General features: G+C 38.3%; 5 protein-coding genes, 1 non-coding gene and 4 pseudogenes across 8 annotated transcripts; 6 read left to right on the top strand and 4 right to left on the bottom strand.

Moving 5' to 3' along the window:
• The first annotated feature begins 19,347 nt into the window (after nt 1–19,347).
• On the top strand, nt 19,348–20,025 carry LOC109126457 (UDP-glycosyltransferase 72E1 pseudogene; annotated as a pseudogene).
• An 898-nt stretch (nt 20,026–20,923) lies between these two features.
• On the top strand, nt 20,924–22,633 carry LOC104715527 (serine/threonine-protein kinase STY13-like). The gene is made up of 6 exons (XM_010432923.2): nt 20,924–21,143; nt 21,265–21,400; nt 21,489–21,684; nt 21,764–21,885; nt 21,963–22,118; nt 22,193–22,633. The coding sequence occupies exons 1-6, from the start codon at nt 20,998–21,000 to the stop codon at nt 22,532–22,534; spliced, it is 1,098 nt and encodes a 365-aa protein (XP_010431225.2). The 5' UTR covers nt 20,924–20,997; the 3' UTR covers nt 22,535–22,633.
• Nucleotides 22,634–34,883: 12,250 nt separating this feature from the next.
• On the bottom strand, nt 34,884–35,747 carry LOC147938521 (uncharacterized). Its single transcript, XM_087465663.1, has one exon. It carries the CDS (start codon nt 35,745–35,747, stop codon nt 34,884–34,886), a length of 864 nt encoding a protein of 287 aa, XP_087321789.1.
• Nucleotides 35,748–36,477: 730 nt separating this feature from the next.
• On the top strand, nt 36,478–36,584 carry LOC147938520 (small nucleolar RNA R71). The gene has a single exon (XR_015567682.1). It is a non-coding gene; the product is annotated as a small nucleolar RNA R71 (small nucleolar RNA).
• A 3,063-nt stretch (nt 36,585–39,647) lies between these two features.
• Nucleotides 39,648–41,141, top strand: LOC109126456 (UDP-glycosyltransferase 72E1 pseudogene; annotated as a pseudogene).
• A 4,052-nt stretch (nt 41,142–45,193) lies between these two features.
• Nucleotides 45,194–46,659, bottom strand: LOC147938519 (uncharacterized). Its single transcript, XM_087465662.1, has 2 exons — nt 45,519–46,659; nt 45,194–45,228 (listed from the first exon to the last, which is right to left on the bottom strand). Exons 1-2 carry the CDS (start codon nt 46,657–46,659, stop codon nt 45,194–45,196), a joined length of 1,176 nt encoding a protein of 391 aa, XP_087321788.1.
• Nucleotides 46,660–48,552: 1,893 nt separating this feature from the next.
• Nucleotides 48,553–50,323, top strand: LOC147938518 (serine/threonine-protein kinase STY17-like; annotated as a pseudogene). The gene is made up of 6 exons (XR_015567295.1): nt 48,553–48,772; nt 48,884–49,019; nt 49,109–49,301; nt 49,380–49,501; nt 49,578–49,733; nt 49,806–50,323. The product of XR_015567295.1 is annotated as a serine/threonine-protein kinase STY17-like (transcript).
• Nucleotides 50,324–51,936: 1,613 nt separating this feature from the next.
• LOC104715525 (serine/threonine-protein kinase STY13-like) lies at nt 51,937–53,876 on the top strand (annotated as a pseudogene).
• Nucleotides 53,877–61,119: 7,243 nt separating this feature from the next.
• On the bottom strand, nt 61,120–62,380 carry LOC147938517 (uncharacterized). Its single transcript, XM_087465660.1, has 3 exons — nt 62,135–62,380; nt 61,899–62,045; nt 61,120–61,845 (listed from the first exon to the last, which is right to left on the bottom strand). The coding sequence occupies exons 1-3, from the start codon at nt 62,378–62,380 to the stop codon at nt 61,120–61,122; spliced, it is 1,119 nt and encodes a 372-aa protein (XP_087321786.1).
• A 2,164-nt stretch (nt 62,381–64,544) lies between these two features.
• On the bottom strand, nt 64,545–67,340 carry LOC147938516 (zinc finger protein GAI-ASSOCIATED FACTOR 1). Of its 2 annotated transcripts, XM_087467720.1 has the most exons (5): nt 66,471–67,247; nt 65,981–66,377; nt 65,686–65,888; nt 65,197–65,310; nt 64,545–65,112 (listed from the first exon to the last, which is right to left on the bottom strand). In XM_087467720.1, the coding sequence occupies exons 1-5, from the start codon at nt 66,598–66,600 to the stop codon at nt 64,679–64,681; spliced, it is 1,278 nt and encodes a 425-aa protein (XP_087323846.1). In that variant the 5' UTR covers nt 66,601–67,247; the 3' UTR covers nt 64,545–64,678. The 2 variants fall into 2 exon arrangements, with proteins under 2 accessions (XP_087323846.1, XP_087323845.1); XM_087467719.1 differs by having other exon boundaries at nt 64,545–65,310; nt 66,471–67,340.
• Between the last annotated feature and the right edge of the window lie 3,631 nt (nt 67,341–70,971).

Below are 70,971 nucleotides of genomic sequence, written 5' to 3'. Positions count from 1 at the left end.
ATCTTGCTGGGAAGAGGACTCAAAGGCACGTCTTGAGTTCAGAGAGATCACTATCTTATTGGAAAAAATGTTAAACGACTTGAGCTCAGCTGGGACTAGTAATGAAACAATGATTATATCTGATGAGGAATCTTATTGTTGACAAAAAAAAGAAAAAAAAAAGATGAGGAATCTTATGACGGTGAAATTGAAGATTTGGAGACCAATTATTATTTGAGTCAAAAGGGCTATCGCAGGCTGAAGTTAACCTAAGGTGAAGAAGAAGAATAAAGTGATGAGTATGATACTTCCTTTCTTTAAGACGTATATTTACATATTTATGTTATATTGTGAATATACTCTAATAGGGTTTAGGAAGTTATATTGCTTGGTCTCCAAGTTTAGTATATTCTCGTTTCTCTTTGTATATATACATGATGTAATGCTTTGAGATCAATAACACAAACATTCTGAATACCTAGCAATCTCAAGTCTGACATGGTATCAGAGCGACAGAGCCAAACACCTAAATATAGTTTTTCATTTTGGTGTTCTTGTTTCTCTCGTCTCTTTTTCTTTCTTTGTTTCGTTTTCTTGTTTCTCTCGTACCTCTGTTTCGTTGGATCCTTTTCTTCGTTTTGTCACGATGACAGAAGAAAAAGGAATCGTTTCCAAGGCCCCTAACTCCACCATAGTCACGTCTTATACTTTGTCTTCTGCTGATAATCCCGGGTCTATGATCTCTTCGGTCATGTTGACGGAAGATATTTATTCTTAGTGGGCTACAGAGATGTTTAATGCTCTTTGATCCAGGAGGAACATCGGCTTTATTGATGGATCAATCTATAAATCACGAGAGGCTGGTTCTGAGTTGTAGTCTTGGATGAGTGTGAATTCGATGGTTATTGGCTGGTTGTGAACATTAATCTCTCTGCATGTGAGATTTACGGTGTCTTTTATTGAAGATGCATCTGATCTGTGGGAAAACTTGAAGAGTTGTTTCTCAATTGGGAATAAGGTTCGGATTCACTAGATTGTATGTCAGTTGGCGTCTTGTCGGCATGAGGGTCAATCCATTATGGATTACTATTGTCGACTTGTGAATTTGTGGGACGAACTAAAACGGTATCGTCAACTTCCTACTTGTAGTTGTGGTGCTGCTGCTAAAATTGCGAAGGAAAGAGAAGATGAGAAAGTTCATCAGCTTGCTATGGGACTTGCTAAGTCTCATATTGGGAATGTTGTTTGTCAGATTGTTGATGTTGATACACTGCTGGATTTGGCACAAGCTTATTCCAAAGCTATTCGTGAGGAGCAGAGACTTACTACAAAGAAGAAGAAGCAACAAAATGATGCTGTAGGGTTTACAACTCGACGAGACCCACCGTAACAAGAGTCTTCTCCTACGGCTGCTGGAAATGAAGTAGGTGAAGCTTCAAGATTTGTGACTCTCGTTCTAGTTTTTCTCATGGTGATGTGTCTGCATTTTATAGGGTTTTAACTATAGTTCTTACACTTGTTTTGAGTCTTTTGTTAGGTCCAAGTGTGCTTTTAGAGTCCTTTTAGTCTTTTGTGAGTCTATACAAGTTCTAAGCTACTTTGGAAGGAAACTGAGTGTTTTGGGGATGAAAACAAGCATCTGAAGCCAATTTGGTGAAGACTGATCGGACTAGCAAGCAGATGGAGCAAACAGAGAAAAACATCCAGACAGACGGGATACAGTCACATTAGTACAAACAAACAAGTTGGCTGATCCGCATTCGGGATCGACCAGTCCCGTACCCGAAGCAACTTTTCCTTTTTTTGCTTTAAACCGACTTTTAGGGTTTTATTTTGATATTTAAGTTAGAGGCTCGGCCTCCAGAGACATAAGCTTTATTTTCTGAGACTATTTTGTATTGAGAGCTGAAGGGAGAATATCTCTAATCCTTCTTGACACTTTGAAGAAGAATTCTGAACCCTTTTTAATTTCTCTTGCAATTCAAACATGTCTTTTCATATTGGATTTGTGGTTGTTGTTGTTCGATGTTTGAGTAGTCTCTCTGTTGGGTTTCGGGTTTCAAAAGGGGTTTTATGATTCTCTAAACTTAGGTTGTTAGATTTGGGATTGATCTATTGTGTTCTTCATCTATTGTTGTTCTTAATGCTTGAACTAGATTAGCTACCTAGTTTATGATTATAGGTCTAATTCATCTAGGCATCAAAAATGTTGTTGAATTGCTTGAAAAGAACATAGGTGAGCTAGGTGACCCTTAGCCAACGAAAGTTGAAGTTAAGGCACCTTGTGAACAAAATCAAATTTGAACTTATTGCTTGCTAAGATTGCTAGATTCTGATATGATCGTGGCAAGCAAGGAGCCAGAGGCTGCAGAGCAACCGGAGGTGGTGGGAAGGATCACTCGTTCAAGAGCTAAGGAGAGGGCCAAGGAAGCTCATGCACTCATAGTGACCGGTCATTCAACCTACCAAGGATCCAAGTCTTCAACATATCCAAACTGAAGACTTCACCCGGTAATGATGATTACGTAACTTAGGTGAGAAGTTTGTACTCTTTTTCCCATAGCTGAGTTTTGTCCCAATGGGTTTTCTCAGCATGGTTTTTAATGAGGCAAATGGATCACTACGTCGAGTTATCTAGAAGTCATTACCAATGGGGAATAATGTACTTCTGTACTAGTTCAAGTGACTTCTGTACTACTACAGGTCACTTAGACGTTTTGCTGTTTTCTTATTTCCTTAAAACGTTTTGTTGTTTTATTTTTAACTTCCTGCTGTTTGGAGTGTCGAGCCTAGGGTTAATTATAAAACCCACAGCCACGCCTCCTTTGTTCTTTAGCGAAGAAGTATGTTGTAAACACGTTTTGTGAACATTCTTCTCTCAATTTGAATTCTTGAATGCGTTCTTGATTTCTGGGTTTCTATACATTTTGTGATTCAGAAACTCTTCACTTGTTACAATCCATTTTACCACCTAAATAATCTATCTCCATCTAATCATTGTTCTATCATTCGATCATCACCATATCCCTCAATATTCACGATCTCACTTCATCATCCCCACCGTATTTGCCAGTTCCGCACCATCATCACCGAGTCTCATCATCATTCATCAGTCTACAGCCTTCATCAGAGTTTCTATCCTAGGGAGATCCTATCATGTGGTATCAGAGCCAACTCTGTGCCAAGGCTAAGCGATTCTAAGAACCCTAATCTCTTGTGATTTTTTTTAATTTCGTTTGTTTAGTTTTAGGGTTTGAATTTTTGTTGATTCGTTTGTGCCTAGATCGAATAGGGTTTAGTTTATTGTTGATTCGTTTGAGTCTAGGTCAAGTTTTGTGAGTTTAGGATTTAGTTTTGTGTTGTTCGAAATTAGACTGCAAATTAGGGTTTGTTTATTTCGAGTTTGTTCATTATAGGGTTGGTATTGATCGATTTCTCTTGTAGTTTTGTTTGATATTAGGTCTATATCCGTGAGTCTATTGTTTAAAATTCTGAGTCTTAGAGTTTATTTTCGTTTTCTCATTCAAAGAACAAGTTACTGCGAGTTTCTTCTTTAATTTGCAGGTACAATGGAGCTTTCTCCAGAGGCTATGGAAGCTTTGAACCAAGCCATGTCTAAGCAGATAGCTGAAGCAAACAAAACAATGTCTACTCAGTTTCAGCAACAGATGGAGCAGCTCAGTAACAAGTTTGAGAAACAGTTCAAGGACATAGCTCATGCATCTAGTGCTTCAGAACAGAGTTCTTCAGACCCGCCTAGTCCGAGTGAAGCTCTCCGCTTAGCTAAAGGAAAGGCACACGTGGGAGATTCCTCCAAGCACACACGGATCAGAACAGTTAATACACTTACTGGGGGGAGAGAGACTTGTTTCAATCAGAGGAGAAGCACTCAAGGTAAAGAAAGAGAGCATCGCAGAACTGGCAGAGATCACACACGCCCACGACGAGCTGAACAAGTAGCTGGGCATCAGATATACATTGATTCAAAGAGAGATTATTCTGAAGAAGAAGAAGTTTCAGATCATAGTCAAGAAACAATGAGGAGAAACCAAAACAGAGATCATGGTAGGGAATATGATCCTTTGAGGCAGCAGCTGAAACATCTCAAGATTCAGTATCCTTCTTTCCATGGAACCAATGATCCAGAAACTTATCTAGACTGGGAAAAGAAGATGGAATCCAACTTTCAGATTCAAGGTACTTATGAGTTGAACAAGGTGAAGATAGCCATATCCGAATTCAGTGGTTATGCTTTGTTGTGGTGGGAGCAGTTGGGACTTACTAGACATCGACAGAGAGAGCCTGCTATCACTACCTGGGAACAGCTAGTCACGCAGATGAGGAAGAAGTTTGTGCCTACACACTACCAGAGAGAGATTCTTAACAAGCTGAGGCGTCTCACTCAAGGGACTAAGTCTGTAAGAGACTACTATCAGGAGCTGGAAACGCTTATGATCAGAGTTGATTTGAGGGAAAGTGAAGACATGGTTATGTCTAGGTTTCTTGGAGGTTTGAACAGAGAGATTCAAGACAAGATAGAGCTGCAGAACTATGAACATGTGCAAGAAATGGTACATAAGGCAGAGCTGATTGAATCGCAGATCAAGAGAAAGGGAGTGAGGTCTACATTTACGCCTGACATGTCCAAGCCGAGAGAGTTCAGTAAACCCGCCTTCACCAAGGACAGCAAACCCGTGACAACCACAGTCAAAGAGGAGGTTAAAATAGATTCCAAGCCCAAGAGTAGCACCTCTACAAGTCATATCAGGTGTTTCAAATGCCAAGGGATGGGGCATTATTCCAGAGACTGTCCTAACAAGAAGATGTTTCTTCTTCAAGAGGGAGGAGAGATTGTGCCAGAAGACAGTTCAGAAAGTGAAGCAGAGCCTGAATTAGATGAAGAAGGAGAATACGCAGTCATGGGAGAGATGTTAGTAGCACGCAGAGTTTTAAGTGTACAGATGCATCCAGATGATAGAGGTCAGCGTGAGAACCTATTTCACACCAGGTGTAAGGTTCAAGACAAGGTCTGCACTTTGATTGTCGATGGTGGTAGCTGTACTAATGCAGCTAGTGAAGAGATGGTACAGAAGCTTAATCTCAAGACTACTTCACATCCAAGACCTTATCAGCTACAGTGGTTGAACAACAAGGGTGCTTTGACTGTCACGCAGCAAGTGATGGTGAAACTAGTGATTGGGAAGTATGAGGATGAGCTGCTTTGTGATGTTATTCCAATGAAATCAAATCACATCCTTTTGGGAAGACCATGGCAGTTCGACAAAAGAGTGTTTCAAGATGGTTACACCAACAAGCAGTCATTTGAGTTCAAAGGGCGCAAGGTCACTCTTCTACCACTTACACCCAGCGAAATCTACAAGGACCAGCTTCACATGAACCGCAAGGATACAGAGAAAGTGTCTCACAGCCTGTACATCAATCACAGCGAGTTCAACAAGCTATTTGAGCCAGAGATGAACACATTCAAGTTTGGGTATAAAGAGACACTCACCAGCACTACGCCAGCAGAAGAGCTTCCACGCGAAATCATAGAGATTAAAGAGGAGTACAAGTATGAGTTTCCAGAAGAGATATCTCCAGGTTTGCCGCCACTATGTGGGATAAAGCATCAGATCGAATTGGTACCAGGTTCAGCTCTATCGAACAGACCAGCTTACAGAACCAATCCAGTAGAAACTAAAGAGCTTTAGGAGCAAGTAGAAGAGCTGATGAGCAAGGAACACATTAAAGAGAACCTCAGTCCAAGTGCAGGTAAGGATAATGTAATCACAGATGCATTATCCATGAGGTACATTCTCATTTCTACTTTGCCTTCTAATCTAGTAGGATTTCATGAGACTGACATCGACTTTGCTGAGAGCTATGGCAAATGCCATAAGTTTGCTTTTGAAAACTACTATAGGCAGGATGGGTATCTGTTCTTTAATGATAGATTGTGCATATCAAGAGGATCCATGAGAGAGATGCTAATCAGAGAAGCTCACGGAGGAGGACTAGCTGGACATTTCGGAGTGTCAAAGACTCTACTTGGACTGCAAGAACACTTCTATTGGCCTCAAATGCAGAAAGACGTTGAGAAGGTTTATTCTAGGTGCCATATCTGCAAAATGGCGAAGGGTAAGGTACAACCTCACGGCTTGTACACTCTTCTAACGAATCCTTCTCAACCTTGGACTCAAATTTCTATGCATTTTGTTCTTGGCTTACCTCGAACCAGAAATGGTAGAGATTCTATTTTTGTTGTGGTTGACAGGTTTAGCAAGTTGGCTCATTTCATTGCAAGTCACAAGACGGATGATGCTGTTATTGTAGCTAATTTGTTTTTCAGGGAAGTCATAAGGAGGATTAATGACAACGCATATCAGACTGATCTTCAAGGTAAGTATACCATATCATCAACAGTCAATGTTTCTGACTTGCTCTCTTACTATGCAGATTCCGATTTGAGGAAAAATCCTTTTGAAGAGGGGGAGGATGATATGATCGTGGCAAGCAAGGAGCCAGAGGCTGCAGAGCAACCGGAGGTGGTGGGAAGGATCACTCGTTCAAGAGCTAAGGAGAGGGCCAAGGAAGCTCATGCACTCATAGTGACGGGTCATTCAACCTACCAAGGATCCAAGTCTTCAACATATCCAACCTGAAGACTTCACCCGGTAATGATGATTAGGTAACTTAGGTGAGAAGTTTGTACTCTTTTTCCCATAGCTGAGTTTTGTCCCAATGGGTTTTCTCAGCATGGTTTTTAATGAGGCAAATGGATCACTACGTCGAGTTATCTAGAAGTCATTACCAATGGGGAATAATGTACTTCTGTACTAGTTCAAGTGACTTCTGTACTACTACAGGTCACTTAGACGTTTTGCTGTTTTCTTATTTCCTTAAAACGTTTTGTTGTTTTATTTTTAACTTCCTGCTGTTTGGAGTGTCGAGCCTAGGGTTAATTATAAAACCCACAGCCACGCCTCCTTTGTTCTTTAGCGAAGAAGTATGTTGTAAACACGCTTTGTGAACTTTCTTCTCTCAATTTGAATTCTTGAATGCGTTCTTGATTTCTGGGTTTCTATACACTTTGTGATTTAGAAACTCTTCACTTGTTACAATCCATTTTACCACCTAAATAATCTATCTCCATCTAATCATTGTTCTATCATTCGATCATCACCATATCCCTCAATATTCACGATCTCACTTCATCATCCCCACCGTATTTGCCACTTCCGCACCATCATCACCGAGTCTCATCATCATTCATCAGTCTACAGCCTTCATCAGAGTTTCTATCCTAGGGAGATCCTATCAGATTCAAACAACGGTTTAGAGTTTAATCAATTCCTTGCATAGATATGTTAGTTTTACATTCGAGATTTGAGTTCAAGAATGGTGTCTAATGCTTTCCCAATCTATCATCTGAATTAGTGATCATAACTCCTAAAAGACTCCCAACGCCCAATACTCTTCTCTGAATTTAAACACTCTTTAATTTTCCTGTTTTGATAATTACTTGTTACTCAAATTTCCTTTTGCCTTAGCTAGACTTGATCTTCACAATTTTATAGTGCATTGTTTGGTCTCTGTGGATTCGGCCTTAAAGTGCTACGACGACACCACTAGATCGTGGTTGAGTGCACCTGGGGTTTTAATTGACCTTTGATCAATTTGGTGCTGTTGCTTGGGACCAAAATGATTGCATTTGAGATTTTAGAATTGAGTATAGTCTAAGATTTCTTTTTGTTTTACTAATTATTATTATTTTCTCTTTTTTGTAGATTAAAAAAAAAACAATAAAAAATGTTTTTGGGGCCATGGATTACGATGACTGGCCATAGGAAGAGGAGACCACATTTGATGAAAACATTCTAGATGAGCCTTATATGGAGCCACCGTTTGATGAGAGTGTTCTAACACCAGATCAAAAAGTTAAGTTGGATGAGCTTTACATGGAGAATCCAACAGCGAAAAGGAGGAACTTAGCAGCAATGATCCGGTTGAATCTCATCTCACATCGAGTAGTACTTGAAGGGAGGGAGCCCACTTTCGCAGAGATTAGGGAAGCTCATGCTTGCGAAAAGGTAATATATTGGGTTCCACCCAGCCAAATAGAAGGTACATGCGTTTCCACCCTTGAAATTCATGATTTTGAGGATATTCACATGCCATGCATTAAAGATGTGACTTCTAGTTTGGATACTCCATTTCTCATTGATGAATGCTATGATTTGATATGTGAGTCTCAACGTCTAGACATGTTAAGAGCAGAAAAACTTGCTAGGGATTATCATGAAATATGTTTTGATATTGAATATCATTGTGCTTTGAATGTTCATGATCTCGAGTTTGAGTTTTCAATGTCTGATGTATCTAGCTCTCTTCTTGTAGAATCTTACCTAGGGTATGTTCTTGATATTGATACAATTTTTCATGAAACAAAGGACCCTGAGGTGGATTATATGAATGAGGATATTGTGTTTTATGAAATTAATGGAGATGAAGTTGATTATTTTGTGAAAACCTCGTCTGAACCTGAAATTGACTTTATTTTTCCATTAAATGCATTTGATCCTCATGAGCATCCAACCATCAAGGAATATTTCAAAGTATATGCTACATTTGTAGTAAACTTCCTTGATGTGTATTTTATCGTTTTGCCATGGATAGTTATGTGTTACTTGACACATATTGTTTATTGCATTAACAGGAGAAGGACTAAAGGTCCATTGGCTCAGCCTTTTGATACTCATGATTAGCATTTTTGTGTTGAGCGGTCAAGTTATAGACCTTAAACAAGCGCTTATGGGAGGCAACCCATGGGGTTTGTGATGGCTTACCCTTTTATTTATATTTGTCTTAGGATTTTGGTTTTGTTTTTAGGATTTGATACGGTGAAATCACGTCTGTTGTTGAGTATTTTCAGGAACAGGTACGAAATGCAGAAGATGCGATTTTTTTGTTCCAGGCGCTTAGGATCAATCGGTCCTCATTACAGATCGATCAATCCCGGTGGTTTGTTGCGGGCATCTGCAATTTCAATAATGTTGCAGATCGGTCAATTCCACCCTGAGACCGATCCGTCCCCACCCTTGCCAACACCACTCCAACATCTGATGCGAGATCACCGGTTTTTGTTTCTTGTCCTTACTTTTTCTTTTTCTTTTTTTTCTTATTTTCTTTGTAGGATTCCTTAGGGATGTCTCCAAGTTACTAATGTCGTTTTCTTTGGTTGTTTTCTTTTGGTTTTTCTTTTCTTTGAGTCGTTTTATCGAGTAAACATTGTCTGGAAACTATGAGCTTTTCTAGGAATCTTTTTCTTTTAATTAACACTCTTATGATTACTTTAGTACTTTTGATTTTAGAATGAAGCTTGGAACGAACATGAGCAGAATCAACACGCCCCAAAAGACCCTCACCGAAGAGAACATTAAGTTGATCCAACGTTGTCTCTAGCTTTGAAAGGACTTAACCGGATTTAACTTCTTTCCTTGGGACTTGGTATACATCGAACAAGACTCCTCCCTTAAGCAACACAAGACATGCATCTCCTCGCAAAGTATGCTTCCCCTCTCTCTTCCCTTCAATACTCAATAAAAAATAAAATAAAATAAAAAAATAAAAAAGAAGAAGAAAGAAAAAGAAGAGGATATAGGTAATAAAAGAAGTGAACCAATGGTTGTGCGTAAACCCATGCATCCTTCGGAATCCATGGAAGCTTGTCCGCAAGAAAAGAGCAAAGGATTGATAAAAAAAAATACAATGATACCCTTGAAAATTAGGGAGAAATCAATCCTTTGGAAGTAATAAAAGAGAGAGGAAAGGGAGCATATGAAGGAAGTCTTGGGCATTAAACGGTTGAAGGAGTCAATAAGTTCAGTGATCGATATTCTCTCGGCAAGACTGCACATTTTCACTAATCTGATGTAGAGAGACAACAATGGGGATGCTGAAGGTCCTTTAAGGTTGTGGAGTTCAGAGTAGGGAGTGTTGATCATCATCAAGGGCAGAGTACAAAAAGTAGTTCTTAATTTGATTTGATGAAGAGTGCAAAGTAGCGCGTCCCAAGAATATGTGAGTTTCCACTTTCAAACATTTTCTCTGTTCCTGAGTTTTTGTCTGTTCTTGCTTGGGGACAAGCAAAGATTCATGTCAGGGGGAATTAATTTGTCTGCATTTTATAGGGTTTTAACTATAGTTTTTACACTTGTTTTGAGTCTTTTGTTAAGTCCAAGTGTGCTTTTAAAGTCCTTTTAGTCTTTTGTGAGTCTGTACAGGTTCTAAGCTACTTTGGAAGGAAACTGAGTGTTTTGGGGATGAAAACAAGCATCTGAAGTCAATTAGGTGAAGACTGATCGGACTAGCAAGCAGATGGAGCAAACAGAGAAAAGCATCCAGGATTGGCTGATCCGCATTCAGGATCGACCAGTCCCGTACCCGAAGCAATTTTTCCTTTTTCGTTTTAAACCGACTTTTAGGGTTTTATTTTGATATTTAAGTTAGAGGCTCGGCCTCCAGAGACATAAACTTTGTTTTCTGAGACTATTTTGTATTGAGAGCTGAAGGGAGAAGATCTCTAATCCTTCTTGACACTTTGGAGAAGAATTATGAACCCTTTTTAATTTCTCTTGCAATTCAAACATGTCTTTTCATATTTTATTTGTGGTTGCTGTTGTTCGATGTCTGAGTAGTCTCTCTGTTGGGTTTCGGATTTCAAAAGGGGTTTGATGATTCTCTAAACTTAGGTTGTTAGATTTGGGATTGATCTATTGTGTTCTTCATCTATTGTTGTTCTTAATGCTTAAACTAGATTAGCTACCTAGTTTATTATTATAGGTCTAATTCATCTAGGCATCAAAAATGTTGTTGAATTGCTTGAAAAGAACATAGGTGAGCTAGGTGACCCTTAGCCAACGAAAGTTGAAGTTAAGGCACCTTGTGAACAAAATCAAATTTGAACTTATTGCTTGCTAGGATTGCTAGATTCAAATGACGGTTTAGAGTTTAATCAATTCCTTGCATAGATAACTAACACTGCGATAGTATGTTAGTTTTACATTCGAGATTTGAGTTCAAGAACGGTATCTAATGCTTTCCCAGTCTATCATCTGAATTAGTGATCATAACTCCTAAAAGACTCCCAACGCCCAATACTCTTCTCTGAATTTAAACACTCTTTAATTTTCCTGTTTTGATAATTACTTGTTACTCAAATTTCCTTTTGCCTTAGCTATACTTGATCTTCACAATTTTATAGTGCATTGCTTGGTCTCTGTGGATTCGGCCTTAAAGTGCTACGACGACACCACTAGATCGTGGTTGAGTGCACATGGGGTTTTAATTGACCTTTGATCAATTTGGCGCTGTTGCCTGGGACCAAAATGATTGCATTTGAGATTTTAGAATTGAGTATAGTCTAAGATTTCTTTTTGTTTTACTAATTATTATTATTTTCTCTTTTTTTGTAGATTAAAAAAAAACAATGAAAAATGTTTTTGGGACCATGGATTACGATGACTCGCGACAGGAAGAGGAGACCACATTTGATGAAAACATTCCAGATGAGCCTTATGTGGAGCCACTGTTTGATGAGAGTGTTCTAACACCAGATCAAAAAGTTAAGTTGGATGAGCTTTACATGGAGAATCCAACAGCGAAAAGGAGGAACTTAGCTGCAATGATCCGGTTGAATCTCATCTCACATCGAGCAGTACTTGAAGGGAGGGAGCCCACTTTCACAGAGATTAGGGAAGCTCATGCTTGCGAAAAGGTAATATATTGGGTTCCACCCGGCCAAGTAGAAGGTACATGCGTTTCCACCCTTGAAAATCATGATTTTGAGGATATTCACATGCCATGCATTAAAGATGTGACTTCTAGTTTGGATACTCCATTTCTCATTGATGAATGCTATGATTGAATATGTGAGTCTCAACGTCTAGACATGTTAAGAGCAGAAAAACTTGCTAGGGATTATCATGAAATATGTTTTGATATTGAATATCATTGTGCTTTGAATGTTCATGATCTCGAGTTTGAGTTTTCAATGCCTGATGTATCTAGCTCTCTTCTTGTAGAATCTTACCTAGGGTATGTTCTTGATATTGATACAATTTTTCATGAAACAAAGGACCTTGAGGTGGATTATATGAATGAGGATATTGTGTTTTATGAAATTAATGGAGATGAAGTTAATTATTTTGTGAAAACCTCGTTTGAACCTGAAATTGACTTTATTTTTCCATTAAATGCATTTGATCCTCATGAGCATCCAACCATCAAGGAATATTTCAAAGTATATGCTACATTTGTAGTAAACTTCCTTGACGTTATTTTATCGTTTTGCCATGGATAGTTATGTGTTACTTGACACAATATTGTTTATTGCATTAACAAGAGAAGGACTAAAGGTCCATTGGCTCAGCCTTTTGATACTCATGATTAGCATTTTTGTGCTGAGCGGTCAAGCCATAGACCTTAAACAAGCGCTTATGGGAGGCAACCCATGGGGTTTGTGATGGCTTACCCTTTTATTTCTATTTGTATTAGGATTTTGGTTTTGATTTTAGGATTTGTTACGCTGAAATCACGTCCGTTGTTGAGTATTTTCAGGAACAGGTATGAAATGCAGAAGATGCGATTTTTTTTGTTCCAGGCGCTTAGAATCGATCAGTCCTCATTACAGATCGATCAATCCCGGTGGTTTGTTGCGGGCATCTGCAATTTCAATAATGTTGCAGATCGGTCAATCCCACCCTGAGACCGATCGGTCCCCACCCTTGCCAACACCACTCCAACATCTGATGCGAGATCACCGGTTTTTGTTTCTTGTCCTTACTTTTTCTTTTTCATTTTTTTCTTATTTTCTTTGTGGGATTCGTTAGGGATGTCTCCAAGTTACTAATGTCGTTGTCTTTGGTTGTTTTCTTTTGGTTTTTCTTTTCTTTGAGTCGTTTTGTCGAGTAAACATTGTCTGGAAACTATGAGCTTTTCTAGAAATCTTTTGCTTTTAATTAAAACTCTTATGATTACTTTAGTACTTTTGATTTTAGAATGAAGCTTGGAACGAACATGGGCAGAATCAACACGCCCCAAAAGACCCTCACCGAAGAGAACATTAAGTTGATCCAACGTTGTCTCTAGCTTTGAAAGGACTTAACCGGATTTAACTTCTTTCCTTGGGACTTGGTATACATCGAACAAGACTCCTCCCTTAAGCAACACAAGACATGCATCTCCTCGCAAAGTATGCTTCCCCTCTCTCTTCCCTTCAATACTCAATAAAAAAAAAAAGAAGAGGATATAGGTAATAAAAGAAGTGAACTGAGGGTTGTGCGTAAACCCATGCTTCCTTCGGAATCCATGGAAGCTTGTCCGCAAGAAAAGAGCAAAGGATTGATAAAATAAAATACAATGATACCCTAGAAAATTAGGGAGAAAACAATCCTTTGGAAGTGATAAAAGAGAGAGAAAAGGGAGCATATGAAGGAAGTCTTGGGCATTAAACGGTTGAAGGAGTCAATAAGTTCAGTGATCGATATTCTCTCGGCGAGACTGCACATTTGCACTAATCTGATGTAGAGAGACAACAATGGGGATGCTGAAGGTCCTTTAAGGTTGTGGAGTTCAGAGTAGGGAGTGTTGATCATAATCATGGGCAGAGTACAAAAAGTAGTTCTTAATTTGATTTGATGAAGAGTGCAAAGTAGCGCGTCCCAAGAATATGTGAGTTTCCACTTTCAAACATTTTCTCTGTCTGTTCTTGCTTGGGGACAAGCAAAGATTCAAGTCAGGGGGAATTAATGTGTCTGCATTTTATAGGGTTTTAACTATAGTTTTTACACTTGTTTTGAGACTTTTGTTAGGTCCAAGTGTGCTTTTAAAGTCCTTTTAGTCTTTTGTGAGTCTGTACAGGTTCTAAGCTACTTTGGAAAGAAAATGAGTGTTTTGGGGATGAAAACAAGCATCTGAAGTCAATTTGGTGAAGACTGATCGGACTAGCAAGCAGATGGAGCAAACAGAGAAAAGCATCCAGGATTGGCTGATCCGCATTCAGGATCGACCAGTCCCGTACCCAAAGCAATTTTTCCTTTTTCGTTTTAAACCGACTTTTAGGGTTTTATTTTGATATTTAAGTTAGAGGCTCGGCCTCCAGAGACATAAGCTTTATTTTCTGAGACTATTTTGTATTGAGAGCTGAAGGGAGAAGATCTCTCATCCTTCTTGACACTTTGGAGAAGAATTCTGAACCCTTTTTAATTTCTCTTGCAATTCAAACATGTCTTTTTCATATTTTATTTGTGGTTGATGTTGTTCGATGTCTGAGTAGTCTCTCTCTTGGGTTTCGGGTTTCAAAATGGGTTTTATGATTCTCTAAACTTAGGTTGTTAGATTTGGGATTGATCTATTGTGTTTTTATCTATTGTTTATCTTAATGCTTAAACTAGATTAGCTACCTAGTTTATGATTATAGGTCTAATTCATCTAGGTATCAAAAGTGTTATTGAATTGCTTGAAAAGAACATAGGTGAGCTAGGTGACCCTTAGCCAACGAAAGTTGAAGTTAAGGCACCTTGTGAACAAAATCAAATTTGAACTTATTGCTTGCTAGGATTGCTAGATTCAAACGATGGTTTAGAGTTTAATCAATTTCTTGCATAGATAACTAACACTGCGACAGTAGGTTAGTTTTACATTCGAGATTTGAGTTCAAGAACGGTATCTAATGCTTTCCCAATCTATCATCTGAATTAGTGATCATAACTCCTAAAAAACTCCCAACGCCCAATACTCTTCTATGAATTTAAACACTCTTTAATTTTCCTGTTTTGATAATTACTTGTTACTCAAATTTCCTTTTGCCTTAGCTAAACTTGATCTTTACAATTTTATAGTGCATTGTTTGGTCTCTGTGGATTCGATCCTAAAGTGATATGACGACACCACTAGATCGTGGTTGACTGCACCTTGGGTCTTAATTAACATTTGATCACATGGTAACAACAAGAGCAGAGAACGTAGCCTTCTTTGTTCTCACTGTGGACGATCCGGCCATGAAAAATAATTTTGTTTGGAGATAGTTGGATATATTGAGTGGTGGCTAATCGCATGAAGGCAGATGTGGGTCTGGTCGGGGAGGTCGTGGAGGAGTTGGTAGACGTAAATTTTTTGGTCGTGGTCTTGGTTACTCAACATTGGCACTTGTAACAAGTTCTCATGCCTCGTCATATCCAATTTTTACTCTCGAACAGTGGCAAGCGATAAGTAAGATGGCATCAGAGAAATCCATCTCTAGTTCGTAAAAACTCTCTAGTAAGTTATTTTCAGGTAAGATACACGAGGAACTGATTCTTGATACTAGAACCTCTCACCATATGACAGAGACTCTTAAGTTGCTCGTATATGTCACGTCAACTCTGGTTTGCTCTGTTTGTTTTGCTGATGGAAGTAAAACGATTTTGAAAAGCATGGGCGTGTTTCATGTTTCGGATCACATTACTCTCCATAATTTTTTATCTGTTCCGAACCTCAATTGTTCACTGATTTCTGTTTCGAAGTTGCTCAAGCAAAATTGGTGGTGTTACATTGTTTACTGATACACTTTGTGTTTTGTAGGACCGTTTTTCGAACACTCTGATTGGAGCCGAGGAAGAAAGTGATGGGGTCTACTATGTTACAAATGTGAATGTTATGCGAGTTAACAAGGTTGGAGTGAAGTGTGACTCTACGTTGTGGCATTGCCGGCTAGGGCATCCTGCGTTTTCAGTTTTATCTACATTACCTATAAATTCTGGTGTTTCAAATTTGGCTAGCCCTGGTCATTGTGACGTTTGTTTTAGGGCTAAGCAGACAAGAGAATTTTTTCTGATAGTTCTAATAAAGCAAAGGACTGTTTTTTGATAATTCATGTTGATGTTTGGGGTCCATATCGTGTTTTGTCTTCCGGTGTAGCTGTATATTTTCTTACCGTCGTTGACGATTTTTCTAGAGCGGTCTGGACACATCTTTTGCTAGAAAAATCAGAAGTTTGCCAAGTTCTTGAGAATTTTTGTTCATATACTGACCGGTAGTTTAATAAGCCCGTTTGTATGGTACGAAGTGACAATTTTACTAAGTTTATGTGTCTTACAAAGTTTTCCAAGAGCAAAGACATTGTTCATCAAACGTCATGTGTGGCTACTCCACAGCAAAATTGACGTGTGGAACGGAAGCATCATCACATTTTGAATGTTTCTCGGTCTCTTCTTTTCCAAGCTAGTCTCCTGGTTTCGTTTCAGGGAAAAGCAATTCTCACATCCATGCATCTCATTAATCGGACTCCTACGAAGGTACTTCAAAACTGTACTATGTATGAGCTCCTTTATGGGGAAAATCCATCTTATGATCATCTAAAAGTGTTTGGAGCGTCTTGTACTCATTGGCGTGATCGTGATAAGGACAAATTTGGATAGCGGAGTCGAAAATGTATCTTTTTGGGCTACCCTTTTGGCAAGAAAGGTTGGAAAAGTATATGATCTTGAAACCAAAGAGTTCTTTGTATCTCGCAATGTGATTTTTCAAGAGGATCAGTTTCCTTTTGCTTCACGGAATGGAGATTCTCAACCACCGCACTTATGTTCTACTAGTGAAAATGTTGATGATGATTAATTGGTTAGTACATATTGCCCCTACGCATGAAGAGTGATCTTGTTGTTCATGAACAACATGTGGTGAGTGAGATTACTCCCCCCAATGATGTTGGGTCGCCTTCAAAGGATTCTGCTGTGGTTGTGCCAAGAAAAAATGAATAAGTCTACTTCCGCTGTTAGAGAAGTCTCCGCTACCATTGATATTAATGTTGTGTCTTTTACCGGTGATGATGAGTTGGGTAAAGAGAAGCATCACAAGTTTTCGTCTGTTCGTTTAAATGGTTATGTGACCTATTCTACTTGTTTTCTTCCCAAACCCCATCGAGATTCACCCGGCTTCATCTCAAATTCTTCGTCTACGGTCCAAGGTACACATACTCCATATCCTCTCACAAATTATATCTTTGATGAAAACTTTTCTCCAGCCCATTAAGTGTTTTTAGCACCGGTTATCGATGGTGTTGAACCAACTTTGTTTGTGGCACCGAAATTACAGCTATGGAAGAGAATGGTACATGGAGCGTCATTAATTTACCTCCTGGTAAAGAAGCTATCGATAATAAATGGGTGTTCAAAATAAAATACAATGCCGATGGATCTTTAAGCCATTACAAAGCCAGGTAGGTTTCTTGCGGCAATCATCAAGTAGAAGGTGAAGATTATAATGAGATATTTGCTCGTGTGGTTAAAATTACTACTGTTTGCACTTTACAACGTATAGTTGTTGCTAAAAATTTGGAACCATATCATATGGATGTACACAATGCGTTTCTACACGGTGATCTCAAAGAAGAGGTTTATATGAAACTACCAGTTGGGTTTCGTCATTCGGCTCCAAATAAAGTTTGTCTTCTTCACAAGTCTTTGTAAGGGCTTAAGCAAGATCCTCGCTGCTGGTTTGCTAAGCTTACTAACGCTTTGACAAGGTTTGGTTTTGTTGAGTCATACAAAGATTATTCTCTTTTCACCTACTCCAAGGGTGACATTGAGATTCGGGTTCTTATATATGTTGATGATTTGTTGGTTTGTGTGAATCATTACCATATGATTAAGTGGTTTAAGGTGTATTTGGGACGTTTTTTCACATGAAAGATTTGGGTAAAGCAAAATATTTTCTTGGTATTGAGATTGCTCGGAGTTCTGAGGGTATATATATGTCTCAATGTAAGTATGTTCTTGATATTGTTTTGGAATTGGGTCTTCTAGGGTCTCAGCGATCACCAATACCGATGGAACAAAATCATAAATTTGGTTTAAGAGTGATTTTCTTCCCATTCCCGAGGTGTATAAGCGTTTGGTAGGATGCTTATTTATCTTCTTACTACACAGCCTGAATTGTCATTTTCGGTTAAGCGTCTTTCCGAGATCATGAAAGCTCCGAGAGTCAATCATTTGGAAGCCACATTCTGTGTTGTGAGATATTTGAAGGATACTCTTGGTCAAGGCATTCTCTTAAGTTGCGATTCAGACCTGATTCTTATGGCATATTGTGACTCGGATTACAATCCTGCCCACTTACACGTCGTTCGTTAAGTGGTTATGTTAAGTTTTTAGGTGGCTTGCATATTTCTTAGAAGACTAAGAATCAAGACAATGTGTCTCACTCGTCCGCAAAAGCTGAGTATCGTTCCATGCGAAATGCATGAAAACTAAAATAAAATAATATATTATAGTAACTAAATATATATAATTTAAATATGTTACACTAGATAAATTAATAGTCACTGATTGCTATATAATATTTTTAATATATTTTCAGCACATTTAAGAAATATTATAACTTTAGATATAGATATATATATCTGTATATTTAATTTAATAATTTTAAAAATATATAATGTAACTTATTAATTAAAAATAATTAAAAAAAATTATAATTTTTATAAAAATATTAAATATATATAACATAACGAATAGAACAAAAATAAAATAATAATAAATAAAATTTTTATATTGTTTTAAATAATAACAATAATAAGTTACTGCTCTAACAAATAAATTTATGTTTATTAAATCAAAACAAAAATTTTATTTTTTTACAAAACAAATTATATTGATGAAATACCCAGATCTCCAATGTAGATAGAACTTTAGGTTTAGTTTCAAAAAAAAAATGATAATATTAATACACACATACATGGTATATAATTCATAGTATAGCCTATAGAATCTAGCTTGTGTAGTGTATATAAATCTTACCTATTATATTCTAGTCGATGCATCAAACATTTTACTATTGACTGAGATACAGTTACACCGACATTTTGATATTTAGTTTTCTAGTTGGTATAAAACAATTAAGTTATAGATGATGTGAAAAAAAACAACAAAATAATATAGGGTTTGGTAGATAAGTCCTTTAATAAACAAACAAACATTTTATAGAGTTTTGGTTCTATATATTGAACTCACTTGCAAGTTGCAACTATCTGAGAGTACACAACAACAACAAAAGAAGCTAACGTTCATCAATCGAGAGTTGGAGACTATGAAGACTACGAAGCCACATGCCGCCATGTTCGCTAGCCCAGGAATGGGCCATATCATCCGGGTGATTGAGCTCGAAAAACGCTTAGCTGGATCTCATGGCTTCCACGTCACCATTTTTGTCCCTGAAGACGACGCAGCCTCCGTTAAATTTCAATTCCTAAACTCACCAGCCACCAGGCTGTGATGCGTTTGTTGATGTCATAAGCCTCCCAACTCTGGATATCTCCCGTTTAGTTGACCCATCATGACCAAAACTTTGAAATCTCTTCAAGACCCGGACCTCTTGGGTCCGATTGTTCGTGTACCGGTTTATCCAATTGGTCCTTTGTCCAGACCGGTTGATCAATCTAAAACTAATCACCCTGTTTTAGATTGGTTAAACAAACAACCAGATGAGTCGGTACTTTAATTATATCTCATTTGGAAGCGGCGGCTCTCTCAGTCTCTCTCTCTCCACTAAACAGCTAACCGAATTGGCTTGGCGGCTTGAAATGAGTCAGCAATGGTTTGTTTGGGTGGTTTGACCGCCAGTGGACGGTTCAGCCTGTACCGCAAACTTCTTGGTTAATAGTAATGAAATATGAGATGGTACCCCAGGTTATTTACAGGAAGGTTTTGTTAGTCGGACCCATGAGAGAAGCCTCGTAGTCTCTCTGTGGGTCCCACAAGTCGAGATCCTAGCCCACCAAGCAGTTGGTGGGTTTCTAACTCATTGCGGCTGGAATTTAATTCTTGAGAGCGCCGTTAGCGGCATTCCAATGATCGCTTGACTGCTTTTTGTAGACCAAAAAATGAACGCAATGTTGCTCAACAAGGAGCTTGACACCGCCATCTGTCTAAAATACTACTGTCGGAGAAAGTGATTACGGAGGAAATTGAGGTATTTTTTAGTAATGGGCCTAATTCAACACCCAAAAGCTAGTTTAAGGGAGGAAGTTGCTTAACACTATATATCTTTTCCAAGGATTTTGTTTTCTTCCGATGTGGAACTCTAACACACCCCCTCACGCTCAAGATTGGACATCTAAAGAGTGAAGTTTGTGCAACTACGGGTGGTAGCCCATTTTTGAGAAGTTTGAATCTAGATTCTGATACCATTTTAGTAATGGACATAACTCTACACTCAAAAGCTAGCTCAAGGGAGGAGGGTTGTCTCACACTATATATTGCCCAATGATTTTGTTTTCTTCCGACGGCGAACGTCATTGGCTGTGAGTACATTTTGTATGTAAACTATAAACAAAACTAGGATACAATGGACCTTGGTTACCTGATTATTTTATCTAATCTTTAATCATAAAAATTGATAGAAGATTATATTATCAGTCAGTCGCCTTTCTAAGTCATCATGAAAATTATTGGCAATGAAAATAAGATTTATTTAAAAAACAATGTATAAAATTTTATAGATATAAAATTAATAAAATGTATAGTAATTCCAGATTTGTTACCATCTTTCTCCTGCTATATACAATACATTGTTGTATACAGCTCATGCATAAAAAGTTTTTCCAAAAGAGTTGCACATAGAGTCCACATATATTGTTAAACATATTAAGAAAAAAAGCTACTTAAAGATAAGATTATAAGAAAATCAAGAGATGTGGTGGTGAAAGGATAAAAAAATTAATTTAAAGATAAGCTCATTGGTAAACATTTACTGTAATACTAATTAGTATTGATTATCTCGTTTTTATACTATTAATTGTCAATTAACATTTTTAGCCAACATACACGTCGAATAACAACTCGTAAGACTACAGAGTCACCCCCACATGTTGTAGTATTATAAATAAGCCCAAGCATTTCCTCTATCACTCATCATCATCAACACTTCATCTTTTACTAATCATCCTTAGTCCTCTCAATCACTTCCAGCCTTAGAGCTGGACTAATGGCTTTCTCAAACTACCCTTCTTACAAGAAGTCCAACAAGAAATTCAATTTCAGTATCAGCAGGGAATTGCTTCTCAACCCAAACGATGTCTCAGTGGGAGAGATGATTGGAGAAGGAAACCACTCCATCGTCTACAAAGGATTGTATGTTCCATCTCTCTCTTATTTTTTATAATGATGAGATGAATTTAACATAATGGATAAACTAATCCGTTTAATTAAAAGTTATCACTTATTTCGTATGTTCTTTATAATGATTTTATAGGTTCAGAAACCGTGTTCCCGTTGCTGTGAAGATAATGCAACCAAGTGTAAAATCTGCTGTAAGCATAATGGACAAAAAGAAGTTTCAAAATGAAGTTCTGTTACTATCCAAGATGAGACATGCCAACATTGTGAAGGTAAAAAATGAGAAAAAATAATTAGTTATATTGGTGTTTTATCAATATAATAGTGAGAAACTAAACATGGTTTTTGGTGATGGTATAGTTTGTTGGAGCTTGCATAGAGCCGCAGCTGGCGATAGTTACCGAACTCATGGAAGGCGGCACTCTTCAGAGGTTCATGTGGAGTTCTCAGTCGAAACCTCTAGATCTAAAGAAGGCACTGACCTTTGCTTTGGATATTTCTCGAGCCATGGAGTTTTTGCACTCAGAAGGCATCATTCACCGTGATTTAAACCCAGGTAAATATGCTCCAGTTTATACATAAAATCTTGTGAATAGAGAAACAAATTTGAAATTTTGGTGTGTTGGTTGGTGTAGCGAATTTGTTGTTAACCGGTGATCACAAGCATGTGAAATTGGCTGATTTTGGAATTGCTAGAGAAGAGAATAGAGATGGCATGACCGGTGAGGCTGGCACTTGTAAATGGATGGCTCCTGAGGTAATGATTCTTTTGAGCTAAATTTTCTATTTCGAAACATATAAAATGATTGATTTTTTCTGTTTTTGTAACCGTAGGTAAGTAGTCGTGAGGCACTGAGAGTTGAGGAGCCAAAGCACTATGATCATAAAGTGGATGTTTACAGCTTTGCTCTAGTTTTCTGGGAGCTGCTTAATGGTGTAGAGCCATTCCCTGACGTGCCTAACATTTGTGTTCCCCCACTTGTACAACATGTAAGGTCACAAATCAACTTATAAAATCTAAAAAGGGTGAAGAATTTTAAATGCTGGATTTGCTTTCCTTACAGGGTGAGAGACCAAGTCTTGCGAATACACCAGAGGAAATGATCCCCATCCTTGAATTATGTTGGGCACAAGATTCGGATGCGCGTCTTGAGTTCAAGGACATTAGGCAATTGTTAACAAGCCTGTTAACAAATTTGACCTCAGATGGTAGTATTGACACACTACTACTATCGGATGAGGATGCTTATGACAGTGATATCGATGAGGATTCGGAGACCCCTCCTCTGAGTCTGAGTCAAGAGCATTGTTGCAAGGTGAACAAACCTAAGGAGAAGAAGAAGAAAATACTGGTGAAGATGATGCGTCCTTTCGTTAAGATGTTCAGGGCTTGTTACAAGCCATGATCATGTCTTTCGTTGTTTTTTTTTTTGTCCTCGTTTTTTCTTGTTGTAATAAGATTTTTCTTTTAAGAAAAAGCAATGCAATTCTCATTCTTCTTTTCATGGACATTTCAATTTGCTTTCTTTACCGAAAATATATTCTTGTGGTCATCATATATAAGCTGAATAAATCACAAGTTGATACTGGTAAAATTCAACATTCTTCATTAGAATTGATAATCATAGTAAATGACAAAAGATTGTTGAAGGTACTCAATTGTCTAAGGAAGAAGTACACAATCCTTTTAACAATCCTTTGCTAAGATTTTATTTGAAAACATCTTTCCTCACTCACTCAAAGGACGAAGTACCATTCAAAGCGCCTCCGTATGTATTCTTTTTCTTGAAAGATAGATAAAATTACAACACATTTATCACTTAACATGAAAATGATTTTTAGATGATGGATTTTTTTATTTTTTATTTTACATAGGGCCAAAGATTATTTCAATGAAACAGACTAAAATTGCATATAGTAATAGGTATATTTATTAAACCTTGAAACCAATATCAAGTATGTCGTTTGATGGTGTGATTGTTAACCAGTCATTCTGTAGTTTTAGAAAATACAGGCATAGCCCGAAAAGTTAAAAAGACATTACAGGTTGGCTGTGAGAATCAAGTCTTTTTCTTACCATTTTACATGTTACAAGTTGGATAGAAACTGAACTTCAGAGTCTTTTTTTTTTTTCATGAACTCTTAACTCTTAAGTATTATTTGACGGAACAAAAAAACACTCCCTCTTATTATATACAGAAATTGAGTTAAATATATATTTTTTCAATTTTAAATAAGTTTAGTTTGCATACAGAGTCAACATATATATAGTAACAGCTAAATAAAAAGGGGAAATAAGTTGACACATATGCAAAAGACACTACAAAAATCAAGGTAGAAGGCGTGGGTTATTTAACGTCATAAGTTAAATCGACGTTACAAGTTTAAGTGGGAAGCAATATAACGTTATCGAGGAGACTCTTGCTTTTAACCCTCTCGGCGGCGGTGGAGCTTCTGCTCGCCGGCGTCGAGATAATTTCACTGTCACCTCCTTTTGTTTCGAGATCCTGCTATTGTTGTCTTTCTTTTCAAGTTCTCCTCCTACTTTTTCATTTTTTTTTCAAGCTTTTCAAGCCATTTTTTGAACTCTTTATATCCGATGGCTGTTTATCAATCAAAGGATAGAGGCGGTTTCCGGTGAACTCCCTCTCTCAACATGTATTCGCAGCACCAAAACAAAAGCTTCTGAACTTCAGCGAGTTACATAAGTTAGTGCAGTACTTACAGATGGATGGCTCCTGCAGTAATGAATTGATTATTTCCAGACCTAAATCTTCTTTCTGAAACATATCAGTTCATAATTTTATGTTTTATATCCACAGGTATGTAGCCGTGAGCCACTCAAAATTGGAGGGAAGAAACAGTATGACCACAAAGTGGAATCCAGCTTTGCACTAATTTTCTGGGCATTGCTCACTAATCAAACACCATTCAGTGGGATAAATAGGGCTTCTCTGTTCTCTATTTTGTGAAATAGGCAATTTATTAAATGTTACAAATCAACACTTGTAACTTAAAATTGGAGAGGAGTTACAGATTATGGACCTTCTTAATTTTCCTTCTAGGGCAAGAGACCAAGCTTTAAGAATAATCCAGATGAAATTGTTCCCATCTTGGAATCTTGCTGGGAAGAGGACTCAAAGGCACGTCTTGAGTTTAGAGAAATCACTATCTTATTGGAAAAAATGTTAAACGACTTGAGCTCAGCTGGGACTAGTAATGAAACAATGATTATATCAGATGACGGAAGAAAAAGGAATCGTTTCCAAGGCACCTAACTCCACCATAGTCACGTCTTATACTTTGTCTTCTGCTGATAACCCCGGGTCTATGATCTCTTCAGTCATGTTGACGGGAGATAATTATTCTTAGTGGGCTACAGAGATGTTTAATGCTCTTTGAGCCAAGAGGAACATCGGCTTTATTGATGGATCAATCTATAAATCACGAGAGACTGGTTCTGAGTTGGAGTCTTGGATGAGTATGAATTCGATGGTTATTGGCTGGTTGCGAACATTAATCTCTCTGCATGTGAGATTTACGGTGTCTTTTATTGAAGATGAATCTGATCTGTGGGAAAACTTGAAGAGTTGTTTCTCAATTGGGAATAAGGTTCGGATTCACTAGATTGTATGTCAGTTGGCGTCTTGTCGACATGAGGATCAATCCATTATGGATTACTATTGTCGACTTATGAATTTGTGGGACGAATTGAAACGGTATCGTCAACTTCCTACTTGTAGTTGTGGTGCTGCTGCTAAAATTGCGAAGAAAAGAGAAGATGAGAAAGTTCATCAGCTTGCTATGGGACTTGATAAGTCTCATCTTGGGAATGTTGATTGTCAGATCATTGATGCTGATACACTGCTGGATTTGGCACAAGCTTATTCCAAGGTTATTCGTGAGGAGCAGAGACTTACTACAAAGAAGGAGAAGCAACAAAATGATGCTGTAGGGTTTACAACTCGACGAGACCCACCGTAACAAGAGTCGTCTCCTACGGCTGCTGGAAACAAAGTAGGTGAAGCTTCAGGATTTGTGACTCATTCTAGTTTTTCTCATGGTAACAACAAGAGCAGAGAATGTAGCCTTCTTTGTTCTCACTGTGGACGATCCGGCCATGAAAAATAATTTTGTTCGGAGATAGTTGGATATCTTGAGTGGTGGCTAATCGCAATAAAGGCAGATGTGAGTCTGGTCAGGGAGGTCGTGGAGGAGTTGGTAGACGTAGATTTTTTGGTCGTGGGCGTGGTTCCGCAACAATGGCACTTGTAACAAGTTCTCATGCCTCGTCATATCCAATTTTTACTCTCGAAGAGTGGCAAGCGATAAGTAAGATGGCATCAGAGAAATCCATCTCTAGTTCGTTAAAACTCTCTAGTAAGTTATTTTCTGGTAAGATACACGAGGAACTGATTCTTAATACTAGAACCTCTCACCAAATGACAGAGAATCTTAAGTTGCTCGTATATGTCACGTCAACTCCGGTTTGCTCTGTTTGTTTTGCCGATGGAAGTAAAACGATTTTGAAAAGCATGGGCGTGTTTCATGTTTCGGATCACATTACTCTCCATAATTTTTTTTTTGTTCCGAACCTTAATTGTTCACTGATTTTTGTTTCAAAGTTGCTCAAGAGAATTTTTTCTGATAGTTCTAATAAAGCAAAGGACTGTTTTTTGATAATTCATGTTGATGTTTGGGGTCCATATTGTGTTTTGGCTTCCGGTGTAGCTTTATATTTTCTTACCATCGTTGAAAATTTTTCTAGAGCGGTGTGGACACATCTTTTGCTAGAAAATCAGTATTTTGCCAACTTGATAATTTTTGTTCATATACTGAATGGTAGTTTAATAAGCCCGTTTGTATGGTACGAAGCGACAATTTTACTAAGCTTATGTGTCTTACAAAGTTTTTTAAGAGCAAAGACATTGTTCATCAAACATCATGCTCACATCATTCCCTCCCCTTTGAGAAGGTTTTGTCCCCAAAACTTCTTCGTCGTCACCTGCGTCGAATGGAACAAGATCAGTAACGTTGAATGATGTAGAAGTATTGTACTCACCTGGCAGTTCAAGACGGTAGGCGTTGTCGTTGATCTTCTCTATGACTCGAAAAAGTCTGTCGCCACGTGGGCTAAGCTTGTCCTTCCTCTTTTGTGCGAACTGCTCCGGCCTTAGGTGCAGCCAAACCCAATCTCCCGGCTTGAAAAGCATAGGTTGGTGTCTGCGGTTCAGGAAACGTGCATATTGTTTGGTCCTCCTCTCGATGTTTGCCTGAACCTCCTCATGAAGCTTCTTGACCAATTCGGCTCTTGTGGCTCCATCTTGACTCTCGACCTCGTCCGGTGGTAACGGTAGTAGATCCATCAGAGTAAGAGGTTTAAATCCGTAAGCGACCTTGAATGGCGACTTCTTGGTGGCCGAGTGAACGACTTGATAGTATGCGAACTCGATGAGTGGTACGCATTCTATCCATGTCCCTTTGTTGCTTGCGATTGCCGTCCGAAATAAGGCTCCAATGGATCGGTTCATGACCTCGGTTTGGCCGTCGGTTTGCGGGTGCGCGGCGGTGGAGTACAGCAGTTTGGTTCCAAGTTTCTTCCATAAGTTCCGCCAAAAATGTCCAAGGAACTTCGGATCAAGATCAGAAATAATGGTTCGCGGTAAACCATGGAATCAAATCACTTGACTAAAGAATAGGTCGGCCAGTTGTACCGCGTCATGGCTCTTGTTACACGGAATGAAATGCGCCATCTTTGAGAACCGATCGACCACAACCATCAAACTCTCCTTCCGGTTTATAGGGGGCAGCCTGAGGACAAAATCCATAGACAGGTCGATCCAAGGTCCTGTCGACACTGGTCGTGGTGTGTATAGGCCGTGCGGGTGGGTAGTTGACTTGGACGCTCAACACACCACGCATTGTCCACAATGCTTCTTGACCATAGTTCACATATTTGGCCAAAAGAAGTGTTCTTGGAGCACGGCCAAAGTCTTTGTTATACCAAAATGTCCGGTTAGTTCCCCGCTATGTGCTTCTCGGACTAACAAATCGCGAATCGAACCGGTTGGGATGCATAGACGTCAGCCCCAGAACAGATATCCATCGTACACGTAGAACTCGGTGAACGTGCCTTTACCATGGTTCTTGAAACAATCTCAAAACTCGGCGTCGTTGGCGTACACTAACTTGATGCTTTCGAACCCCAACACTTTGGCGTCCATGGTGGTGATCAGGGTGTGTCTTTGTGACAACGCGTCGGCAATGATATTCTCCTTGTCCTTCTTGTATTTGATCACGTAGGGAAAAGACTCAATGAACTCCAACCATTTAGCGTGCCTCTTTTTGAGATTGGTCTGTCCGCGCAAATGTTTCAAGGTCTTGTGGTCCGTGTGAATCACAAACTCCCAGGCTAAAAGGTAGTGCTGCCAGGTCTCCATGGCATGGACCAATGCGTATAGCTCCTTATCATAGGTAGGATAGTTGAGAGTGGCGCCGCTGAGTTTCTCACTGAAATAGGCCACTGGTCTGCCGCCTTGTGTGAGAACCGCTCCAATGCCTACACCGGACGCATCACACTCCACCTCGAAGGTTTTATTGAAGTCGGGTAGAACGAGTAGGGGAGCTTGAGTGAGGTGCCTTTTAAGCTCTTTGAAGGCTCGTTCTTGATCCTCCTCCCATTTGAACTTCTGGTTCTTCTTGATCACCGCGGTAAGAGGCACCACGACCGTACTGAAATCTTTCACGAACCGGCGGTAGAAACTGGCAAGTCTGTGAAAGGATCAGACGTGTGAAACACTAGTAGGCGTGGGCCATTCCTCGATGGCTCGAATCTTCTCGCCGTCCACCTTGAGTCTCTGTTCACTAACAACAAAACCTAGGAAGACTAGTTCATTAGCAGCAAAGACGCACTTTTCAAGTTAGCGTACAATTGCTCTTCGCGGAGAGTGTTTAAAACATGTTCTAGGTGCACGAAATGATCAGATAGGCAAGAACTATAAACAAGAATATCATCAAAGTAAACCACAACAAGCTTGTTGATATAAGCTCTCAAGATGTGGTTCATCAATCACATAAAAGTAGAAGGTGCGTTAGATAAACCAAATGGCATTACCAACCATTCGTACAAACCTTGCTTGGTTTTGAATATGGTTTTCCATTCGTCCCCTTCCTTCATTCTCACTTGGTGGTACCCGCTTTTGAGGTCGATCTTGGAGAAAATGCTCAAACCACTCAATTTGTCCAGCATGTCGTCTAGTCTCGGTATCAGGTACCGATATTTGATCGTAATGTTGTTCATGGCCCGACAATCGATGCACATACGCCAGGTTCCGTCTTTCTTCAGTACGAGTAGGACATGAACAGCATACGGACTGAGGCTTTCTCGAACATAGCCTTGGGACATGAGTTTGGCCACTTGTCGCTCTAACTCCTTGGCTTCCTCCGGGTTGACTCAGTACGCAGGACGGTTCGGTAATTGAGCTCCAGGAACTAGATCGATCTGGTGTTTGATTCCTCGGATCGGTGGTAGTCCCTCGGGCAGTTTGTCCGGGAACACGTCCGCTGAACGTCGAAGAACGTCCGGTAGTGCGTCCGCCAAGCTTTCAATCCCTTCAACCAACAAATCTCTAAAGACCATCAATAAAACTTGGTTGGAGTTTGATATATCATGGTTTTTACGGTTTTTAACCATGATATAATTGTGTTTTTTGAGTCTTTTGATTTGTTTCTAGGTTGTTTTTGAGTCTTTATAGGTTATCTAGGATTTTGGCACGGATGGAGCAATATGGAGCAATTTGGATCATTTGGGAGCATTTAATCGAGAGAAATCAACTTGGAGTCGGATCAGAGTGATGGTGTCGATCGACACCACATGAGCATCGATCGACACTCGTGTTTGGCCGACGAGAGAACAAGAATTGGAAGTTTTACAAATTTGCCCAAAGTCTTCTCTAATTGCAACATAAGCCCCTGGACGTGTTTTAGGATGTATATATAGTATTTTTAGGTTTTTACAAACTCTTAAGTTATCTTCTAGCAGTTTTTGAGAGAAAGGATATTGAAAGCTTTTGGGAGAGATAGATCTGAATTCTTTGTAGAGAGAAGATTTCTTGAACTCCCTCTTTTATTTTTAATATATATTGCATGTTATTCAGAATTATGATTTGTGCTTTATTTAACATGTCTGAGTAATTTGCTTATTAGGTTTAGGGTTTTTCATAGGGTCTTTATGATTTATTAGATCTGTGATTTTTAGGGTTCTTAATCTTTTATGATCTTCATCCTTGGTTGTTCTTCACAATAATTCTTGATTGATCACCTAGAATTGTTATCTTAGGGAAATAAATTGATATGAGAATATAATTATTTTCCTGATTAAACCATTGATGAACAGAATTATTTCTTACAAAGAGATTTGAATTAATAATTCTATGAACTTATCTAAACCTGTTTTTAAAGCTGATTTTTAACTTGGAATTTTACAAAGAGATTTGGATTTTCTGGTTTTAAATTTAGATATTATTTGCAGTGAGAACTGATTTAATTTACCAAAAGTTTAGAGTTCTAGATCTGATCTTTATTGCTTGAACCTTAATAAATTTTCTCATTTAATATTTCATAATTTCCTGAAAAATTCCCTAGGCTTAACTCTTTTGATTTTCTGGATTTACAACACTTTCATTTAAATATTTGCATTGCTTTAATTCAATTTAACTTGTTTAGCGTAATTTACAAAACTCTATAATCTATTGTGTTTGATCTTGAGTCTCTGTGGATTCGACCCCTAAGTACTGCAGTGATCTCTTGTTTGAGAGAGTAGCTCTAGGGATTAATTTGAGCTTATCAAACTTGGTTGGAGTTCTTAAGGGACTTTCTAACATCACTAGACTGAATTAGAAAATTCATTTGAGGGTCCAAATCCTTAGACAGTTTAGATTGCATTTCACGAACTTGTGCTGGCGTCAAAGGTTTTAAACTGATACATTTGTTATTGTTATCGTGTACAATCGTATACTGGTTCGTACGACCACAATGCGAGGTTCCCTTATCAAAATGCCATGGCCTTCCTAATAAAAGGTGGCTAGCTTGCATCGGTACTACATCAACTAGGACTTGATCATTATACGGCCCGACACTGAATGGGACAAGGACTTGGTCCTTTACTTTGATCACGGTCTTGTCATCTAACCACTTGAGTTTATAGGGTCTAGGGTGGCATGTGGTGGGCAAAGAAAGTTTCTTGACCATGTAAGAGCTTGCAACATTCGTGCAGGAGCCTCCATCAATGATCAAGCCACATACATTCCCGCTTACCGTGCATCGCGTGTGAAAACTTTTGTCACGCTGGTTCGAGTCGTCCATCTCCAGGCTGGCGCTAAGAATACGTCGGATCATCAAGAGTTCTCCGACCTCCGGTTCGGCTACGGCCTCCTCCAGGTCCGCTTCAACCTGATCGTTCTCTTTGGCCATCTCCCCTTCGGACTCGAGCTCTCCGGACTTGGTAATGATCATGTTTCGGGCGTTCGGGCATAATGGCCGCAGCCCTAGCACTTGTAACAAATAATATCCCGACTTCGAACACCGTTAGTCGTCTTTCGTGGATCTTGACGATTGTCACTGGCCGGCTCTTTGGATTTGAACCTCGAGTCAACATTGGCTGCTTTCGGCTTCTCTTGTGGCCGGTTGGAGGGTGAGGCGTTAGGTAACCAATTTGGCACTCCTTGAGCTTTGGTTCGACTTGTAGCGGCGACCTTCTTCTTGATTTGGGATTCAATTTGCACCGCTAGGTGCAATAATTCTTCGAACCCTTGGTAAGGTTGTCGCTCGACCTTTCGTGCGATCCGGTCTTGTAAACCGTCGAGGAACTGCGCCATGAGGGACTCCTCAGTGTCTTCTACTTGGAGGTGGTTGCTTAAGTGCTCGAACTTCTCGTAGTACTCTTCAATAGACCGCGAACCTTGAGTGAGTCTCCTAAATTTATTTTGGAGCTCTCGATGATAGAACGGTGGAACATATCGTCGTCTCATCACGGCTTTCATGACTTCCCATGTAACAATCGGTCGGTCATGGTTGCGGCGTTGTTTGGCTACTAAGCGATCCTACCATGTAAGTGTGTAGTTGGTAAACTGGGTCACGGCGTAAGAGATCTTACGAATCTCCGGATAATTGTAGCAGGAGTAAAGGTGGTCCATCCGGAACTCCCAGCCGAGGTAGGCCTCGGGGTCGGATTTGCTGGCAAAGGTTGGGGCCGTCATCACTTGTCCTGGTTCGTTCGGCCGTGGTGCATCCTCATACCAGTCATCACGTTGGTGCCGTTGCCTCGGACGCGGTTCATAATCTTTGTCGAATTGGTCGCTTCGTTCTGGATCTTGTCGTTGACGTTGCATAGGCAGTGGGTCTTCCCTTGGAGGATTAGCGAGTTCAAGAATCGTCATTCGTTTGGCAAGACGTTCTATGCCGTTGTGAAGGGCCGTCAAGGTGGCGCCAATCTCCGGTGGAGGTAAAGGGATCTCCCGTAGATGTTGTTTGGCCATGGTGCTTGTACGGACGGTCAATGGTGACGTAGCTCGGTCCGTACCCGTTGCGCTGTCTGATCGATTCTAAACCTCGTTGAAACAAAAATGAATATTCGTGAGTATATTACGTTCAATGGACAATGACTAAGATATTTCTTTGGCCAGTCAATGATTGAAGACAGCAAAGCACGATGACAACCTATGACTAATCAAAAAGCAATTTACACGCGCCTAAAAGTAAACACACACACAACAAGACAAACTTTTGGGACCACAACACAAACGCAAAAGCAAACACTCTACTTTATCGATCTATCGGTTTCTAAGTGATAAGCGGTTTTTCACCAGGGTATCAATTCCCTATGTAGTTGTAGTACAAAGGGTTATCAATCCAAATTGTTGTTTATGCTAGCAGGAAGGATGCAATCAGAACAATGCAAGTCAAGCCAAGCAATAATGGGGTTTTATCTAACAATCCTAAAATAATAAAAGAAAAGAATATAAACAAAGTGCCACATGACCTAAGCACTCGATGCAAGTATTTGAGTACAAGATCGGGTGGGGTGATCGAGTAAGCAAATGAAGTATGAACAACTTGAGGGGTTACTCAAAGCAGGTGATCGTGTACCTGTTCGGGTAATGGATCGAGTGATGAATGAAAATGCAAGCAATTAAGATATGAAAGCTTCTAAGGATGGGGTAATCAAATCCTAAGCATTCCTGACCAGTACATATGTCTTACATGCCTCAGGCAAATATTTCCTAGACAATGAATCTCTAAAATCTTGTTAAAACACTCTCGTGATAGAAACAATCAACCTTGATCACTCCCCTACCCAACTCTCGTTGGAGAAACATGACCAAACAGGCATTAAGATCCGATTCATTATTGTCAGTAAACCCCTTACTCATCTAATCTCTTAGGCTAAGTGAGTAAACCTCTAGCATTGGTTGATTCAAGCATCTCATCTACACCTCTCGGTGGTAAACACCTTAGATCTAATCTCACCCTCTCGGTTTGTTGACAGCATTAAGAACACCAATCTAGAAGGAAATCTATTAAACACATACAATCAAACTAAGACATCCTAACCGATCAAGAACACAAAATCATCTATCCCATCCCTAGAAACTTTACTACACTACTCGGAAATCATAGCAAGAAACATAACAGCATATATGAACGAAAATTGCACTATAATAAACGGTAGAGTAGAGAAGTAAGAATACAAGATAGAAATCTAAAGAAATGATAAAAATATATGAAACAAATCCTAACAAAAAGTGAAAAGAGTTTTGAGTCGCTCAGTTCTCTCTCAGAAGCTCTCGCTCTCTGGTCTGAGGGTCTGCGGCATGCTCGTTTGCGAAGAAGGAGAGGAAGGGTTTATATATGGAAACTCCTTTGACCTAGCTTCCCAGTCCTGCCCGAGGGTCTACTCGATGGGGTACACGAGGATGAGGTCGGGTTACTCCTTGGGTAGATCTTCGGGTTGTTCTTCCTGCTCTTGGATCCTCCTCGATCGTGTTGGGGTTCGGACTTGTTCTACCAGATCGATGACTCCTTCGGGTACATGCTCGGGATTGTCCTTATTTTTCCCCATTTTAGGCTCTTAAGCACCTGTTTTCATCCAAAATATGCAAATGCAAAAATGCAACACCCTAAATGGCCTAAAAGTGAATTCTTACAATTAATGACCTAAAAATGCTAAGTTAAGGATATGAACAATGCAAAATATAGACAAAAAAAGGATGCTAAAAACATGTAAATTAGAGAGTTATCACTAAGCAAGAACAAAAATGAACAGCAATAAGAACACGATGAACAAGAGATAACTTAAACGATCTAACAAGAATACTACGCATAAAACAAACTACTAAACGCCCTAACGAAACAAGAGGAGACAAACGATGACTACTAGAAACACTCAAGATATAAGCTTTGAACAAATAAAAGAGAGTTCTGGGTTTCATAAAGATACAACATTTGGGTAGAACCTTTTAGCTCTGTTACCAGCTGATGTGAGCACCGGTTGACTCTCGGTACGGATAGAAAGTCACGTCTTCGGGTCGATCAGTGTGGGGGCAACTTTCCTCGGACCAAACGATGATGAATGGTTGTAGAGGCCAAACGAACGATGGAAACGAGTTTTGGTGAAGAACGAACGAGTGGAACGCGAGATAGAACGATGGTCACGACTTTGGGCGTACGGACGGTCTGATGCGGTAGCGGTACAGAACGGCCGTCGAGAACGGGAAGCGGCTAGCGAACCAAGTGATGGGTTTTCTAGGAGAAATGGAAGCGAGGATTGATCGAGTGACGACACACGAGTGTTGGCTCTACTCATGATATGGTCGGTCTAGAAGATTACGAACCCAGTTCGTGAATCTACTAGGGTTTCTCGATAGTTAGTCCTGGACTATGTCTAAAGAGAGAAGTTAGACAAGAAATAAAGCTTCACTCTTTGGGAAAATAATTTCATTCAAGTCAGTGTTTTATAAAGTAAGAGAGGGTTTAAATAGTGTGAGGGTTTACAGGGAACTAGGGACATGTGGACTCGCTATGGTCCGCACACGTTTTCCCTTGATGTGTTTCCTTTGATGGAGAACACGTCACCCTCTAAGTGGTTTAAACAGGACCACACACATCACACTACTCTAACGTTACAAAAGAAAGTTCTAGACAAAGTTTAAAAATGCAACGCTTAAACAAATGATAACACGTCCTTAGGCTTTGACGCGGGAACCTCGTCATCGGCTTCAAAACGTGGAGGTTTGCGTTAGGACTTGTCGCCTCATTAAAACCTTCTCCAGTAAACCTTGTGGGACAAACCCGGAGTAAGAAAAAAGAGTACGGGTCATGATCCTAATGACTTGGTCGCCTTCATCCTTGGGTAAGGATGAAGGCCGTGCGAACGGTCTCCCCTTGAATTGCATTGGCCGGGTTGTTCTCTTGATCCTCTCGAACAAAGGCTTGCACGAACCAGTTGATCTTCTGTCTTGCGGCTTTAGACGAGCTCTTTGATCGCGTAGTAGCTCCCGGTGTGATCGTTGGTGCATTGGCCTGATGTTGTCCTGCGGGTAATGCAAGTGTCTCGGCAGCGTCCTGGGCGTCCTGGTCCGGTACGAACAATCCTGGCCGCATGTCCGGTCCCGTGCTCACATCAAACCTTCTCCAGATTGAATCTCAGCACCAAATTCTCCATGTGCAGATCAATTTTTCCTTCACAGACGTTTATCATTACACCCGCGGCCTTCCTAGCAGGATCGGATCCTGAGATTCTTCGTCGAGTTTCAAAACGATGAAATCAGTGGGTATGTAGCAGTTTCCAATTTGCACTGGTAAGTTTTCCAACAACCCTTCTGGACGACGAGTGGAGCGATCAGCTAGGACTAGAGTCACTTGAGTAGGCTTGAAGGTATACAGTCCAAGTCGTGTGGCCACGTTCAGCGGCATAAGGCTTGCACTAGCCCCCAAATTGCAGAGGCAATTGTTGAACTTGAGATCTCCTATTGTGCAAGGTAGAGTAAATTGGCCTGGATCTCCACATTTTTCTGGTATTCGATTTTGGGGCATTGAACTGTATTCTTGCGTGAGATACATTACTCCTTCCTCCAAACTGAGCTTATCGGTGAGTATCTCCTTCATGTACTTCTTGAGAGATGGAACAATCCTTACTGTTTTGATGAAAGGGAGTCTGACCTGAAGCTCTCCCACCACTGATTTCAGCTTTTCATATTCTCGCTCCTGTATCTTGGACTTGCGACGTGTAGGGAAAGGTAGTTTGGGTACATAAGGTTGTTGGCGTCTGCAGGGTTGCTCTTCCCCAGTAATAGCTGAACCAGAGATTTCGATGCCATCATAAGCGTGGTTGGGGACCTCTTCAGAGTTGCTTTCCTGATTCTCTGTCTTGGATTGACCAGTCTTGTTATTATATCGGTCAGTCCCTGCTCTTTGTTGTGGTTCTGTAAGATCCCTGCTGCTTCGAAGGGTGATGACATTCACAAATTCTTTTGGATTAGCCTCGTTTTTCCCTGGAAGTGTTCCTGGAGGTGCCTTGACTCTCGCTGCAGACTGTGCCACTTGGTTCTCCAACACTCTCATGTGAGAGTTCAGTGATTATATTCTCCCATTCAGCTCAGAATACATGCTGTCGATCTTGACATTCACCTCAGTAGCGTTTTTCTTTTGATTCTCCATCAAAGCATGCAACATCTGTTCTAATTTGCTCTCTTGCGGAGCTGCGGCCTGCGGTGGAGTTGCTTGATAACCTTGTGAGAAGTTGTTGACTTGAGGTTTCTGCTAAAAATTTGATCCTCCAAATCATGTCCCCTTGTTCTGGAAGCCCTGTGCGAAGTTGCTCTGATGAGGTCGCGGTGGATAGATCTGATCCTGAGGATTCTCGACATTGTTGCTTCTATAGGATAGGTTAGGATGAATCTTAAAATTCTGGTTAAAGCCTCGATTATGAAAATTTCCTTGTCCTCCTATGTAGTTCATCTCCTCCATACCCTCAAGGTATGTCTCAGCTCCGAAATCTGCATATCCCCCGGCTTGTTCCTCACACAAGTTATCGTTTTAGTGATCCCTTTTCAGTAGGAGATTAACCTTGGCTGTGAGATCCTTAATAGCATCAGTCTCGACAGCATTGACCCGCACCGTACGATCATAGTCTGTGCCTTGATTGCTGTTGCTTGCCGCAATATTTTCTATCAGTGCATTGGCCTCGTTTGCGGTGTTGGTGGAGAAATCTCCTTTGCTGGCTGTGTCTAATGCCATCTGGTACTTCTGTTCGATGCCCCCATAGAAGATGTTCATCAGGTTCTCTTGGGTGTAGCCATGGTGAAGATAGTCTCTCAGATACTCCTTGAACCTCTCCTATGCTTTGCAAAACGTCTCCAGACCTCCTTGAGAGAATGTAGTGATTTTGCTTCGCAGTTTGGCTGAGCGCGATTTAGTGTAGAAATGGTTCAGGAAAGCTGTTTCATTGTGCCCAAGTGGTGAGCGATCCAGGATCCAAAAGATTCAGCCATCTTAGCGCCTTATCCACCAAAGAGAACTGGAACAACGTCAGCATGAGGTAGTTGTAGGGAACACCATTAGACCTCGTCGTACTAGTCAGCCTTTCAAAAGCCTCGATGTGATCTAGAGGACTCTCCGATGGCAACCCGTGGAACACACGATTCTGAACCAGATTGATTAGACTATGCTTAATCTAATAGTCTTGCCTCGCAGGAGCTGGTGGTTGAATCGCAGATCGGTTCGCAAACAGCCTGTTTTGAGCATCTTCATCTCTCAAGGTGGCTTGCCTTGCTGGTGGATTCGGTGCAGCTTGCTCTTGCTGGTTCTGCCTTTGCGTTTGTTGGACGATACCCAACTGAGGTTTGGGTTGTTGAGCCCCTGTCTCTTCTCTGACGGCCATAGCGTTGATCTGGGCTCTTGCTTTGCGGTTTTTGCGTTCAAGCTGTGCTAACTCCTTGTTTCGCAGGTTATGCAGATCATTAGGCTTGTTGCTTCTTGTTTGCATGCACCTGAAATGAAAGAGGAAGAACGCAAAAACAAATCAGTAAATTAAAATAAAATAAACCTTAGGTTAAACGTGAATCTAAAATTTCAAAGGCAATGTTTTTGGTCCCTCGAAACGGCACCAAATTGATCAAAGGTCAATTAAAACCCAAAGTACACTCAACCACAATCTAGTGGTGTCGTCGTAGCACTTTAGGGTTGAATCCACAGAGACCAAGCGATGCACTATGAAATTTTATAGATCAAATATAGCTAAGGCAATGAGAAAGATTGTATTTCAAGTAACCGATTAAAAACAGAAAATAAATAAGAGTTTTGAAGTCAAGGGAAGATATTGGGCATAGGGAATCAGTTAGGGAATACAACCACGAAATTAGATTATAGATTGGGAAAGTATTAGATACCGTTCTTGAACTCAAATCTAGAATGTAAAACTAACCTACTGTCGCAGCATTAGTTATCTATGCAAAGAAATGATTAAACTCTAAACCGTCGTTTGAATCTAGCAATCCTAGCAAGCAATAAGTTCAAGTTTGATTTTGTTCATAAGGTGCCTTAACTTCAACTTTCGTTGGCTAAGGATCACCTTGCTCACCTATGTTCTTTTCAAGCAATTCAACAACACTTTTGATGCCTAGATGAATTAAACCTACAATCATAAACTAGGTAGCTAATCTAGTTTAAGAATTAAGAACAACAATAGATGAAGAACACAATAGATCAATCCCAAATCTAACAACCTAAATTCAGAGAATCATAAAACCTATTTTGAAACCTGAAACCCAACAATAAAACTACTCAGAGATAGAAATCAAAGAACAGCAAATCAAAGATGAAGAAAACATGTTTGAATTGCAAAGAGAAATAAAAGGGTTCAGAATTCTTCTCCAAAGGGTTAGAAAAGATAAGAGCTCTTCTCCCTAAGCTTACAAGTACTCAAAAGCTGCGTAGACTAAAACTTGTCTTTCTAGAGGTCGAGCCTCGTGCTTAAATAGTAAAGTAAAACCCTAAAATTTGGTTTAAAACATAAAAGGAAAAGTTGCTTCGGGGACCGGACTTGTCGATCTCAAGCGACGATCAGTCGATCCGGAACGTTTTTCTGCTTTAACTCCATCTGCTTACTAGTCAGATCAGTCTTTCACCAAATTGACTTCAGATGCTTGTTTTCATCCCCAAAACACTCAGATTCCTTCCAAAGTTGCCTAGAACCTGTAAAGACTCACAAAAGACTAAAAAGACTCTAAAAGCACACTTGGACCTAACAAAATACTCAAAACAAGTGTAAAAACTATAGTTAAAACCCTATAAAATACATATACATCATCTACCGACAAGGTGGGTACTTTCATTGTAACCCTAAACCTTAAACCATAAACTCTAAACCCTAAATTCATCGCAATAACCACGCAAGTTCCTCGCAAAATTATCCCAAATTTGTGAAGAATCGTTCCGTTGCAATTTGCAATGATTTTGCGACGACGAAAACCATCCTCGAAAATCAATCACAAATATGTCGCAGATTTTCAAGTGATATTTTCCATCGCACTACGTCGTCGCAATCAAGGTGTTTTTTTAGTAGTGGAGTGAGTGATTAGATATTATATTTATATTTAATATATTATAGTAACTAAATATATATAATTTAAATATGTTACACTAGATAAATTAATAGTCACTGATTGCTATATAATATTTTTAATATATTTCACACATTTAAGAAATATTTTAAATTTAGATATATATATATATATATGTATATTTAATTTAATAATTTAAATATATATAATGTAACATATTAATTAAAAAAGTAATTAAAATATTTTATATTTTTATAAAAATATTAAATATATATAACATAACGAATAAAACTAAAATCAAATAATAATAAATATATTATTATATTATTTTAAATAACAATAATAAGTTACTGCTCTAACAAATAAATTTATGTTTATTAAATCAAAACAAAAATTATATTTTTTTACAAAACAAATTATATTAATGAAATAACCAGATCTCCAATGTAGATAGAACTTTAGGTTTAGTTTCAAAAAAAAAATGATAATATTAATACACAAATACATGGTATATAATTCATAGTATAGCCTATAGAATCTAGCTTGTGTAGTGTATATAAATCTTACCTATTATATTCTAGTCGATGCATCAAACATTTTCTATTGACTGAGATACAGTTACACCGACATTTTGATATTTAGTTTTCTAGTTGGTATAAAACAATTAAGTTATAGATGATGTGAAAAAAAAACAACAAAATAATATAGGGTTTGGTAGATAAGTCCTTTAATAAACAAACAAACATTTTATAGAGTTTTGGTTCTATATATTGAACTCACTTGCAAGTTGCAACTATCTGAGAGTACACAACAACAACAAAAGAAGCTAACGTTCATCAATCGAGAGTTGGAGACTATGAAGACTACGAAGCCACATGCCGCCATGTTCGCTAGCCCAGGAATGGGCCATATCATCCGGGCGATTGAGCTCGAAAAACGCTTAGCTGGATCTCATGGCTTCCACGTCACCATTTTTGTCCCTGAAGACGACGCAGCCTCCGTTAAATTTCAATTCCTAAACTCACCAGCCACCAGGCTGTGATGCGTTTGTTTATGTCATAAGCCTCCCAACTCTGGATATCTCCCGTTTGGTTGACCCATCATGACCAAAACTTCAAGACCCGGACCTCTTGGGTCCGATTGTTCGTGTACCGGTTTATTCACGTGGTCCTTTGTCCAGACCGGTTGATCAATCTAAAACTAATCACCCTGTTTTAGATTGGTTAAACAAACAACCAGATGAGTCGGTACTTTACATTACATCTCATTTGGAAGCGGCGGCTCTCTCAGTCTCTCTCTCTCCACTAAACAGCTAACCGAATTGGCTTGGCGGCTTGAGATGAGTCAGCAACGGTTCGTTTGGGTGGTTTGACCGCCAGTGGACGGTTCAGCCTGTACCGCATACTTCTTGGTTAATAGTAATGAAATACGAGATGGTACCCCTGGTTATTTACAGGAAGGTTTTGTTAGCCGGACCCATGAGAGAAGCCTCGTGGTCACACAAGCCGAGATCCTAGTCCACCAAGCAGTTGGTGGGTTTCTAACTCATTGCGGCTGGAATTTAATTCTTGAGAGAGCCGTTAGCGGCGTTCCAATGATCGCTTGGCCGCTTTTTTATGTTGCTCAACAAGGAGCTTGGCACCGCCATCTATGAAGCATTTTTTAGTAATGGGCCTAACTCAACACCCAAAAACTAGCTCAAGGGAGAAGATTGCCTAACACTATATATATTTTCCAAGGATTTTGTTTTCTTCCGATGTGGGACTCTAACACATCCCCTCATACTCAGGATTAGACATCTAAAAAGTGAAGTTTGTGCAACCACGGGTGGTAGCCCATTTTTGAGAAGTTTGAATCTAGATTCTGATACCATTTTAGTAATGGACATAACTCAACACTCAAAAGCTAGCTCAAGGGAGAAGGGTTGTCTCACACTATATATATTGCCCAAAGATTTTGTTTTCTTCCGACGTGGGACTCTAACACACACACCCCTCACGCTCAGAAGTGGACATCTGAAACGTGAAGTTTGTAGAACAAGACATCTACGAGTGGTAGCCCATTTTTAAAAAGTTTGAACTTGGCTCTGATACCATTTAGTAATGGACCTAACACAACACACAAAAACTAGCTTAATGGAGGAGAGTTGCCTCACACTATATATATTGGCGAAAGATTTTATTTTCTTTTGATGTGGGATTCTAACAACTCTAACAGCGTTGGTGAGAAAGATCATCGTGGAGGAGGAAGGTTGCGAGATGAGAAAAAAGGTGAAGACACGGCGATGGAGTCGCTGAGTTGCGACGGTGGAGTGGCGCATGAATCATTAGCGAGAATCACCGAGGAGGGCAAGCATCGTTTGGAGCGTGTAAGCTGCATGGAACGTGGTTCCTAGGAGGCTAGGAGCGCTTACCGTTAAAAAGTATATTTTACATTTAAACTGCTAGTCGTGTTTACTGTTTTTGGAGTCTTGTATTCAGTTTCCGAGTCTTGCCACATGTTTTAACGTGTTCATTTTGTCAACACCGTTTGCTACTACTAATGTAACATTGAAAGATTAAATAATGGTGTTTAATTTGTTTTATTAGGTCTTTATATATTAATCTCCAAGTCCTCGTTTATTTAATAAATGGTTGTTTAATATGATTAATACTTGACTTAAAACTTTGATTTAAAAACTTTTGGATGACGGTAATTGCATTAGTTATGGGGGTATGTATATATATTAACAGTTTTGAATTAGCAATCATTACTAATAATCTCCTTAGGTAATTCAGTAATTGTATTATATTACGAAAGATATGGTGATACTCTGAACGTCACTGTCACATTATTGATCTAAAAATAACAAAAAAAAAAAAAAAAAAACCAAAAACGAGTAGCTCAATTTTGTTTAATACTTATTTTTCATCTATATAACTTATGAATCTCACTATATACTGTATGTTATTAAGGAATCTTTGATTTTGTAAGGAAGGTTATGTAATTGGAACTGAGTTAAAGATCACATTATCCAAGTAGATTAATATATCTATATTCCCTGTTCTTTATCAAGGAATCTTTTGATTTTTTTTAATCTTCAATCTTGAATCTTGGAACTGAAATTAACACAGTAGCTCGGACGCGACAAGGTCTCTACCTCCGTTGTTTTCGTAATTATGGGACCGATTATTTTTATTTTTGTATCACGAAGTGTGAGCATTTCAAAACGTCGATAGGTTGAAATAGTTTGTAGAAAGGTTATCTTATTCATGTAGAAGTAGTCAAGTATTTATACAAGTAGATGTTCGTAGAAGATAGAGCTAGAATCGTAATGTGATAAGGACTAAGAGAAGTAGAGAGATAAGGATTAACATAAGCATAGCATTATCCAAATCTAAAGTGTAGTTATCGTAATACCCTCCCTCAAGTTGGAAGTGTGAGATGCCGAATACCCAACTTGGAAAGAAGACCTTCAAATGCTGGACCAGGTAATGCTTTAGTGAGGATATCAGCAAGTTGGTTGTGTGTAGAGACATGGTGGAGAGTAATGAGCTTGGCGTGGACGGCGTCACGAACTTGGTGACAGTCGGATTCCACATGCTTTGTACGTTCGTGAAAGACAGGATTTGTGGCAATGTAGATTGCAGATTTGCTATCACAGAACAAACGCATAGGAGTGGAACGAGGAACAGCTAGAGTGATAGCCAGTTCATTGAACCATTTGAGCTCACAGAGTGTATAAGCCATAGCCCGGTATTCAGCTTCCGACGAAGAGCGAGAATTGACGTCCTGCTTCTTAGCCTTCCACGAAATCGGAGAATCCCCAATGAAGACAATATAGGCACTGAGAGAGCGACGAGAGAGGAGACAACCATTCCAATCCGAGTCACAGAAGGCAGAGATGGTCAGATCAGAGTCAGAACCAATGAGAATGCCCTGACCCGGACAACCCTTGAGATAGCAGACAACACGAATAGCAGCCTCCCAATGAGGTTGAAGAGGACGTTGCATACATTGCGAGAGAACATGGATGGCGTAGCTGAGTTCAGGACGAGTATGTGTGAGATAAATGAGGCGACCAACAAGACGACGGTACCGTGGAGCATCAGCAGGTAAGCCTTTGACAGTAAGAAGCTTGTGATTGATTTCCATCAGAGTGGAGACAGGTTGAGCACCAAGTAGACCAGTCTCGGCAATGATATCTAGAGCATACTTGCGCTGTGACAAGAAGAAACCAGCAGAGCTGCGGGCGACCTCAATACCAAGAAAGTATTTGAGGCGTCCAAGATCCTTCATGTGAAAGCACTGATGGAGATAATCTTTGAATTCCTGCAGAGTGTCTTTATCATTGCACGCAAGCACAAAATCATCAACATAAACCAGGATATGAAGACAGATATTGCCACGAATTTTAGAGAACAATGAGTAGTCTGCATACTTCTGCGAGAAATCAAACTTAATGAGAGCCGTAGACAACTTAGAGAACCAGCATCGAGGAGCTTGACGGAGACCGTAGAGTGATTTGCGTAGGCGACAAACTTTAGTGGGATCGGAACATGCAAAGCCTTCAGGGAGTTTCATGTATACTTCTTCCTCAAGATCCCCATGTAGAAAGGCGTTATGAACGTCCATTTGGTGAACTTCCCAGTTATGTGCGGCAGCAAGTCGAAGAAGAAAGCGAACTGTCTTAAGCTTGATAACCGGAGCAAAGGTTTCGGTGAAGTCTTCACCCTCGGTTTGATTGTTACCAAGAACAACAAGACGAGCCTTGTGACGTTCAAGAGAACCATCTGATCGATACTTATTCTTGAATATCCATTTGTTACCAATAGCTTTCTTACCCGGTGGGAGCGTAGTAACATCCCACGTATGCTGGTCATCAAGAGCAGAAATTTCTTTAGACATAGCATCACACCAGATTTTGTGTTTAACAGCATCCTTGTAGTACTTTGGCTCATCGGAATGAAGAATAGACGCCATATAAGCACGATGTGAAACTGAAAAAGCAGCATCAGTTACATAATTAGCAATAGGATACGGTGTTTTACCTGAGGACGTTGTAAGAGAACCTTGACCAGGCGGAGATAGAACGTGTGAGGGTTTATGTTGCGTAGAGTTGGTGATGTATTCTTTGAGCAAGACAGAAGGAAACTTTTGGCGGTGACCTTTGCCAAGTAATTCAGGAAGTCCTGGAGAAGCAGTATGAGTTGCAGGTTCCAATGGTTGCTGATCGGAAATAGCCAGAGGAGTCGACGGTGGAGATGGTGACTCTGGTAACGGAGTAACTGGACTCTGTTCACAAACAGAGCTAGTTGTGTCCTGTTTCGACTGTTTCGGAGCAGGTGGCGGTGGTACTGATAGAGACTCCAGAGTGGGTTCCGCTGTTGAAGGAGGAACAGGCGAAGCCGACGTTGGGGGAAGTGTTGTCGGAATCGCCAATGAAGGAAGCGGATCAGGAACAAGCCAATCATCAAATGCAGCGTCATAATGATTCATTGGAGGAGTAACGTAGTCATCCTTGCCAACACCAGGAAACGTATCTTCAGAAAACACAACGTCACGGCTGGAAAAGAACTCAGTACGGTCAAGATCATACAGCAGCCAAGCTTTCTTGCCAAAGGGGTAACCAACAAAAATGCAGCGACGGCTTCGATCTCCAAATTTGTCCTTATCATGTGAGCGACAGTGAGCAAAACAAAGGCAACCGAAGACACGTAAGTGGTCATAATCAGGTTTCTTGTTGAAAAGGACTTCATAAGGTGACTTGCCATCTAAGACATTGGTTGGTGTATAGTTAATGAGGTGAGCAGCAGTTAAGACACTTTCACCCCAAAAAGAAACAGGTAGGCGAGCTTGGAAGAGACATGCGCGTGCCACATTTAAAAGGTGTCAATGTTTGCGTTCGACACGGCCATTCTGTTGCGGAGTGTCGACGCAGGAGGTTTGATGCTCAACACCGGTTTTCTTGAAGTAAGATTTGAGAACCATGAATTCACTTCCGTTATCAGTTCTAATTTTCTTGACTGGTTTGCCAAACTGTTTTTCACAAAGCGCAAAAAATTGTTGAATAAGATTTGCGACTTCAGACTTTTCTAACATCAAATAAATCCAAACTGCTCGAGAGTAATCATCAACAACAGTAAGAAAATATTGTGCACCACAGGAGGAATGATGTCGATATGGCCCCCAAACATCACAGTGAATAAGAGAAAACGGTTCAGTAGCTTTATAGAACTCTCAGGAAAAACACCACGCGTTTGTTTAGCGCGAAAACAAATCTCACAAGATGTAGATTGAATAGAATCAAAAGACAACTTGTCTAAAACCGGTAATGTAGATAAAATACGAAAAGAGGGATGTCCAAGTCGTCGATGCCAAAGTTCCGATTTAGAAGCCGTTCCAGAATCAGTACGATGAACCCGTGCAGCCGTGACTCCCGTAAAGTAATAAACCCCCTCACGTTCTTCACCTGCCCCAATCAGGGTCCTCGTAAAACGGTCCTGCAAGACACACAGAGTATCAGTAAATATTGCAATGCAACCAGTTTGCTTAAGTAGGCGAGAAACAGAGATCAAAGTGCAATTGAAGCCTGGAACGTATAAGACATCGAGTAAGTAGTAATCGCGGCTTAGAATAAGCTTTCCGCGTTTTACTGCTCGTGAGAGTTTCCCATCAGGAAACACAACAGCAGATGGAAGAATGTCAATGACTTCGGTCAGTAAGGCAAGGTTGCCGGTCATGTGGTGTGAAGCACCTGTGTCAATAATGATATCAGTGAATTGTGCTTTACCGGACAATTTTTCGGAGGATATCGTAGTACGAGGTGTTTGAAGCAGTTGTAGGAGTTGTGTTATCTGATCGGTGCTCCATGACGTGGTGGGAGCTGACGTGTTGGAGAAGTTAGCACGAGCAAGATTGCTTCGACCTCTCCCACGACTCCCTGAACTAGAAAAACGACCCCCACGACCACGTTGAGTAGAGACAGTGCCAGGATGAGATGTAGAACGTTGTTGATCATACCACCAATCAGGATAACCGTGAAGAAGAAAACACTCTGTATTATCGTGTCCTTTGCGAGAACAGTGAGTGCAAAAACGGTTGGGATCACGGGAACGAGCCACAGCAGCCAAAGCAAGAGGAGGAGGATCTTCGGTGGAATCAGTCTTCACAGAAAAACCAACAACCTCTACTTTGAGTTCCTTGGATCGGGCAGAGTGGATGAGTTGTTCCTCACGGATGACGCGGGAATAGACATTGGCCATATCAGGCAAAGGATCTTCATCGATTAGTTTAGAACGTATGTTGCGGAAACGTGAGTCATCAAGACCGAGAAGAAATTGATGAACACGGATGTCTGCTCGTTCTTTTTCAATATCTGCAGAAGCGTCACATGAACAGGAACGAGAAGTCTTCAAGTTGTCCAAATCCTCCCAAAGTTTGGAAAGACGGCCATAAAACTCAAGAACAGATTGTCCATCTTGGCGGCAGTTGCTGATCTCATCACGAAGTTGATGAATACGAACACCACTTTTAACAGAGAAGCGGCGTAGGATATTGTCCCAAAGTTTGTGTGCATCAGGAACAAAAGTAATAGTCGAACGAATCTTTGGATATATGGATGTACGGATCCACCCGACAATCATTGAATTTGTGGCTAACCAGCGAGAAAGTTCCGGGTCTGTTGCAGGTTTAACAACGGTTCCATGAATGAAACCAAGTTTTTGTTTAGCCTGCAACGAGTTGGAAAGTTCTGTTGCCCATTCAGAATAATTGTCTCCACGAAGCATCACCGAGGTGATTAGTGCACCAGGATTGTCAGAGGGATGGAGATAGTATGGGGAAGACTCCGTAAGAACGGTTGTGGCAGTAGTAGTAGTAGGAGCTGGAGGAGCACCATCGGTGGGGGTGATGGTACCATCAGTAGTAGACATTGTTGAAGAAAATAGAGAAAGTGTTTTGTAGAAAAAAATTTAGTAGAATTGGGTAGGCTCTGATACCATGAAATAGTTTGTAGAAAGGTTATCTTATTCATGTAGAAGTAGTCAAGTATTTATACAAGTAGATGTTCGTAGAAGATAGAGCTAGAATCGTAATGTGATAAGGACTAAGAGAAGTAGAGAGATAAGGATTAACATAAGCATAGCATTATCCAAATCTAAAGTGTAGTTATCGTAATATTTATGTATCAAATATATATAACCATTGATGATGTGTGTTACAGTTCTTATCTCTGTCGTCAGTGTGTGTTACTAATATATTCAACCCAACCCCGAAACATATCCTATAAATATAACCTAACTCTGCCAAAGTACCGACTTTGTTTATAATGCACTGTCCACTCCACCCGAATATATGCATGTGAATTATTTGAATACATATTTAATCTTCTCGTCTTACACACCTACATATGTAATCGACATACTGTGTGTGTGAAAATCGCAAACAAAGTATGGTCCCCAATGAGATTCAGCCTAATGTTTGTTCGAACTAGTTAATCCAATTGACATAGTCAGAGCCGGCGCAGAGTATTTATGGGCCGCAAGTCCAAAAGTTGTTAAAAACACCACCGTCTCTCTTTTTTTTTATTGAACCGGCACTTCAGCAAATGCTCAAGCCCTCACACTTAGGAAACTTAAACTGTTAAACATGCTTACGAGAGTGAAAATAATACAATATTGATGGGCATTTAAATCTCAACGATATCTAACTAATAAGCCCATATTGAGTCTTGTTTCCATTACAACGGTCGAAATTGAAGTGTTAAAACAAGAAGATAAGAAGCTTCCTCCCCAAGTGGTGAGTGTGTGTTGTGTCCGGTCTTATGGCAATGCCTAAACCCTAACATGTATTTGCTAGGTTTTGATTTCAATTTTATTTTTTTTTCGAGTTCTACAAATGGGAACACTTATTTAATGTAGCTCTTTTGATATGGTGGATATTCTGACCTAATCATATAAGCTCGATCGGCAACAAAATCTCATTTTATGGAAACATTTATTTAATGTAGCTCTTTTGAGATGGTGGATGTTTATACATTGGCATGGCGTTGTCAACTTATATGTGATACATATATAGTCACATAGACTGGAACAGAAATATCGTAGGAAAGATGGACGGTAAGTTTGAAAATCTTTTCGTCATATGTCTATAATATCGAAGAACCCCATATGTCTTACTCGGTTGCGAACGTCATTGGCTGTGAGTACATTAGTATGTAAACTATAAACAAAACTAGGATACAATGGACCTTGGTTACCTGATTATTTTATCTAATCTTTAATCATAAAAATTGATAGAAGATTATATTATCAGTCAGTCGCCTTTCTAAGTCATCATGAAAATTATTGGCAATGAAAATAAGATTTATTTAAAAAACAATGTATAAAATTTTATAGATATAAAATTAATAAAATGTATAGTAATTCCAGATTTGTTACCATCTTTCTCCTGCTATATACAATACATTGCTGTATACAGCTCATGCATAAAAAGTTTTTCCAAAAGAGTTGCACATAGAGTCCACATATATTGTTAAACATATTAAGAAAAAAAGCTACTTAAAGATAAGATTATAAGAAAATCAAGAGATGTGGTGGTGAAAGGATAAAAAAAAAAAATTTAAGATAAGCTTGGTAACGAGACCATTCATGCTCATTGGTAACCATTTACTGTAATACTAATTAGTATTGATTTTCTCGTTTTTATACTATTAATTGTCAATTAACATTTTTAGCCAACATACACGTCGAATAAAACGTAAATTACAGAATCACCCCCATATGTTGTAGTATTATAAATAAGCCCAAGCATTTCCTCTATCACTCATCATCATCAACACTTCATCTTTCACTAATCATCCTTAGTCCTCTCAATCACTTCCAGCCTTAGAGCTGGACTAATGGCTTTCTCAAACTACCCTTCTTACAAGAAGTCCAACAAGAAATTCAATTTCAGTATCAGCAGGGAATTGCTTCTCAACCCAAGCGATGTCTCAGTGGGAGAGATGATTGGAGAAGGAGGCCACTCCATCGTCTACAAAGGATTGTATGTTCCCTCTCTCTCTTATATTTTTATAATGATGAGATGAATTTAACACTAATCCGTTTAATTAAAAGTCATCACTTATTTCGTATGTTCTTTATAATGATTTTATAGGTTCAGAAACCGAGTTCCCGTTGCTGTGAAGATAATGCAACCAAGTGTAAAATCTGCTGTAAGCATAATGGACAAAAAGAAGTTTCAAAATGAAGTTCTGTTACTATCCAAGATGAGACATGCCAACATTGTGAAGGTAAAAAAATGAGAAAAAATAATTAGTTATATTGGTGTTTTATCAATATAATAGTGAGAAAATAAACATGGTTTTTGATGATGGTATAGTTTGTTGGGGCTTGCATAGAGCCGCAACTGGCGATAGTTACCGAACTCATGGAAGGCGGCACTCTTCAGAGGTTCATGTGGGGTTCTAAGTCGAAACCTGATCTAAAGAAGGCACTGACCTTTGCTTTGGATATTTCTCGAGCCATGGAGTTTTTGCACTCAAAAGGCATCATTCACTGTGATTTAAAACCAAGTAAATATGCTCCAGTCTATACATAAAATCTTGTGAATAGAGAAACAAATTTGAAATTTTGGTGTGTTGTTGGTGTAGCGAATTTGTTGGTAACCGGTGATCACAAGCATGTGAAATTGGCTGATTTTGGAATTGCTAGAGAAGAGAATAGAGATGGCAGGACCTGTGAGGCTGGCACTTGTAAATGGATGGCTCCTGAGGTAATGATTCTTTTGAGCTAAATCTTCTATTTCGAAACATATAAAATTATTGATTTTTCTGTTTTTGTAACTGTAGGTAAGTAGTCGTGAGGCACTTAGAGTTGAGGAGCCAAAGCACTATGATCATAAAGCGGATGTTTACAGCTTTGCTATAGTTTTTTGGGAGCTGCTTAATCTTCAAGAACCATTCTGTGGCGTGCCTAACATTTGTGTTCCCCAACTTGTACGACATGTAAGGTCGCAAATTAACTTATAAATCTAAAAAGGGTGAAGAATTTTAAAAGTTGGATTTGCTTCCTTACAGGGTGAGAGACCAAGTCTTGCGAATACACCAGAGGAAGTGATCCCCATCCTTGAATTATGCTGGGCACAAGATTCGGGTGCGCGTCCTGAGTTCAAGGAAATTAGGCAATTGTTAACAAGCCTTTTAACAAATTTGACCTCAGATGGTAGTATTGACACACTACCACTATCGGATGAGGAAGCTTATGACGGTGATATCGATGAGATTCGGAGACCCCTCCTCTGACTCAAGAGCATTGTTGCAAGGTGAACAAACCTAAGGAGAAGAAGAAAGTACTGGTGAAGATGTTGCGTCCTTTCGTTAAGATTTTCAGGGCTTGTTACAAGCCATGATCATGTTTTTGTGTTTCCATAAAAATAATAGAAAGGGGATACAATTCATGATCAGGGCTTGTTAGATCATGGCTTGTTACAAGCCATGATGATGTCTTTCATTGTTTTTTTTTTGTCCTCCTTGTTTTTTTCTTGTTGTAATAAGATTTTTCTTTTAAGAAAAAGCAATGCAATTCTCATTCTTCTTTTCATGGACATTTCAATTTGTTTTCTTTACAGAAAATATATTCTTGTGGTCACCATATCTATCACAAGTTGATAGTGGTAATTTAACATTTTTCATTAGAATTAATAACCATATAGTAAATAACAAAAGATTGTTAAAGGTACTCAATTGTCTATAAAGGAAGAAGTACACAATCCTTTGTTATACAATGGAGTACCTTTTTAACAATCATTTGCTAAGATTTTATTTCAAAACATCTTTCCTCACTCAAAGGAAGAAAGTATCATTCAAAGCGCCTCGTTATGTATTCTTTTTCTTGTAAGATAGATAAAATTACAACTCAACATTTATCACTTTTAACATGAAAATGATTTTTAAATGATGGGTTTTTTTTTTTACATAGGACCAAGCTTTAGGAATATTGCGAAAATGTCACTATCCTAAGTATATGACTCAAATGTGTGTTCTGACTTTAAGGGGATTACTATTATCTTAATAAACTTTCTCAGTAACTTCTCCTTAATTAGACAATGAAGATTATAACGATGAAACAGGACTAAAATTGCATCTAGTAATCGGTATATTTATTAAACCTTGAAACCAATATTAATTAGATCGTTTGATGGTGTGATTGGATCTACAATTAGTGTTTTACAGTCGGTAGAAAGTTTTTTTTAATTAAAAGGCCTAATTGTGAGCCAATCATTCTGTAGTTTTAGAAAATGAAGTCGCAGCCCAAAAAGTTAAAGAATTTATATTGGCTGTGAGAATCAAGTCTTTTTCTTACCGTTTTACATGTTACAAGTTGGATAGAAACTGAACTCCATAGTTTTTTTTTCATGAACTCTTAACTCTTAAGGGAGGTGTTTTTAACTTGACATTTTAGGTGATTTGTGTAAAATTTACAAATTCTATGTTATTCAATCATGAATTTCAAAAAGTCTCCTAAAATATATTGTTATTGAACTAATGATTTAAAAAATCTACATTTTCTACTGTTATTCAAAATAGTTTGTGGATTTAAATTTTAATAATTTTTAGGGATTCTGAAGGATTTAAGAAGATTTTCTTTAGTTAAAAATACAGAAATCCAAATCTCTTGCTTTTTGATAAGATTTGAAAGAATTTTACAATAAATCATTTCAACTTCTCTAAAATCATCAAAATTATTTATCTACAGAAATTATTTATCTACAGAAATTGAGTAAAATATTTTTTTTCAATTTTAAATAAGTTTAGTTTGCATATAGGGTCAACATATATATAGTTACAGCTAAATAAAAAGGGAAACAAATGTAGACATATATGCAAAAAATACTTAAAAGATAAGATTATATGAAAATCATGACATGTGGTGATAAACAAATGGAGAAATTTGAATTACAAAAGAGAAAAGAATCTTTTAAATAATAGTTTTCATTTTTCCTTCTTTCCCCCTTCCAAGTTTGAATTATCAATTATTACATAACAAATAAATATTATATTTTTCTTATTTCCTCTAATCACACTTTTGGCGTTTAGTAGAGACTAATGAAATTACATGAGTATCCATCCCCCGAACTCTACTATAAATCTATGTAACTCAAGCACTTCTCTTTCACTCTCATCTTCCTCAATCACTCATCCACTTCAAGTCATAAAAATGAAAGCTCAAATGTTCCAGCGAACCCCAACAATGTCCACAGCCTCTTCGATGATGCTTTACCCGAACTATCCTTTTCTCATGTCATCGTTTGGCCGCTCAGATGACCGTTGTGAGTCCGACGAGCAATTCAATTTCACTATCAGCAAAGATTTGCTTTTAGATGCTAAGGATGTCTTGATGGGACATATGATTGGAGAAGGAGCCAAAGCCATCGTCTACAAAGGAATGTGAGTTTCACCTCTCTCTCTCTCTCTCTCTCTCTCTCTCTCTCTCTCTCTCTCTCCTCTCTCTCTCTCTCTCTCCTCTCTCTCTCTACTCTCTCTCTCTCATCTCTCTCTCTCTCACTCTCTCTCTCTAGTCTTGTTAAGATTTTTTTTTTTTTTATTTTGTTACAAAATTATGGAAAACAATAGTCTAAAAATGACATGAGGCAACCTAAGGACCAATTATATATATGTTCCACAATTTTGAGTGAATTAATTAATGTGATGTTGCATAGAAATCATTAGTGGGTGGAATCATCTTAATTAACAAAGCCCTAAGAATGGATTTTTTCTTTCTTTCTAATCACTATTTTTTCATATCTCTTCTCTAATGATTTTTAGATTCAGCAGATGCAGATACAAATGTCCTGTGGCGGTGAAGGTAGTGCAGCCGTGTGAAACATCTGCTGTAAGCATAGAGGACAAACAACAGTTTCAAAAGGAGTTTCTGTTACTATCCTCGATGGAACATAACAACATTGTGAAGGTAAAAAATGAAAAGTACATTTATATTAGTGCTTCAATATTAATGGTATATATAAACTTATAGTAATGAGGAATCAATCATGGTTTTTAATAAATGTATAGTTTGTTGGAGCTTGCATAGAGCCACAATTGATGATAGTTACCGAACTCGTTGAAGGCGGCAGTCTTCATAAGTTCATACTGAACTCTCGTTCGAGTCCTCCTAATCTAAAGAAGGCACTAAGCTTTGCTTTGGATATTTCTCGAGCCATGGAGTTTTTGCACTCAAATGGCATTATTCACCGTGATCTAAATCCAAGTAAATATATGTTCCATTTTACCACATGATCATGTCTTGTAGAATAACAAAACGAATTTAACAAATTGGTCTCTATGTTTGTTTAGGGAATGTGTTGGTAACAAGTGATATGGAAATGGTAAAGTTGCTGATTTTGGACTTGCAAGAGAATATACTATAGGTGGCATGACTTGTGAGGCTGGTACTTACAGATGGATGGCTCCTGAGGTAATGAACTGATTATTTCGAGACCTAAAATCTTCTTTCTGAAACATATCAATTCATAATTTTATGTTTAATATCCACAGGTATGTAGCCGTGAGCCACTCAAAATTGGAGAGAAGAAGCACTATGACCACAAAGTCGATGTCTACAGCTTTGCACTAATTTTCTGGGCGTTGCTCACTAATCAAACACCATTCATGGGATAAATAGGGCTTCTGCTCTCTATTTTGTGAAACAAGTAATTTATTAAATGTTAGAAATAAATAATTTATTTAATTTTCACTTTTATCTTATAATTGGAGAGGAGTTGCAAATGATTGGATCTTCTTAATTTCATCTAGGGCAAGAGACAAGCCTTAAGAATATTCCAGATGAAATTGTTCCCATCTTGGAATCTTGCTGGGCAGAGGACTCAGAGGCACGTCTTGAGTTTAGAGAGATCACTATCTTATTGGAAAAATTGCTAAACGACCTGAGCTCAGCTGGGACTAGTAATGATACAGTAATATCAGATGAGGAATCTTATGACGATGAAATGGGAGATTTGGATACCAATTGTTTGATTCAAAAGGGCTATCGCAGGATGCAGAAACTTAAGGAAAAGAAGAAGAAGAAGAAAGAAAGTGATGAGTAGGATAGTTCCTTTCTTCAAGACGCTCTTTTCATCGAAGGGGTGAAATGCACTTTTTGTGTGTTTCCCATATGAAGAGAATTTTAGCTTCTTTCGTTGCAAATTACAAGACTGAAGATTTTGTCATGTGCCTGTTTTGTCTTTTCTTCTTTGGGGTTTTTGTTATTTTGTTATTGTTGTTGTTCTTCTTGTGACAAAAAAAAAAAAAAAAAAAAAGTAATGCATTCTCATTCTAGTTTTTCATGGAAAATTCAACTGTTCATTTTACAACATAAAACATATCGTTGTGGTTATAGTAAAATTTAAAATTTCAGATTGATGAACAATACAGTAGAACCTCTATAAATTAATATTTTTTAAATTAATACTCGCTATAAATTAATAAATTCTTTCGGTCCTGAGTTGGACCGGTGTAAAAAATGACATATTTCGATAAATTAATAAGATAATAACTTTTTGAGAAATCCTATGTAAACATATGGTCCCATCAATATCATAAATTAATAATCAAGATAATATTAATATATATATATATATATCTAAGAAAATCTAGTGAAATATGATTCTATTTTTATTTTCATATTCTTGAATTTGCATTCTTATTGGAGTTCATCTCTAATCTTTTTCATTGCCATCTTCTCAAATCGCATCCAAAAATTATGGAAAATCCTAAATGCGATAATTGCTTCCGTACATGTATTTGTTTCTAAAAATTACCGTAATATCTTCTTTGACTTCATCATTACCATGAATGATAGTAGCGATTTCTTCTAAACTCTAAACTTCTAACATTTATCATTTTTACCTAAACTCTAAACTTAACAATTACGATAGCCAAAATTATAAATTAAGAAACTTTTTTAATATTATGAATGATAACAAAAGTATCTTATTTTATAATATAATTTTTAAAAAATTATAAAATTAAAAATCTCTTCAATAAATTAATAAAATATAATTTATCGATAAATTAATAATTAAAACTTCTATAAATTAATAAAATTTCATGGTCCCGACCTTATTAATTTATAGAGGTTTTACTGTAGTTATTACCCGTAGGTAAACATTAGAGCACTTCCATTAGGCAGAAACAATAGAAAGAAAACAATTATTATTTTTAATTATAACAATGTATTATAATTGTTTTAATAAGTGAACCATTAGTGAAATGACAACTATCAATTTATATTGAAACTGTCTCTTCTTGGAGAATAGTCTCTCTTTTTCTCTCCAATTTTTATTATTTTTATTATTCCATCTGTTTTACAAAAAAAATATCATTTTAGAGTTTGATTTTTTATTTTACAAAGTGTCATTTTATATTTCCAATGCATCATTTTATATTTTCAATGCATGTTTACATCATATTTTCAAATTTATATTTAACTATAATTAATTAATTAATCACCTTATTAAACAAATACATATTTATATATTCTAGTATTTTAAAAATTTGTGAAAATTGTATCAAATTGACATTTTTTGTAAAACAGAGTGAGTATTATTTCAATAAAATAATAATACATCTCTAGGTTATATACGAAAATATTAAATGTATGTAGATAGATATTTAAAAGAATATCTCAAGCTTCCTGTCTAATCTTCTTTTAGGTGTTTGTTTAGGTATCTTGCCCTAAATTTTTGGTTTTTGGTTAACCTAGCTCCAAGTTTAAATCACTTTATTTAACTTTAAAAATAAATTTCAAATTATTTTGGTGGAACCGTCGGAAAAAATAAAAACACCATCTCTTTTATACATCCATTTCTTAATCTCGCTATCTATTTAATTTTGATAGAGTAAATATATTAGCTTTGTAAGTAATTAAGATCTAATCTATATAACAGATTATCTCAACTGTAATAAATTTTACTGCTTTTTCTCATGCTAAAACCTTCCATTGATAACAAAATTTTGTAGGATAGTTGCATCTTCCTACTTGTATTTTGGATGTCTCACTATTACGTATTTACGATTTGGGTTAACGGCTTGCAGTTTTGTATTTAGAGTTTAAATTTCATAGATTTAAATTTACACGTTTTTGTATAGATGTCAACTTGGAAAATTACTACGTATTTATTTTGGTTAACAGTGGTGAAATATTTTTTAAAAACTCCATCCTTTACATATATCCATTCCTAAAATAACAAACTAATTAATTTTGGTAGATAAAATGTGTTCATCGCCTATCCAAATATTTGAATATATATATATATATATATATATATATATATATATATATATATATTGTATTTTAGCAAAGATTTAATGTTATAGCAATTTTAGCAAAGATTTAATGTTTTCTTGTCTATTTAACCTTCCATTGATGACAAAAGTCGGCAGGATAATGGATATTTGCATTTCTGATGTATCACTCAGGGGCGGACGCAGGAAGGCATGGGATGTGGCAAGTGCCCCACACTAATTTTTTAATTTTCTTAACTAACTAGTATAAAATTTATTTTAATGCCTCTAATTTAGTCATTTGTTTTAATAATGCCCCATACAAAATATTGTTGTTGATCCTAATTAATATACAAATTATTTAAATACCCCTAATTTAATCACTAATTTAGAAAATGCCCCATACTAAGTTTCGTTCTAGATCCGCCACTGGTATCACTATTACTTAAAAGTTTAGGGTTAGGCTTTATATTTCTTATTTACGGTTTAAATTTCATTACTACTAAATTTACGTAATTTTAGAATTACACGTTTTTAATATAGACAATTTTGAAAATAATGGTTTATTAGAGTGTATATAGAGATGGTTTAGTTCCGCTTATCTATCTTTTAGTTTGCTTTTCCTTTCGTATTATAGCTTTCCCTTGTATCATTTGAGTGAAAATATTTTCTCAAATCTGTTTCTTCCCGATCAGTTAGAGTGTATGTATTTCGGTTGAACTGTCTTGAAACTAAAAGTTCCATCTTTCTAATTTCCTATATCCCATTTTCAAAAATAGTAATCTATTTAATTGTGGCCGATCAAAAGCGCTCATTACAGATTCAAATATTTGAGTTAATATAACTATATAAAGTACTTTGTAGGTAAAATCTAATCTATTTAAGAAGGTTATCTCGAACGTAACAAGTTCTAATGATTTTTCTTGTATATTAAACCTTTCATTGATGATGTCCTCACTATTATGTAATTACGTTTACGATTTAACTTTGTATTTAGGGTTTACAATTTACATAATCTGATTCGAGTAATATTAGAATTATGTGTAATTCATTGATTAAGTATACAATTTAAATAATAACATGCGTATTATACATTTACATGAATATCTCTAGATAAGAAGACTCTAGATGTTACAAACGCTTTATAGTTTAGGCTTTGTAATATACAATTTATGATAGCGTTGTACAAGAATTTTCAATTCGAAGTAATACATGTTCGGATGTTCCCACAAAGACCTTGGATAATATTTATAACATGTATCCATTGTTACAAAATATCATGTTATTTTTTCTGTTTTCGTAGTTTATTTAAATAGTTGTTCCACCTCAATACTTTAAATTAAATATTTCAGTAGGATATTGGGTCTGATTGGTAACCCATTAAGAGTATAGAACCTATTGATGCATGTATTTTTATTTTTTAGTAGATTAGCCAATTAGTTTTTCACTTACAAGTTAAAAGACAAAAACTTTGTTAAAGAGACAACAATGGATTTGTGAATGACATTTAGAGGGTTGTAATTAACCCTAAAATAACAGTTTCGCTATAATCCTTCTTCGGTTTAGTGAAAATTAATTGAAAATAAAAATCTTTCAGTTTTTCAAACCGAGTTTCAAAATTTAACAATCGAAATGAACCGTGGGCTTTTTTGTATTTAATTTCAGAAGTACTATTATTTTTTATTTTTTTGATCAAAGGCTTGTAATATTAATCAAACTTAAACAACCACAACAAATAAGGCCCGTTTAGCTATTTCGTCTGCTTGCCGGTTCAGATTCCGGAGAATAAAAAAAAAGGAGTAGGAAGAGAAAATGGTCGATAGAGAAAGGATATCGTGTTGAATCCCATGAAGCTCCTTCGATTGGAGCTTCGAGTTAAGGGCCTTGACAAGCAGCTGCGAGTTGGAGGCGAACGAGAGATGCGTGAAGCCCGATTCGATTGCAACTTCCATGGCGATGAGAGTTGCCAACGCTTCGGCCATCAGCGGTGATCGAACATGCAGAACGAGATCTGATCCTTGTCCGATGATCTGGTGGTTCGGTTGTGGAAAGTCCATCCAAGTCCAGCCTTCGCTTCTGTGATCCAGGATGCATCCGTATGACAAGTTACAAGATTGATATCTTGGGTTTCTGATTGATGGAGAGTCTGGGGGTGAGAATTTGGAGGGTTGAGGGTCTATGGATCTGGGATTATTGCCATTCCTTCGCTCGTAAGATGGCTAGAAGAAGGGCTTCTTCCGGCGGGATCTGTTTCTTGCTAAATATTAAGTTGTTTCGTGAAGTCCAGATGAGCCACAAAATCCAAGGATATCAAGGTCCATCACTGATTCCGGATGGGGGCAGACAGGTAAACTTTGACAACGCCTTCAGTCCTGATTGGATCGAGGGAACTTTGGTTGAATCGAAAGGTTCTTTGAAGGGGCTTGGGACCAGATTTTGATTGCAAATGGGCAGTTGAAGAAGAGGTGAAGCTCTGTTTCCACCGCTTGACAATGGGGGCACTGTATTGATTTTGTGATCCTTATATGGGTTAGGTTCTCTCCTACAGGTAATGCTTTCTGAGCTAGCTTCCAGAGTAATAGTTTTGTTTTAGGAGAGGTTTTGACTGCCCATATATGTTCTTTCCAGCTAAACTGATTATCTTGTGTTACTTGGTTTTGAGTGTTGGTTGCGGGGGGAGGTGGATCAGGTGAGAGTGCTTCATAGTAGCCTGACTTGGTGGAGTAGATCCCATTCTGAGTAGGTAGCCATGCCCATCTATCGGCTGCCTCCTGTTTGCTGGTTTTATCTTCAGGATATCAAGTTCATAATCAGGTAAGACTTCTCGAATGAGCGGTATGTTCCAGGTAAGGGATGCGGGGTTGAGGAGATCTGAAACCATCCATTGGTGTGATCCTAGCGTGGAAGGGTCCATTGGTGTACTAGGGAGGTCCGTTGAGAGCCACGGTGCACGCCAGAGTGGAATAGAGCTTCCTGATCCTACTATTAGACCAACCCAGGGTTTGAGCAGATCTCGTCATATGCAGATGCTTCGCCATCCATGGGAGGAGAGTTGGGGACTCGACAGTCTAGAAAACTAGTATGACGACAGTACTTGCCAAGGAGAACTTTGGCTAGGAGGCAGGTGGGGTGGGTCAGGATTCTCCAGCTAACCTTTGCCAGCAGCGCATCATTGAAAGTTTGTAAGTCTTTAAACCCCAGACCGCCTTCCTTAAAAGATTTAGTCATTTTCTGCCAGGAGACCCAACACATTTTCTTCTCAGATTTTGAATCCCACCAAAAGCGAGTCAAGGCTGATTGGATTCGCTTGCACAGGTTATTTGGAAGTTTAAAACAGCCCATGGTGTAGGTGGGCATAGCAGAGAGTACCGACTTCAGCATAGTTAGTTTGCCAGCCGATGAGAGGAATCTAGATGACCAGGTAAGTGCCCGTTGTTTGATTTTATCGACTATCTCACTGAAGAGATCCTTCTTCTTTCGCCCAAACAGTTCAGGTAAGCCCAGGTATTTGCCTTGGCCTCCTTCTTTTTGTATACCAAGGATGGTTTTTGCGTTGTCCTTTACCTCCTGGAGGGACTTTGCAGAAAAAGTAATTGATGATTTGGCTTTATTGATCTGTTGCCCTGAAGCTTGTTCGTATTGTTTCAGGATTTGGAGGAGTTTAAGACAACTACTTTGATCAGAGCGACAGAAGAACATGGTATAATCAACAAAGAGAAGGTGGTTAACCCGCGGGCTGCCTTTTGAGACTCTGATTCCTAGGAGACTGTCCTGGATTTGCGCCTTGGTACACATACTAGATAAAACCTCACTGCAAATGATGAAGATGTACGGTGAGAGAGGGTCGCCCTGTCGAATGCCTCTGCCTGGTGTGACAGATCCTGAAGCTGTACCGTTGAGGAGGTAAGAATATGAAACTGTACTGACACACTGCATGATCCAGTGGATCCAACGGGGGTGGAACCCCATTCTCTCGAGAGCAGTCTGGATAAATTCCCATTCGAGCCTATCATAAGCCTTGCTCATGTCAGTTTTAACTGCCATGAAGCATCTTTTCTTTGCATCTGAGGTCTTAAGGTAATGAAGTGTTTCATGAGTTATTAACACATTATCAGCTATGGCGCTTTGGGGGACAAAGGTTGATTGTGTGTCTGATATGCAGGAGTGCAGGATTGGTTGGAGTCTCATGGACAGGATCTTCGAGATGATCTTGTAGTAAACCGAGCAGAGTGTTATAGGTCTGTAATCTGACACTTTTTGAGGGATTGGAATCTTTGGAATAAGTCTCACATGAGTGTGATTAATCTTTTGTGGTAGGTTGCCGGAGATGAAGAAGGAGTGGACTTCAGAAATAACCTGTGGGCCTATAGTTTCCCAGTTAGAGTGAAAGAAACTTGCTGAGAATCCATCCGGTCCCAGGACCTTATCAGCATGAACCACAAAGCATGCATTTTTTATCTCAACATTGGAAGGCATTCTGATAAGCTTTTCATTCATCTCTTGTGTAATACAAGGAGTGAGTCCAGCCTCCACTATTGCTCGTCATTATGCTGACTCGGAGGTAAAGATGTCATTAAAGTAATCAGACACTGCTAGAATGATCTCCTTTTCTTCAAAAACTGGTATACCCTCTTGTGGCTCTATAACGGAGATAGTATTGATAGCACGTCTCTCTTTTGTGGAAACATGGAAAAAAACTCGTGGTTTTGTCTCCTAGGACTAGCCAAAGGTTGCGACTTCTTTGTTTCCAAAAGGATTCTTCATTCTGGTAAGCAATTAGAAGGTTGTTGTTGATGACATTGATGCTTTCCTGTGTGCTATCATCTGCATTCATTGCATTCTCTAGTTGATCTCGGAGTGCCAAAAATTCTTGTTGACTGTTTAAATGTTGATCCTTGCTCCAGGTGATAATAGCCTCACGACAATGACCAAGCCTTTGATCGACAGTAGCAGCTGAGTTTAAGTTCCAGGCCTCGCAAATGAGCTTTGTGACTTCAGGGTTATCCTTCAAACAACGATCATATCTGAATAATCCTCTTCTCCTTTTATTTTTGGGGTTGAAGGAAGTGACAAGGGGGCGGTGATCCAAGCTTTCAAATCTCAGGTATTAACTGCGTCCCGAGGGATATTCCATTATCCATTCACTGTTCACCATAGATCTGTCCAATCTACACCTAACCACATGTGTATGTCTTTTACCTCTCCAAGAGAGAGGGTTGCCTGTATGTCTGAGATCGAACAGGTCACAAGTGGACATAAAGGAGCGAAGATCCGAGAAAGAGCTTTCTGGTCTTTGTGGGCCTCCTACTTTCTCCGCGGAGTGGATAATATCGTTGAAGTCTCCCGTAAGGAACCATGGGGAAGATCTATCAGCTGCAAGGTCCTGGATGGAGTTCAGCACCCCTGCTCTTTTCGCTCTGTCGGGTTCACCATATACGAAGGTAGCAAAGAAATAGCGACATTTTGCTTTGATTTTAGCATCTATGAAATTTTGACAGGAGTTAAGGACTTCCAACTCTATGCTCTTTCTCCATAAAAGGGCTAAACCCCCCGAGCCAGGGGATTGTGGGGGAACCAGGTGGTTGGAGTGGTAGTCAAGCCAATCAAGATGTTGCAATATGGTATATGAGTTATTCTTAGTCTCCATGAGAAACAGAATATCAGGGAAGATAAACTTCTTTATTTCCCTTATTCTCTGGACTGTTATGGGGTTCCCTAACCCACAACAGTTCCAGCTCACAACCCTTAAGGAAGAGGGGCAGACAGATTCTGAAAATCCGTCTTTTTCTTTCTTACTGCAAGTATTAGATTGATCCTTGGTGGTTCCATGGGCCTAGAAAATTCAGGTAAAGTGTTTGAAGGGTTGATACTCTTGCTTTGACTCGCCTCCAGAGTTATCTCAGTGGAGTTACTGGAAGACTCTGAAGTCGGAGGTTTGGACAAACGTCTTTGCGTTGGCTTTGACGGCCCTGGTTTATCTGAACCTTTAAAATCATTAGCTTTCCTTGGGGATCCTTTGGTAAGATTCCTTTTCTGTGTTTTCGCGCCTGGGAGGCTTATGGTTTTTCTAGCAGTTTGTTTACGGACAGGGGGAGTCCTCTGCCTCGTTTACTCGCTCCTACTTGACTTAGGTTTACAACAGGTAAGGCCTCAGTGGTTTTTGTTCTTAGGGTGGCAGCTTCCATTGTTAACTGATGAATATCCTCTACAGGGGCTTTATTGGTTAGATTTGCAGCTAATATTGAGTCTGCAGTGATTTCCATAAGATTTTCAGAGTCACTTTGGAGGACTCTCATCCATCTTGCCGCACTCTCCGTAGGATCAGGGCAAGACATGTACTGAATAGTAACTTCCCTGAGGTCATTCATTACATGTTCTCTCGATTGCAGGGAGGAGAGTTCTTGTTCAGCAAGTGGAGGAGGAGGAGAGTTTGTTTGGTGTTCCACTAGAGGTGGAGGAGTTGCAGGATCCGGGTTTACAGTTTCTCGTTCTAGTGGTGGTCTCCTTGCACGGGAAGACACTGAGGTCTCTCTTGGTTCTTCCCTTGATGATACTGACTTTTCTCGCCATTGCAGGTTTTGGGCTGGTGGAGAAGGTAGTTGATATCCAGAATAGTGTCGACCAGAGGCTGAGGATCGGGTTGGTGATCTTCTAGCAGGAGATCTTGCAATGCGTCATTTTGGAGATGGACTCTTTTGGTGGGAGATGATTGAGAGATTGAACTGGTCCGAGCCCTACCACTCATATCCTCAAAATTTCTCTTCCTTGAGGTTGAGGAAAGGTGGGGTTGGTAGCTTCTAGAGCTTGGTAGAGGTTTGTTTCTTGGTGGTAAGAAATTGTCTTGGGGGGTATAATAATTTCTCGTAGTTGGTTTATGAGGCTCTATTCTTTAACCCCGGGCAGTGTGACCTTTCATGAGTAAGGCGGAGGTAGTGAGAACAATGATTTTTAAGGTTTTTGTATTCGAGCCAGACTATAGCCTCACTACCATCCTGAAACTCAACTACATTTTCCTTTCTTATAGGTTCCAGGCCATTCAGGAGAACTTTGAGTTGGATCGTGGAGGAGGTGATTTCCCATTCAAGAAACTCTCCAAGGACTTCACCTATGGATTGGAGCATCTCGAGCTTCCAATAGTGTTTAGGTAAGCCTTGAACCGCTATCCGAAAGGGTATTTGCGATGGAAGGAAGGGGATATAATGGGTTCCCATCGTTGAACAATGACCATCCATTGATCGAAATGATACGCTCTGTTTACCAGGACTCGAAGGAGATCCTTTTCTGTGTCAAACTTGAACTGGAAGCAGCCGTGTCCCAGGTCAGAGCCCGTTGCCTTACCAGTTAAGTTCCAACGGTTGAGCAGATAGGGAAACAGGGCCCAGATTCGTTGGATGGAAGTGTTGGTGAGTCACCCTATTAGAGTGAGGGAGTTCTCTTGTATCAGATCCGAGGTATCTATCTCAGGAGCTTTGACTCTTTTGCGAGTAGGGGGGAGAACTCTTCAGTCTTTTCCTTCCCTTTTTGGTGGTAAGGGATTCGGTTTGACATAATGGATTGTTGTGGGGAGGAAGAGGTTTAAATAGGTTTGGGGTGAGAGGGAGAGGAGGGGATTAGCAGTAGCAGATGGGACTCGAGTAAATGAGAGGATACTTCTAAGCACAGGGGCAGTAAATGTAGTTGATCTATCATGAGCTTCTTGATCTCGCTTCAGGATCGAGGTTTGGGGAGAGAAACTGCACTGAAGGGAAGCAATAACAACGGTTTAATCAAGCAAATTAGGTTTAATCGTCGTCCAGAAGAGTATCAGATCTGGGTTTAGGTTTGAAATTTGAAAAAGCTCTATTCGAAGGTTGAATTATCCAGCGGGTAAAGAGAATGATCGGTTTCTATTGGAGGGGAAAAGTGGTTGAGATCCGGATAAAAGCCTTCATCGTTTTACTTTGGGAATCGAGCCTGAGAGAGAAAATCGCACAGGACTTAATATACTTTTCAGAAGTACTATTATGTTTGGAATTTTTAGGCCTACACTGAAATCAATGAGCTTATATAAATTATTAAATCGGTTTGTATTAAGAGATTTAAACGGGCTATTAGTGTTGTCTTATCGTGGTAATAACATGTCACTATATCATATTATCATATATAATGGACCTACCTACGATACGATTGGCACAGCAAAATATCTTTTCTCGAATCTATCTCTTTTTTTTCTTCTTGGTCTATCGAATATCTAATCAAATCAATAGTCAAAAACCGAAAGTTAAAAGAAAAAATCATTTCAATTATTCGACCGAAATCTAACAAAAAAAAGCAAATGGGAGACCTTTCAACTGTTCAAGACTTGGAAAGAAGAGTTTCTATAAAAAGAAGTAATTCTCATCTCTCTCTACCAATTCCGATTAAGGTAACCAAAGCAACACAATTCCATTTATTGCATTTTTCACGTCATTTATTAGATTAGACTATTAGAGTCAATCATCATCACTCGTCAACATTTGCATTTAAGAACAAGAAATCAGATGGATTAGAGTGTGATTAACTGATTGCAATATATATTAAATATCGAAACCCTTTCTTCAAAGGGAAGTTTCAACTCACTCACACTTCAACTATTGAACAAGAACATCTAAAACCCCCCAATATCTCAAACATATTGATTACTCTACTTATGATTTTCTTCTATTAATGTCTTTCCCTGAAGAAAACTCTCCTGATCCAAATGTCGTCGCCATATCAATGCCGCTGCTTCCTCCAACTAGAGCGGATAGTCCGTTGCTTGGACCATTTCCATTACCAACCGCTCTACCTAATCCGAGAAAGTCTAATGTCGTTTGTTTCGGACCAAACACAGATGAATTCCCCATCATGAGCTCTTTCAAACCCGAGCTGCTTTCGCCACCGCAAGGCAGTCCTAATCCTAGTCCATGAGGAACTATTGCGTCCATAGAAGATGAGCTTGATGAAACTATCCCTAATCCACGAAGCAATGAACCACCTGAAGACGCTGCTCCCATTTGAGCTGCTTTTTGAAGTAAAGCGGTTGCTGACATCGCGGGCTGAGCTTGGAACCGGTTTAACCCGAGAAACGATGATCCATGACCTGTTGAGAGACCCAAAGATATAGGTTCGATGGACGAAGATGGCGCAAATAGACTCTTTGAAGAAGAAGATGTTGTATATATACTTGGAGAAGCCGTGGAAGATTCAAATAAGCCAGCGAAAACACCGTTGCGTGTAACATTTAAACCGGTCGGTTTTGGAACTTCTTGAACGATCTCCGGAGGGGTTTTTGGAGACTCTGTACATCATAAGAGTCATAATAAGTCATTAGCATAAAGTTTGATACTTTTCAATTCCAAAAAAAAAAAAAATGACAAAACAATCATATCTTTGAATTCTTTATCATAAAGAACCAATATAATCAGCCATTGAACAACTACTAAACTTACCAAACGAATTATGTTCTTAATCAGGTAACAGATAAAATAATACATCACTACGGACAAGAGAACAACACCTAACTAAACTCCAAGATCACACCGACCGTATTAACACAGATTACTACTTTAGTAACTTTACCATCTTCATTTTAAGCTAAAAACAAAGAAATGTAGCGACAAATAAATAACCAAATCTTTTTCCTAATCTAGAAATCTTACAAGAGAGTGTTTACCTGATTGCTTAATAGTTAAAGTCGATGAAGATTTGATTTTAGCAGACTCAGTATCCACCGGAGCAGGATTTGGGTCGGGTATCGGTTTTTTCCGGGTCGAAATGTCTGGACTCTGTTTCTTGCTCTGACTATGAGTATTACTTCTCGCACTCTCTTCAGCCAAAGCATCACAAAAAGCTCTATGCGTTATAAAACTATCCCTCCTAACAACACAAAAACCACTTGACAACATTAGATTGAGTTATGGGTTTTTTTTTTTTTTTTTTTAATAATACACGTTTGATGAATACTTTACCTAGAAAAGAGAGTACCACAATCACATTTATACTCTTTAGTACCACAAATCTTGGAGTGAGCTTTCCAATCAGACTGAACAGCATACTTCTTGGAACATTTATCACATTTCCACTTCTTCTCACCGTGTTTCCGACAAAAGTGTTTCTTGATTCCAGTTAGATCTCCTAAAGCACGTGAAGGTTCGTGATGGACACAGCTAACTTCAGGACAAACGTAGACTTTTTTCCTCACTTCTTTACTAGACTTCTGTCTAAGCTTCCACGGTAAATTGTGACCACGACGGTGAAGCTGTAGGTTCTGGTCTCTTTGAAACCCTTTGTTACAGATTTCGCAAACGAATCTGTTCGTAGCTAGTAGAGTTTTTGGTGATAAAGCTATAACTTCTGACTCTGGATCTAAAAATATAAAAATAAAAAATAACAAAAATTGTAAGTTGTTGTAATAATAAAAAGTTTGGATTTATTTAGAGTATAGAATAATAATAGTACCAGGCATGCCGGGGAGGTTACGTTTCTTCTTCCCGGTGGAGTTAACAAGTGGGTTTTGGTTTCCGGTAGATGAGATTGAAACACTTGCTTCACCGGAGACTGTAGAGGAGTTATCTAAATCTACCGGCATCTTTTTTTTTTTTGTTATATCAAAAAAAAGAAGAAAAAAATCTCACTTTTGTTGTTTCTTAACTGATTGATTGATTCTTGAATAAATAAATAAAAGTTTTAGAATGAAAAAAAAAATGAAATAAATGAAGAAAATTTTCGTCAACCAAGTTTCAACCTTTACGGGGCTTTTAATTATTTTTACTCTTTTTCTTTCTAAAATTCTCCTCCGTTGTTCTTCAGCTACCAGTCAATCTGCTTTTCGTAAAAAAAACTAAAATCTTCTTTTTTTTTGCTACCTACTTTTTCTGATAACGAACGGATTAAAAATTTAAAGAAACAACAAAAAAAAACTTTACATTTAAAAAAAAAAAAAATAGAAAAAAACTTTCTTTTTACATCAACACTTGTGGATACTTATCTAATGGTTGAGGAGAGTTCACCGGAGAGAGTTACGCCGTCGATCTGGTTTTTTACGAAAGAGACAGTGTTGAAAATAAGGCGGCTTGTGTGAGATTTTTGGTGTTGAAAGAAAGAAAGAAAGAAAGAAAGAAAAGGTTTGGTTCTTCCGAGACAAAGGAGCCTTTTCTTCTTCTTTCTTTCCTCTTTTTTTTTTTTCTCTTCTTATTTCATGTTTGATATTTTTATTAAAAACAAAAATCGGAACCTAGAAAAAAAATCAAAATAAAAAATTGAGCCATCTAAAAGAAATATTTTGTCGATCATTGTGGGGTTGGAGTGTTTTCAAGTATCTATCTATCTGATTTTGGACTCCCATGCATTTTTTTATAATATAAAGAAAAAAATATCAATCTCATTGTCTTTCTCTTTCTCTTAATTATATTAATCTTACTCATTTGAATTTAAAAATGGATAAGAAAAACTTATAAAAGTTAGTAGATAAAGTAGTTTTATGTCAATGATTCTTTATTAGATCCCTAAGATGTGCTCTGGTGAAATACAAGATCTGTTATTCAATAATCATGTCACATTCACATATAATCAATTTACCCAAGTTACTAACATTACCGTTGAGTTTACTGTGCAAATTCAAATTTAGGAGAGTTGTGTATGAAAAATGAAAAGAATAAAAACTAAAATGATGAAATAAGTTGTGTAAGTAAAAAAAAAAAAAAGAGAAGGTAAAAAATATTAATTATCGTTTTTTGTCCTTAAGCGAAGACAGTGGAGGATTTACCGTCACGTTGTCGGACCAAACATCTCCGTTTAAAGAAAAAAAGAAAAATGTAATTTTCCATAATTGTCGATAAAACAAGAAAAGAGAAGATAAACAATTTCGGAAATTTTGAAATTACGGTTCATTTTGTCGTCTATCATTGTTATCAAAATAAAATAAAAAAGAACTCAGTGTTCTGATTATTATGCTATTACACATTTAATGCAATTCATCGCGTTATTTGTTGACTTTGACCTTTTTTATAACATGGCTTTGAGTTTTCTGATATAGGGCGTCCGTCGTAAGACAGTGTGAGCCTGTGAGGTGCTAAGATGTAGCCATGTGTATGTATGTATCTTGTTACTAGGCTCGTTAGATAAAAAACTCCAACCAAATAACACCCTTTTGTCCTTTTTTACAATTATTATCATCATCTTAATTGTCATCATACTATATGTTTACAAGATTAGATTGATTATATACAGTGTTCAAGAAAGCGCTAGGCGTTAACTAGGCGGTGATGCAACGCCTAGCGCCTAGAACGCCTAATCGGAATTTAGACGGTTTTAGGCGGTTTAGGCGTTTACATTATAAACTATTATATATCTGATATTATATACAAAATATATATAAAAATAATAAAAATATTAAATCAAAAACAAAAAATAAATAAAAACATTATTTTAATACATTTTAAATAACATATTAAACATTTATAATTATGTTTATAGAAGTAAACTTTAAATATTTTAAATTTGTGCAATTAAAATTTTAAAAATACACTAAAATGACGATACTACAATTTTAGGCGGTCAAAGCGGTCGTCTAGGTGGTGCTATAGCGCCTAGCGCCTAGACGGGGCGGAGGCGGACGCCTAGAACGCTTTTTCGAACAGTGATTATATACAAAAGCAAATATGTTTCACCTTACATCCGAAGAGAATTAGTATACTTATATATAAACAACATTATTTAAGGGATGACAGGGTCCCTCGAGAATCCAGAACACTATTTAGCCAGCTTAGAAATTCCATTTCCTACAAAGATAAAGTTTCACCACGATGACAACTATCTCTAGCAAAATAATAATTGTTCGCGCGTACATATTACAATAGATGCAATACATATTTAAAACGATAATCCAAATACTGTAATTATAATTAGGTTAAATAAACCAAAGATTTGCTAAGTTTGCATGCATGGATATCATTGGGCCAAAATCTTGATATCCCGAGCTAGGCCCATTCGAATTTTTTTTTTTATATAACAAATCTGTCTCATGCAACAAATTTAGACGTTCTTAATGGTAGATCATGGAAAAAGTCCATAAAAACATATACTAAACACAACAACGATTAAAAAAAAAATGGTTTAGAGATAGTATTGGAAATCCTCAAAGCAGAGAAGAAACATGACGCTGAGACAGCAGAACAATCTGAAGTGGATGAAGGTTCAAAGGTTTTTAAATAGACCGATGTTGTAGGATTGGACTTCGGACTTCGGAGGTTCAACTCGGTCACTCCTCACTCCGTTCACATGCCTGTCGAAGATTGCTCCAATTTGTGTATGGATCTTGTGATTTTAGCATCTTAACGTTAGCGTAGGTATGGATCTTGTTTTTAAGTATCCTCACAGAAGGTTAAGTAGCTAGTGTTGCATGGATCTTGTGTAGTTGTGTTTTAGGCTTTTAGCCTCATCAAATGTTAAAGTACGCAGTGTATTGATAACACTAGCTTATCTTTTCATTGTAAGTAGTGTATTTAATTTCTTTGCATTTCATCATAACTTCACACTTGGAAGACTGGGAAAAGCTGAACGTACGCCCTAAATATGTTGCAGAATGCCATTACGAACATCTTATATTATAATTTAGTTAGTGATTTGGACGATTTGAGAATGAGACACATGGAATTCTTATTGCCATGGAAAGAAACGCCCACAATCAATTATTTTTGACACATTAATCAACCATCTTCTCCTTATTATTTCAATGTGGTCTACTATATACGCGCGTTTTCGTCATAGACTTAGGATAACCATGATCAAACTCTTTGAACTTTTTATACAAATCTTTGGTCGAAATAAACATATTCATTTTGTCTGATAATTACACCGAAGCAATAGAGCAAACGTGGCTACTAAATAATGTTAAGCAAAAACGTTACTAATATTAATTCTTTTAGTGGATCATTCAGCCTAATGAGAGACACCTTATTTAATTAGATCGTCAAAACTGATTTGTCCGGTTTTGTAAGGTAATCATCAAAACTGATATATCCACCGACTAAAATTAAATATAAGCTCTGTAGTCTGTATGTTAGTTTGAACTGATTTGAACATAAATACATGTTAAAATACGATTCATATTAATTAACGACAAAAGAATCCATGATGAAGACATATCGCTTCATCATGAACTGGACACGAGCCGATCGGTACGAGAATCTTATAGTTTGTCTATTTCCAACCCGGGGAATACGACGACTACAGTTTAAAGAAGAAAACCTAACGCAAAATCAATGATGCATGATAACTTTGTTGACATTGTATAAATAATGCATATGGTGGAGAGATGTATTAGTAGTAGTAAATTTGTTATCTATTATCTAGAAGCGACAAATCACGATAGACGGGTGACATGAAGACGGGCCAAGGAGGTTGATTTTTCAATGTTTTTGGGATTTTTGTGGGTGGTTGGTTAATTTACTTTCTTTCCCAAACCGATTTGAAAACCGGAATTATGACAGTTGTTAATCTTCTTCTTTTGGATTACAGGATTTAATTATTCCACACTCTTTGGAAAATTTTAAATTATAGTATTTTGTAACGTTATGTAGTTTATTGTTGACAAAAAAAACGGCTATATTGTGTCTTGAAAAAAAAATAAAAAAAATTTATACATATATGCCAAAGAGAGTTTAAATCTAAACAACAAGCTAAACTATTATACCTACTCTTGTCATTTATCAATGCCAAGTTTCCAACTCAACTCATGTGGAAAAACGACTTTTTCATACCCCGACAATAGCCCTGTGTTGAATTCATACATTTGACTATTGATCTGGCCTAAACATACATTATGTTTATGGATATTTGAATTCCGTACCCCAACTTCGAAATCAATACCCCAAATATAATTGTTGTGCCATAACATACAAAAACGTGTTTATCGACTAACTCTGTTAAGCTTCCGTTTAACCGTTCTGACGTGGATTCC

The sequence above is a fragment of the Camelina sativa genome, chromosome 9 (genome assembly GCF_030686135.1).
Source record: "Camelina sativa cultivar CO46 ecotype springtype chromosome 9, ASM3068613v1".
In the NCBI taxonomy this organism is placed as follows: Eukaryota; Viridiplantae; Streptophyta; class Magnoliopsida; order Brassicales; family Brassicaceae; genus Camelina; species Camelina sativa.
This window is presented reverse-complemented; position numbering and strand designations above follow the sequence as displayed.

Bases quoted from the DNA above. Each gene is read 5' to 3' on its own strand.
- LOC147938521 (XM_087465663.1), bottom strand. From the start codon at position 35,747: ATGAGAGTGTTGGAGAACCAAGTGGCACAGTCTGCAGCGAGAGTCAAG.
- LOC147938516 (XM_087467719.1), bottom strand. From the start codon at position 66,600: ATGCCGGTAGATTTAGATAACTCCTCTACAGTCTCCGGTGAAGCAAGT. The intron at 66,378-66,470 runs GTACTATTATTA...TTATATTTTTAG, and splicing joins TAACCTCCCCGGCATGCCTG to ATCCAGAGTCAGAAGTTATA. The intron at 65,311-65,685 runs GTAAACACTCTC...TATGATGTACAG, and splicing joins TTTAACTATTAAGCAATCAG to AGTCTCCAAAAACCCCTCCG.
- LOC104715527 (XM_010432923.2), top strand. From the start codon at position 20,998: ATGGCTTTCTCAAACTACCCTTCTTACAAGAAGTCCAACAAGAAATTC. The intron at 21,144-21,264 runs GTATGTTCCATC...ATGATTTTATAG, and splicing joins TCCATCGTCTACAAAGGATT to GTTCAGAAACCGTGTTCCCG. The intron at 22,119-22,192 runs GTAAGGTCACAA...CTTTCCTTACAG, and splicing joins TTCCCCCACTTGTACAACAT to GGTGAGAGACCAAGTCTTGC.
- LOC147938519 (XM_087465662.1), bottom strand. From the start codon at position 46,659: ATGTCTACTACTGATGGTACCATCACCCCCACCGATGGTGCTCCTCCA. The intron at 45,229-45,518 runs GTAAAGCACAAT...TGTGTCTTGCAG, and splicing joins ATCCTCCGAAAAATTGTCCG to GACCGTTTTACGAGGACCCT.
- LOC147938517 (XM_087465660.1), bottom strand. From the start codon at position 62,380: ATGAATGACCTCAGGGAAGTTACTATTCAGTACATGTCTTGCCCTGAT. The intron at 62,046-62,134 runs GTAGGAGCGAGT...GCGAAAACACAG, and splicing joins CTGTTGTAAACCTAAGTCAA to AAAAGGAATCTTACCAAAGG. The intron at 61,846-61,898 runs GCGAGTCAAAGC...TGAATTTTCTAG, and splicing joins CCACTGAGATAACTCTGGAG to GCCCATGGAACCACCAAGGA.